Genomic DNA, 72,089 nt, shown 5'->3' on the forward strand with positions numbered 1-72,089 from the left:
GCAATCACAGCATGTCGGGTAGCTACGTTTTTCTATAATCAAAAGAAACGAGGAAGCTGAGAGAGTTGATCTGGACTGAAAGTAAGGAAAGAGAAACAAGCAGACACAGCTTTTCAGCAAATGTGTTCTCTTTTTGTGAGAATCCTTACAGTCCCTGTAACAAGCTGCCCCGATTTATTATATCATCAGATTGGTTCCTGTAACTTACAATCAAAGGAGCCCAACTGATACATGGACTAAAGAAGATGCTGATAATTTACATGGCTTGTGGATTGACTTCCAATCATTCAAGACATAAATCTAAAAAATCTCTTGTATCCAGCTTGGCATGATTTTAGAATGGGAAATTCAGGGATATGAGATGTGGCGCGAGGGTGTGCTTTGGTATAAATCCAGAACACACATGAATGCTAGCCTTTTGATATCTGTTGCTAGTGTAAATCCAGAACACACACGAATGCTAGCCTTTTGATATCTGTTGCTAATGTAAATCCAGAACACATAGGAACGCTAGCCTTTTGATATCTGTTGCTAGTGTAAATCCAGAACACACACAAATGCTAGCCTTTTGATAGCTGTTGCTAGTGTAAATCCAGAACACACAGGAATGCTAGCCTTTTGATATCTGTTGCTAGCTCCCAGAGAGCGGGACTGTTATTTAACCTCCATGAGGATTTGTTTCTTTAACTGCAAAATGGAAATCATACATAGTCTCAGGCTTGTTGCTAACCTCCCATTAGAGAAAGCAGCTAGGCATGCCTTAGCAGTCAAGGGAAAGTTCTGTTAAGGCAGAAGCTATAATTCTGCTTTTAATTTTTCTGATTCTGCTCAAGATTGCTTCAGGAGTGGGATAGGACTGAGTCCAGATATGGATGAGACTGAGTTTCCTGAAGAACTTGGAGGGACTCTAGGTGTTAGAGGTGTGGATGGCCTGAGGACCTTGAAGAGTAAAAGAGAGAGAAAATAGAGCCAGCTAAATACAGGGTAAGCTTACCTGAGGATTTTGGTGTTGACCTTCCCAATGCCCAAGAAACTGGTTGGCAAGCTAGAACAACCCCAGCTGCTGGAATGGTTTCCTCCTTGACCTGTCTGAGGCTCTAATCACTTTCAGGTTATGTCTCATCTGTACCCTGCCCGCTTGTTCCATTAAGCCTCTTAAGCAGAGGCTCTCAACTCTATCTCTATTGACATTTGAGCCCACAGCGCTTTGTTTTGAAGCCCTGGAGGAGGTTTGGCAGCATTTCTGTCCTTTATCCACCAGGGATGACAAGTGGAAGTGGCTCAGAACACTGCCAAGTGACCCGTGATTGGAGTGGTGGCATATGGAACCACTCACCCCTAGTGAGAATCATTGTTCTAAGACAGTCACTTTACAGAAGATTGGCAACTTGGTTTTAATCAGGGACTTGAATCTCGGAAAAAGCCAGTCAGAAGAAAGGGAACATTGCACTTCTTTATTCCCTGCCCCCATCTCCTACCTCCTCTTCTTAGGAACTTGAGAAGGTACCTCAACTGCCTCCTTTCCAGGCATGACTGAAACTTTCTGGGAGGTGATCATCACCCATCTAGATTCTAACTGTTAATACAGGCTCAGAGATCACCGACTGGGTATTGAGTACATTCTTGGACTAATATCAGAGCAATCATAAAATTGCTAGTATCCTGAAGCCAGATGTGTTAGTACATTTCACACTCTTAAACCTCTCTAAGACCCACAGAGAGCAGCAGGCCTCCATAGCCAGGTGCAGTTTCCACTTACTTGTGCTGCTACTCAGTCCAAGAAACCCCATGGGAGTTATGTGTCCACAGCTCGAAAGAACTAGAGAAGCCACAAGACGCAGGAGCAGTGGCCTGGTCACATTGCTTGGATCTTCAGATCAGTTAGTGACATTTCTCTTTAATTGAGGGATCTCTCCCCTGGGAGGCAGGACTAACAAGGAAGAGGATTTTCATTTCCTTGTAACTTTGTAGTTTGAGGGAGGGGCTGGTTACTTTGCCCATAGAAATAAAAAAGTCCGGGCAAGGAAAGAGGAAATGTCTATTGCAAGAGATGTTCTGTTCTCCCTCTTTATAATACAGGTGAGGAAGGGGAGGAGGAGGGGGAAGAAGTAAAGAGGAGGAGAGAGAGGAGGAGGTAGGGGAGGTGAAGTAAGGAGAGGAGGAAGGAGATGAGGAGGGGAGGAGGAAGGGAGGGAGAGGCAAGAGGAGGAAGGTGAGAGGGAGGAGTCATTATTAGTGCACACTATTGTTTTAAAGGGAGTCTTGGAACTTTGTTCTGTAAACAGTCAGGAGAGGTCAGGAAGGTTCCTCCTTTCATTTGCTATTCCCCCCTCGCATGCTGTTGTGATTTGGCATCAACAGAGTGGAACAAACGAGCTTTGGAAGCTACAAGTTCAAGGCCCAGAGTGAGCCCTACGGGTGGCTTCTGAAGAGCAGGAGATGATTCATTAAACCTACTCCTTTAAGCAGTATTTAACCCAAACTCTGTGTAATTCCCTATGTGATCCTGAGTAGGGCAGCAAGCGCCATCTGTTCCAGTCTGCTTTGCTTCTGGAGAGATGTAGGAGAATTCCTGCTGACCCTTGATGAAGGCACAGTGTGGCTCCCACGCCCGTGCAGGCTGCTCTCTTCTGCGGGTCCCAGTCTGCTTTCCCCCCTTGCCTGTGTGAATCATTAAGGTCAGCCACTCACTCACTGCTGTCAGGATTTGCTTACCAAACCCTCTATGTTTCCTGCTGAAAATCAAATAAAACGGAAACATCGGTGATTAAACTTAGTGCAGGGGACTCTAAAATGGAAACGAATAGAATCAGATTGAGGGCCTCAGGCACATTTCTCTGAGAAGTCATCAGTCATCTTAGTTCATGTACTTTATAATATCCATTTTGAGAATTTGTAACATCCACTCTTTATATTTCATTTCAAACAAACAAGCACTACTTTGTTCTAGTAGCTGAGGTTTTTAAGAGCTGACCTTTATTAAGCTTATATCACAGAATACATGAAGTTGTAAACCTGCTTCCAAACAATATTAGCTGAAAATGAATATTTGTAGGAAGGGAATCGATTCTACCATTAGATTAGTTAGCAACTAAAGAACAACTCAGCAGTAAAAAGAAGACTCAGGAGAGAACACATTAAACACTATATTCTGGAAAAACAGTTGTTCAAAATATGTGCATATGTCTTAGCCATTAAATTGGCTGAACAACTCACTGGAAAATCATGTTCCCAAGATAGCCCCCAACGGAGGGTTAAAGGTTAAAATGAGCATTTTCAAGGTCACTTTGTGTGTATCTGTGTGTGTGTGTGTGTGTGTGTGTGTGTGTGTGTATCTGTGTGTGTGTTCTCCTTCCACCATTTGGGTCTTGATAAGCTTGGGTTGTCAGTCTTGGTAGCAGTTGATTTCATCTACTGAGCCATCTCACGACCCTTCCACATTATCTTCTGAGACAGGGTCGCTCAGGGAACCTGGAACTTGCCGTTTTGGCCAGACTGGTTGGCCAGCAAGACGGCAAGAAAGATCTGCCTGTCTCTGTTCCCTCCGTGCTGCTGTTACAGGGGTGTGCTGCCTTAGTTGGCTTTTGTGCGAGCTCTGGGCACTGAAGTTCGGCCCCCTGGCCTGTGTATTAAGCACTCTAGCCACTGGACTACCTCTCCAGCCTTCGTATTTTTATTTTAGAAGTGAAAAGACAAGGGCATCACTGAACCTAGCCACTCTCAGCCTGTTGCCTCTCTCCCAGGTCAGTTCTTGAATAGGATGGTCAATGGATGAATTGCGAGGGTTTAAAGTTTCCTCATATTTTACATGGATAGTTGTTACAGGAATAAACACAACATAGACACACACACACACACACACACACACACACACACACACACACACAGAGTTTCTCAAGGTGTCTGAAGCCATGCTCGGACTGACATCAAGATCCCAGACCCAGTCTTTGGTGATTTATATGCCATTCTCCTCTTAGCTGTAGAAGCAGCAGGTGGAGAGGAGCCTGTTTAGAGGGGCCAGGTTTTGTTTTGGTTGTCAGCTGAAACAGAAGCCCCATCATTCTGGACTTGGCAGCTCATTAGTAGAAAAGCCACCAGGAAACTGCGAGTTGGTAATTTAGTGCACAAACTTATTCCCTGATACAGCTGCAGAGCAGCAGGTGGTTGCAACTGAAGCAAACAGTAGATAAAAAAAAAATGGGATAAGGAAGTGGAAGCGCTTTTTACTATCAGTTTTGCCACTGTGACTGAGGATGTGAGAATTTTATTCTTGTTCATTTAGATTTTCTTATTAATATGCATCAATGTATGTAAGAAAGTACCCCCTCCCAGTACAGTGCACTTGACATTGAATGTCTACTCTGTGACACAGGCTAGGTGTTGGGGAAACACATTTCCTGTTTTAGATTTTGCTGTGGAGTCAGGCTGTGCATATAGCTTCCTAACAAAGGGACAGAAACTCTCTCCCAGGGCACTTGACAAGAAGGACTCTGCTCATGGAATGAAGGAATCTTCGGGAAGAAAATAAATAGGAGCTAGAGGGGTTCGTGGAACAGAAATGTGTCTGAAGGCAAAGGTCACGGGCAGAAGGAGTTTTCAGAGAAGCATCTGAAATTTTCTGAGAGCTTTGAGTTCACGTGGAAGGGAGCATGGGGTTGCTCACTCTCCATCTCTGAGAGATGCTCATATTTGAAAAGGGCCCTCTATCAACCCATCTTTCCTGAACAGGACAGATCACAAGCTTCAACCCTCGAAGGTAGATGGCAACCATGTCTTAGGCCATGGAGTATGGGAACAGAGAAAGAAACAATCATTAACAGGGCATGGAGAATAAGAGAAGCTATGGGAAAAAAAAAAACTGGAGAAATCAGAGTGTAAAATAGGTCTAAAATAAATACAGGAGATTCAGTAATTTTTGTGTATATACCCATTATTGTTAGGAGATATAAGGGAAGATGAGTCGTACAAATGGAAAATTGCTGTAATTCGCCCTAATGAGAAATTTGATACAAAGCCTAGGTAAAGAACACCATAAAATGCTGCAGGGAGCTATTTTAAAAAGGTTAAGACCATTTCCGTAAATGAATAAAAATGCAATATGTTTAAATGGGAACCCTCAGTTTGTGAAAATATTACAGGTTCCTACAGTTTCAAAGCTTTAATGGGACTCCAGCTAAATTCCAAGGATTCTTTTCAAAATTGGTAGTGTGTGCTACCTTTACTAGGCAGCAAAGTGCATTTTAAAGCTAAATTCAAATTTTGTGCTATTCAAGTAAAAAATGCACACAATTTAATAGATAACACATGCACAATCCTGAAACAGATATTTGCATTGTAAAAATTTAAAATGTGATCAAGTGCTTTCTAATTAGTGATCAAAAGTTGGTTGGTTTGTGGTATGTTGGAACAGTAAATTAAGTATTTGGAAAAATTGTCTCCCTTTGGAGCACATAGTAAATTGAAATACACACCAGGTTAAAGAGTTACATGTAAAAAATACGCTGTGTGAAGAAAATGCCCCACTTTTAACATTAAATATAAAGATTGATAGGTTGGTTAGTAAAATAAATAGAAGTGGAAAATTTTTTGCCACATTCTGTTCAGTGGGTTAGATCCTTGGTCCTAAAAACAGCATCACGGACCAGTGAAAAGATAGTAAAAAATAGCAAGAAAATTAACAAAAGGCACTGCCAGGAAGTTGTAAAAGATAAAAAAAGAAAAATCCAGCATTAAAAAGAGATATGTCCTGTTGATTGTCAGATTTGGATAGTTTGCTAATATAATGTTTAGTGTTCACGAGACGAAGAGAAGGAAATACCCCCTGTTTCACGTTCGGGGAAATTCAGTGATGATGAGTGTTGGGAGAATAACTTAGTGTCACTCATTAGGAAACATAAAACTGGCCTATCTCACTGAGAAAGTCCTCTTACAGGACTTTAATCTTAGATGGACAATCAAAATAGTGTATTAAGGGGCAAGAAAGATGTCTCAGTAGTAAAGAACACTAGCTGCTCTTCCACAGGACCAGGGTTCAATTCCCAGCACCCACACGGCAGCTCATATCCATCTGTGACTGCAGTCCTAGTGGACCTGATGTGCTTTCCTGGCCTCTGTGGGCCTTGCACACATACAGTGCATAGGCACACTTACAGGCAAAATATTCATACATGTAAAATAAAAATAAAGGGGAAAAATAAAAGCTGTGTATTAACACTTATGAATTAAGGAGTTTATCCCAGGTGATTTTAGAAGCATAGTGAACAATGAGAACTCATTGGGATCTCTAAAAAAGGAGAGAGACTAGATACATATCTACAACAGAATAGTATGTACCTTATAAAATAATGTTGTATAGGACTTAATAACACGAGAAAATAGTCCCTATTAACTCTATGTTGAAAAGGAGGAAGAAGAAAGAGGAAGATGAGGAGGACAAAAAGGAGGAAGAAGAGGAGGAGGAGGCTGGAAAGCTAGAGGAGGAGGAGGAAGAAGAAGAGGATGAAGTGTTATGTCACCATCTTGATACTGAAAGATGGAATCAATGGTGTAAACAGTCGAGTATTAGTTACTTTTCTCATTGTTGCAGCAAAATACCCAACAAATGCAACACAGAGGTGGCAGTGTCCATCCCAGCCCATGGCTTACGATATAGTCCATCATAGTGAAGAAACCATGGCAACAGGGGCAGGAAGCAGCTCCTGACCTTGTCTTTACTCTTGGAAAGCAGAGGTGGGGCCAGGTTCATGATCAACCCCTTTTTATTTATTTTGGGACTCCAGCTCATAGATGGCACCGCTCACATTTAGTGTGCCTTTCCCACCTCAGTTAATCAAATTTAGAAGTCAAAAAAACTCACAGACATGCCTGGAGATTTGACTCCTTAGGCTATTATACATCCTGTCAAGTTGACAGTATTAACCAACACAACTGACAAATTTAGTGATGGAATCACAGGACATGTAGATCTCATTATCAAGCATGACTCTTAAGAAGCAATAGTATTAAACCTATTTTAATTTTGTTCTTTTTGGTTTTAAAATCCACTAAGGGAAGTTGAAATTGAAAAACAATATGTCTCTGTCTCTATCTCTGTCTCTCTCATTTTTAACAGCCCAATTTCAGTGACTGGCACAGAGCAGTCTTTCAGAAATCATGGCATCATCTAATCCTCAGAGTAGAAATTGTACAAACAGTGTCAGCGAGCTTGGCATTAAGGCCTCACTCCAGTGTCTTGGCAGACTGGAAGGGCTGGAGGCCTTACCCGACTGAGAGAACGGACAGCTGTGAAACATCTCGGAGGCCTCCCCTCCCTGTGCTTAACTCTCCCCACGGCTTCCTATCCAGAGCCAGAGGAAGTAGTTTTGTCTGCACTAAAATTAAAAGGCTGCTGACATGGTGGGACTGAACTCCAGTGCTGTGTGAGGATCCACACCCACACTCTGTCCATAGTCCTTAACTGCTGTGGCTTTGGGGTACAGCATTATGTAAAATAGGAGAAAAGTGCTTTATTCTTTGAGAGCCTGAGAGGTTGGAGAATCAGAGGGAATGGCAGTTAACATGGGCCAAGACCTCTTATCTCTGGATGTCAGGAGACTCTCTTTAAAAGGGGTCAGGGGATGAACGAGAATTTCCTATACCCCAGGAGAAAAAAACAGGCTTTGACTACACATGAACTGAGCTGAGGGTAGGACCTGGACAGAGGGTGTAAACCGACTTAGTGGATCATGTTACTAATGTTTTTTCTCTGCCTCTGTCATCTTTCCCTCCTACCCTCCTGTACCACATTAATTAAGCACCTACAGTGTACTGCCATACCCCAGGAGCATGGCATCAAGGTTTTAAACAGTTTAGATCCTAACAGAACTAACTGCGATGATTTATCCTGTCAACTTGAGAAGTGTCTAGAAGATTAGGAATCACACCTCTGGGTGTACCTAGGAGGGAATACATCCCTAATCATCAGGGAAATGCAAATCAAAACAACTCTGAGATACCACCTTATGCCTGTCAGAATGGCTAAGATCAAAAACACTGAAGACACCTTATGCTGGAGAGGATGTGGAGCTAGGGGAACTCTCCTCCACTGCTGGTGGGAATGCAAGCTTGTACAACCACTTTGGAAATCAATATGGTGCTTTCTTAGAAAATTGGGAATCCATCTCCCCCAAGATCCAGCTAAACCACTCTTGGGCATATACCCAAGGAATACTCAACCACACCACAAGAGCACTTGTTCAGCTATGTTCATATCAGCATTGTTTGTAATAGCCAGAACATGGAAACAACCTAGATGCCCTTCAACTGAAGAATGGATAAACAAAATGTGGTACATATACACAATGGAATACTACTCAGCGGAGAAAACCAATGACATCATGAGGTTTGCAGACAAATGGATGGATCTAGAAAAAATCATCCTGAGTGAGGTAACCCAGACTCAGAAAGACAAACATGGTATGTACTCACTCATAGCAGGATACTAGATGTGGAACAAGGATGACTGGACTGCTACTCACATCACCAGGGAGGCTACCTGGAAAACAGGACCCCAAGAAAGACACAGGGATTGCCCAATGACAGAGAAATGGAAGAGATCTACATGAACAGCCTGGACATGAGTGGGGGCAATGAATGGCTAGGGTCGAGGGAAAGAGAGCTTGGGGGAGCGGGAGATCCCAGCTGGATCAACAACAGAGAGGGAGAACAAGGAATAGGAGACCATGGTAAATGAATACCACATGAGACTAGGAAGAAACAAAGTGCTAGAGAGGCCCACAGAAATCTGCAAAGATACCCCCACAACAGGCTGCTGGCAATGGTCAAGAGACAGCCCGAACTGACCTTCTCTGGTGATGGGATGGCCAAACACCCTAATTGTCATGCTAGAAACCTCATCCAACTACTGAGGGATCTGGATATAGAGATCCATGGCTAGGCCCCGGGTAGATCTCTGGGAGTCCAATTAGCGAGAATGAGGAGGGTTTATATGAGCTAGAATTGTTGAGACCAAGGTTGGATAAAGCACAGGGACAAATAGCCAAATGAATGGAAACACATGAAGTATGAACCAATGGCTGAGGGATCACCAACTGGATCAGGCCCTCCGAATGGATGAGACAGTTGATTGGCTTGATCTGTTTGGGAGGCATCCAGGCAGTGGGACCGGGTCCTGTGCTCATTGCATGAGTTGGCTGTTTGAAACCTGGGGCTTATGCCGAGTTGCTTGGCTCGGCCTGGGAGGAGGGGACTGGACCTATGTGGACTGAGTCTACCAGGTTGATCTCAGTCCGTGGGGGAGGCTTTGCCCCGAGGAGGTGGGAATGGGGGTGCGCTCGGGGGAAGGGGAGGGTTGCGGGAGGGGGGAGAACAAGGGAATCCATGGCTGATATGTAGAACTGAATTGTATTGCAAAATAAAAATAAAAAAAATTAAAAAAAAAAAAGAGTACTAATTAGAGGGAGAAGATTCCTCTCAAATACAGGTGGTACCACCCTATAGCTTAGAGCCTGAACGGATAAAAACTGTGGAGGAAAAGAGGAAGCTAGCTAGCCTAGACATTCCCTGTACCCATTCTAGTAGGTTCAGCTGCTGCTGAAATCTCAGTGTCGGCTGGGTTGGTTTAGGGACTCGCTTTGTTACATCTTCAAGCCTGACCTTGACCCCAGAGAGTTTCTGATCCGTGTATCATCTTTTGGTGCAGTGCTGGTGTTCAGTCTGAAAGCTGGAAAGGATGATAAAATGTGACCTTCAGTGACCTTCAGTTCTGGCTTACCAAGAGAAGAGATTTCATTTCAGATCTAGCCTAAAGAGTGAATGTTAGGACATGCGGTGAGCATTGGTGAAGGAGCCTTGGTAGCTCTACAGACCCAGTCAAGGCTTTGCCGTGATAGACTGTTGAAGGGCCCTCCTCTGGATCTTTCATCACAAAATTCAATCTTTCTCTAACTTCCTGAGTTTCGGGTTTTATTGAAGGAAACGATAAAGGGCTTACATTTCCCTGGATTGGAGAAAAGTGGAAGATTTTACTCCCTGCATCTGAGAGTTGAAAATCAAGGTCAGAGAAACAGCGATGAAAGGCTTTCCATTTTGAATTCATGGTGAGGCTCACACAGAGAGACTGGAAGGGCAGCTGATCTGGGAGGTGGGCAAGCAAACCCATGCTGCTTCTGCTCCTGGCATGAGAAGGCAGACTCTGTGGAGGAAATAATGAAAGGCTGTACTTGCACAGTATCAGGCAGAAGGACGACTTTTCCTGATCTGGCCTACAGTTACCAGTGTCACATCTGAGTCACTTGTGCAGAACTCATTCCTTTTGGCAACTTCCCACACTATTTCACCTGAAGTTTTGCATTTCTACTTGCTCTAGGCTTTTAGAGTTTATTGTCTATGTTTTTCATTTTCCACCAGATATTTATCATGTTTTCCTATTTTTGAGCTCTGCAACTTGGTTCTACTTCTGATCTCTGACTATGTCTATTGTGGAGATGACATTTTTCTTCTTCTGTTTCCTGGAGGGCTGCCTTTTAATCTCCTTTATCATACTTGTTATCATGAGTAGAGTAGCTGCTACCCTGAATGTTTACAAGGCATAGTCAGTCACTGTGCTCTGAAGTCTAGGCTACGTGCAAGATATCTGGTGCAACTTATTCCTTCTATGTGTGTGTACCCTGATAATCTCCTCTCTTCCTTCTTGCTCTTTCCCCTCTTCCTTTTCCTCTTCTTTCTTCTTTTCTTCTCCCTGCTTTCCTCCACTTTCTCCTTCCTCTTCTATCCCTCCCCTTCCTCTTCTTCCTAAGTTAATGTTTTCTGGACCTTTCTCAATGAAATCTTGAGCATCTCCATTTGGTGTTGGGAGATTGGTGGTTGGCGTTGTAAGTGTGTGTGTGTGTGTGTGTGTGTGTGTGTGTGTGTGTGTGTGTGAGAGAGAGAGAGAGAGAGAGAGAGAGAGAGAGAGAGAGAGAGAGAGAGAGAGAGAGACTTAATATGGAATCCCAAGCCATATCCTCTGAGTAAACTTGTATGAAAAAGCTCCTCATGGGTCTTCAGCTTTATACCTTTGTATTATGCAGTCCAGACCCTACCAAACAAATCTTAACATGAAGCATTTCTCACAGCTCTTTCCCATCTTGAGAACTGAGTGAGTGAGCAAAATAATGAGCTACTGAAGTAACAAAACAAGGTGATCTTCAGACTTGCATCTTACAAAGTGATTTGAATGCTTGACAATGATGGAAGAAGACATATTCCCTGTGTGTGAGAGAACTGGCCTGAGGCACATTTGTCAAGCAGTTAGCCAGCTTGTCAGGGCCCTTATTTCCTGCATACTCATCAACTTTCCTGCTCCTGCCTCTAGGCTGTCCAGGTTCTTCATGTTCTATTAATTCTTAGGTCACAATTGATCCTCTCCTCTAGACACATTTGTTGTCCACCACTGACTTAAATAAGTTCAAGGTTCAAACAACTAGGATATTTTCAGGCATGTGTTTAACACCCAAGAGAAATGCATTTCAGAGTGTGAACTTGGGGAGCTGGAGTGTAGGGTCCTTTGGGATTGTGAGTCTATGAGGAAGAGGAGGAGAATTCTGTTAGAGTTTTAAATATGTTTTCTCTGAGTTTATTATAGAGGTAAGGATTCCAGAGTCTGATGGAGGGCCACTAAGTGGCTGTGTACCTAACGTGGAGGATGGCTCATGCACATGAGGTTATTGTCTTTCTGTGAAGGAAAGTAGTGAGGTCACAGGAATGCCATGACTATGTGCTCATGTGGAATAATTTAGTGTCTTGCAAAAGTCTTGTTGAAGCGTTTTTTTTCTCTGTTGATCTCCCATCCTGCTGGGAAGGCCCATATTTCTTTTCTCTAGGGATTTAAGATTATTTCTGCACAACCCTTGTCAAAAGAAATCATGTTAACTGAGAGGAACACATTAATAAAAACCCTGACTAGGGATTGGAATATATGCTAGATCATAGGCCTTAAAAATGCTGCTGCTGCTGGGCAGTGGCAGCACACGCCTTTAATCCCAGCACTTGGGAGGCAGAGCCAGGTGGATCTCTGTGAGTTCCAGGCCAGCCTGTTCTACAGAGTGAGATCCAGGACAGGCACCAAAACTACACAGAGGAACCCTGTCTCAAAAAAACAAAATAAACAAGCAAAAAAAAATGTGCTGCTGCCTTGAGAGGTCAAATGATGAAGACTTTAAGCGAAGCAACAGGCTAAGGTATACTGCAATAACAAACATACCCTAAAATGCTCGTGGCTAGGAAGAAGTCTATTTCTTATCCATGTACATCTGATGTGGGTCAGCTGGGGTTCTCTTCCAAAAAATGATTTTTTTAATAAGTGGTATAATCTCTGCCATTATCACTGATAAACACAAGTGGAATTAAAAAACACCATGAGTCTATGAGATCAGACTGTTGTGGGTTTGAATTCTCCACACAAGCTCATTCCCTGAAAATGTAAAATTTGAGGGGAATTAAATGATGCACCACCCATAAAAGCTTCTAATTCAGTGCCTGAGATACAGAAAAGACTCAATGTTACTTCCATTCACTTCCCCATCTGATTGTTAGATAAACATGTAGTGGATAATGAGAACAACATCACAATTCAGTGTGTCCTTTATATACCTTACATGTCTCTCGTGGATATCTGTGTGTGTGTGTGTGTGTGTGTGTGTGTGTGTGTGTGTGTGTGTGTGTATGTATCTATGTATATACACGTACACAGACACACATAGGAGAGTAAGAGATGCAAACTGCCAAACTTTCAGATTCATTCCTTCTGTCTGTCCTTTGGCTTATCTGTAGATTTCACATTGATTAATGTACACAGAAACATCTCTGACCATCAGAACTCTGAGCTGGAGAGGTAATCATGCTCCTCTTTCTAATTAACTGGCTATTCCTCAGAGTCACTTTAACAAGCAGAGAGATGAAACATTCCAATTATTTTTCTATAGCACTGTAATCCTTTTATAGGAGTGTTCCTGTGATGTCTGCGCTCCTAATCAGATACTGAAGAAAAAAAAAATACCAGTTTTGACTCAACAGGCTTCTCCTTTTTGCTCAAGAGGTGGGGAGAAGCAAGCCAGTCTGAGACTTGATTCTCCAGCAGCCGTGACTTCAGAAGGACGGTTTTGCTGTTGAGTTCTGAGGCCTCCTGCAACTGATCTGTTTCCTGTGGGGCCATTCCTGGCCATGGCATTTAGAATCAGTGACTGTTTTCCCTTCTGATGAACTTGACACATTGCAAAATGGGAGAGGATGGACGTGGGAGGGGAAAGCTAAGGGGCAAAGGAAGAAAGCAGGTGAGGTGGGGAACACAGATGCAGGGAAAGGAAAAAAGCGCGGAGCCCTGGCAGACGCTTGGCGAGCCCCAGTGCTTCAGCTCGCAAAAAGATAAAGCAGACCTGGAGAGATGGCTCAGCACTTCAGAGCATTTGCTGCTCTGGTGGAGGAGCAGAGTGTGGTTCCCAGCACCTACACTGTAACTTACAACAGCCTGTAACTCCAGCTCCAAGGAAACCAGCACCTTCTTGTCTCTGCACAGGCACACACACCCCACCCCTCCCCCACGCATCTTGAGCAGCTGGGGTGGAGGAAAAAAGCCTGGCTTAGCTTTGTGGACTTTAGGAGTTGATTTTTAAGACTTATGGTTACCATATGTAGTTATGTGCTTTTAGTTGCCAAAATAACTGTTCTGAGATTAAGAAATAAATGAAAGAACCAGGTGGAATCAGAAGCGTCATGTAAATATCAGTTATTTTTAGCCATTTTATAAAAATGAAGTCAGATACACATAGAGTCAGCTTGAGAAACAGCAGGAGAAACAAAGCTCGTATTCATTTAGGACACTTTCTGAATACATACTTTATATGGGACAAGTTTAGTGAAGGATCTGAGTCATTGGGTGTATAAACAGAAAGCAGGTCTGCCCTTCAGCTTCACATCACTCCATTTTTCTGTCTTGCAGAATGATTTCCTGCTGTCTGGGTTTCAGTTTCTGATCTCTCTGGCACACTTTGTTAATTAGTGAGCCTGTCTCTGTTCAGTGGGGTCCAGGCTTAATTACTTGGAATGTCATTCTCTTGCATCAGTCAGAGCACTTGCCTTTCTTACCACTCCCCCATCTCCTTGTGTCTAGAGTTGGGGCAGGAGTATGAGGAGACACAATGTCATGGCTCCCTTTTACACAGGGATGCTATCTCTCTCTTCTGGGCTGCTCTGTACCCCTGAACTACTGATTTCCTGTGGAGCACTGTGATCAGTTGATGATGGGCACTCAGTGTGTCCTTTTGGGGACATTTTATCTGACCTTCAGCTGGAGGCTTCCCAGTAGGGCCTTTAACTCGCAGCTCCTTAAATATTATGGCAGAAAGCAGCCAGACCAAGCAAGGGGAACTCTCCTCCACTGTTGGTGGGAATGCAAGCTTGTACAGCCACTTTGGAAATCAATATGGTGCTTTCTTAGAAAATTGGGAATCAACCTCCCTCAAGACCCAGCTATTCTACTCTTGGGCATATACCCAAGGAATGCTCAATCATACCACAAGGGCACATGCTCAACTATGTTCATAGTAGCTTTATTTGTAATAGCCAGAACCTGGAAACAACCTAGATGTCCTTCAATTGAAGAATGGATAAACAAAATGTGGTACATTTATACAATGGAGTACTACTCAGCAGAGAAAAATAATGACATCATGAGTTTTTCAGGAAAATGGATGGAACTAGAAAAAATCATCCTAAGTGAGGTAACACAGACTCAGAAAGACAAACATGGTATGTACTCACTCATAAGTGGATGCTAGATGTAAAGCAAAGGATAACCAGACTGCAACTCACAACCCCAGGGAGGCTACCTAGTAAAGAGGCTCCTAAGAAAGACACAGGGATTACCCAAAGACAGAAAAATAGATGATGAGATCTACATGAGCAAACTGGGGGTGGGGGGGTTAATGGAGGGCAAGGGTCAGGGGAAAGAAAGCTTAGGGGAAAGGGAGGTCCCTGCTGGATCAGGAGCAGTGTGGGAGAATGGAGAGGGAGATACCATGATGAATGAAGACCCCACCGGAATAGGAAGAAGCAGAGTGCTAGAGAGGTCTCCAGAAATCCCATAAAGATACCTCCACTGTAGACTGCTGGCAATGGTCGAGAGAGTGCCTGAGCTGACCTGCTCTGGTGATCGTATAGCCGAACACCCTAACTGTCATGATAGAACTCTCATCCAGTGTCTGATGGAAGCAGATGCAGAGATCCATGGCCAAGCTCCAGGTGGAGCTCTGGGAGTCCAATTGGCGAGAGAGAGGAGGGATTGTATGAGAGAGAGATATTGAGACCATGAGTGGAAAAAGCACAGGGACAAGTAGCCAAACTAGTGGAAGAGCATGAACTGTGAACCAATGGCGGAGGAGCCCCAATGGAACTGGACTGGGCCCTCTGGATAAATGAGGCAGTTGATTAGCTTGAACTGTTTGGGAGGCCCCCAGGCAGTGGAGCCAGGACCTGTCCTTGGTGCATGGGTTGACTTTTTGGAGCCTGGGGCCTATGCTGAGACACTTTGCTCAGCCTTGGTGTAGGGAGAAGGGGACTGGACCTGACTTGGCTGAATCTGCCAGGCTGGGCTGACTCCCCAGAGGAGACCTTGCCTTGGAGGCAGTGGGATTGGGGTGTGGATTGGGGGGGAGGGGTTAGGGGTTGGAGGAGGGAGGATGGGGGAATCCATGGCTGATATGTGAAATTAAGTTAATTATAAAATAAAATACTATAAAAAAAGAAAGCAGCCAGACCATTTGAGGACTGTTGCTCCCAATAAGGAATATATTTTATACTTGAAAGTGGGAAATTTTATCTTTTTTTTTCTTAGCTGTATCCTAAATTATTAAAATGAGGAAAGGAATGTATTTCTCTGGAGTTTAATATGGATATTAACAAGTAAATGTATAACATAATATTCACATATCTATCTGACCTACCTATTTATTAGTCTGTCATTCTACTCATCAATCACCTATTTACCTATTATGTGTTTGTCATCTATCTACCAAGTATCTATCTATAATCTATCATTTATCTGTCTATAAACCATATATTGTATTTATGATTTTTTGCTACAGAAAGTCTGAAAATTTTAAGCACAATTAATTTGAACTTTCTTTCTGTGAAATGTTTCCTGTCACTTTAAAGAATATAATGTGCATGATGCTCTATGTCTTTTTATAAACTTTTGGAAATTTTAAGCAACTACCAAGTGATGGTGATATTTCCCAAAGATGACTATGATTGGTAATACAGGAGATATCATGAAATGAAACATAAGACAGAATCTGGCCTAGAAGTTGGAGGTTTCTTGTGCTTGGCCTTAACCTTGATGAAATGAAGCTTTCAGTTGATGCTTTTGTTAAGTGATTAAAGGTAACGCCTTAGTCAAAATTATTATACTTTTGAGGTTCACTGTGAAGATATGGGAAGCTGACATGTAATGTTTGTTTGAGTGTATCTCTGGATTTGTAACCTTAGAATTGTCTTTTCCTTTAATGCTAGTGTTATGCCAGGACTTAATGCCAAGCTCATTTAGGACTTATTTCACAAGTAGGAGAAGAACATTGAATATATTAGGAAAGATCTATCCATCCCTTTCCTTTGTCTCCTTAGGCCTGTACTCATTGCTTTGTGATGGTTAGACCCAAAGCAATTAGACAAATGCCACTGAGGAATGCCCGTGGATGCAGGATCTTAGGTAGTAGTAGCATAGCATCCAATTCTAGGAAAAGGCCTAGAGTCACTACTCTTTAAAATTCTTTTTAAAGTGTAACCAACTTCTTTCCCATCTGTTAATAAAATTCTGTTTGAAACGTTCTTCAAAGACACCCACTCAGTAAACTACTTTCATCCAAATTAGAAAATTAGAGAATCTTAAAGTTGGAAGAAACCTCAAAAACTCTGTAGACTAGTGAACTGCCCTATCTTGAGCTTTCCCCAGCATCCTGCAAGTATCTTCCAATATCTTTCTGATCTTCCATCCTGATCATTCGTGGAACTCAGGCTGTCAAAAGCTGGGGCCTCATGAAGTTGGGGATTTTGTCTGCCCTATGGTGCTCTTGCCTTTGCAGCTTGAACCTGTTAGAAAGCCTCACATCAGGTTGGGTGTTCTACATGGAGGCACTTCCTATTCCTATCACCAATAGTTAGGCATGCTTGGAAATTGCAATGCCTGCTGCTGCTAAGAGCTAAGGAATCTGTTTCTAGACTTTTACAAGAGCTGTAACACTGGTAGAGTTAAGAGTTCTGATGCAGAGAGCCTGCATAAGAGCTGTAACCTTTGGAGGGTGTCACTTGTTGCTATTCCCACTCTGCTTGCTGCTGTTCAGTGCCTTGGGATATAAAAAATGTTGAAAACCAGCACCTAAAGAACTTTTCTTTGTGTACCTATGATTTCTATCTGGGTAGACCAGTTGGCTGGTAACATAGATATGATCTAATCAAACTTGAGTAGAGTAGGATCGTATCTCTTGTTAATTAAGACTTCTAAGTTTTCATTTAATCACTTCTTTACTTTTTTTTGTCAGATACTAAGTCATATTCTCTTTCTACCTACACATTTAAATTTTGAATATCAGGACAAAATTTTGCCTTGGTAAACACTAAATTACAGATTTTATTTTTTTTATAATCCTTTCTTATAACATAAACTATGCAGTCTGCCTATTATACACACATACACACACACATATAATTGTTAAGCTTTGTGTTTTAATTTTCTTTAATTAAAACTATGGTTTTATGTATTGATTTCTCCTATGGATTTACAATCATTTCTAGAATTTTCTTCTGTATGAAAAGTAGATTATATTTCTGCCTTCTTACCTCCTGCCCAAGAGAGACCTTTGGCAGATTTATAAATTTTTATATTTAGAAAAATTTGTTCATGATGCTGTACATCTTTATTTTTATATTTTAAGCATATACTATTCATTCTTATTTTTTCCATTCTTTTAATTCAAGAATTTAAATGCTTCTTTGTTTGATAACATCCACATTTCATATATGATATGTCTTTTAAAGTGATTTTTCTTCCTTCTAATTTAATTTTAGAGGATAGTTGTGGTAGCATTTTCAATTGTTTCTTTCATGTCCTCTCTTCCAAATTCTTTTAGAATGTTTGTGAGTGAGTTTTTGTCTTTTCTTGATAAATTCTAGGGATTGTATAAATGATTTCTAACCCTTACTACTGACTCAGTAAAGGAGTTATTTCCTCTTTTCTCTGTCTTTTGTACCTCTAGTCAGTGTGTGTGTGTGTGTGTGTGTGTGTGTGTGTGTGTGTGTGTGTGTGTGTGTGTGTGATGTGTGTGCATGTGTTTCCCTTCTTCCTCCCTCCCTGCTTCTTTCTCTTTCCCCCTCTATCTTTCTTTGTAAGATGTTTGTATGTTTGTTTGTTTTTTTTTTAATTTTTGCTTAGGGTCCTTTAAAATAAGACCCCTTTTCAGCTGACTGATGGCTAAGCCTACACATTTAACTGGCTTATCAGCTCTATTGGATCCAATTACTGCTTGCTGATCCAGATGTGGTCTTTTCATATTTTCTGAATGCTTATGCAATTAGGAGGATAGCGATGTGAGTAGTTCTGGCCACACAGGTGGCACAGCACTCACTGTGCCTTCCCAATCCTTTCTTCTTAACCATCTGTGGTGGCAGGTCTTCCACATGATCAAGCCACAGGTTGCTAGAACCACAAGATGGAAGCTGCATTGGTCTCTGCATCATAGTTACGACAGAGTGTGGGTTGAGTGAGAACTGAACTTCTGTTCTGCTAAGTCACTGAGCTGGGGTTTATTTGTTACCCAAGCTTAGAGTGACCCACCCAGACTAAAATAGTGGTCACTAGGCATTGTGACACAGAAGATTTGTGACAGGTAAGCTAAAAGAGCACTTGGTTCTCTTGGCACTTGTTGTTATTAATATGTAAGCATTAAGAGTACAGGCAATGTTGGCAAACCACTGGTTTTACACTAGTGGTGGCATTTTTTCTAGGTATCTTGATTTGAAATGTTATATATATATATATATATATATATATATGTATGTATTTTAAAAAACCTATTTCTTATCATGCTATTGAAGCGTGGTTCTCCAGAATGCAAACATGGATGCAATTTTTAATCCTTAGAGTGTCTTTGATTTTAGATTCAGCTGAGAGTTTTCAAAATAAAACAAACAAAACCCCTCAAACTCTAGAAAATCCGTTTTGCTTTTCCAAGGTCTGACCAAAGCCCCACTGGTTAGTCTTTCCCATTCACTCAGTGATTCTCTTTTCCTTTCTTCTCCCTCCCTTCCTCTCTCCCTCCCTCCCTTCCTCCCTCCCTCCCTCCCTCCCTCCCTCCCTCCCTCCCTCCCCTCCCTCTCTCCTTCCCTTCCCCACTCATTCTTTCTTTCAAACTCTGAATGCTGGAGACTTCTATTTAGCTCTGTGGCCAAATGTGGCTGATAGCTGCTTTCCCCAAACTGGGCTTCAGCAGTGGAAAATCTGTCCAGAGAAGAACTGGGCAGATTTTTAGCTTCAAGGTAATCCCGGGGCAGCTCATAGCTTTATCTCCTCAGATGCCTGCAATATGAATTGTTTGGAATAGTGATCAAGTGTGGCTTCCTAAATGATTTTGTGCCATCTATGAGTGAGACAGACTTTCATGATGCTTCAAAATTGTTCTTGATTTCTTGTAATCAGAGATAAGGGGCCAACTCCAGAGCATTTAAAAGCAAGGCCTATGGTTTGGTCTCAATTATAACTGCTGAGAGATGTGACTGATGAGCTCTATAACCTTTGGAAACTCGAGCTGGTACCAGCAGGCAACTGTACCTTTGGCTTGACTAGCAGTTGCCTGATTTGTCTCTAAAACCACCCAAAGTTAATGAAGTCACAGTGTTAAAACTTTTAGGAACAATGGACTGTTAAGGACATAAAATGCTGTTTTATTCTTACTGAAGAAGGTAGATGGCTGTTTCTGAAAGTAGCGTATTTTTGTTATTGGCCTCAAGATTGGGCTTTTTTCTCAACAATTCTCGCTCATATAAACCCCTCCTCTTTCTTGCTAATTGGACTCCCAGAGCTCCACCCGGGGCCTAGCCATGGATCTCTGCATCCAGATCCCTCAGTCATTGGATGGGGTTTCTAGCACAACAATTAGAGTGTTTGGCCATCCCATCACCAGAGTAGGTCAGTTCGGGCTGTCTCTCGACCATTGCCAGCAGTCTATTGTGGGGGTATTTTTGTGGATTTCTGTGGGCCTCTCTAGCACTTTGCTTCTTCCTATTCTCATGTGGTCTTCATTTACCATGGTCTCCTATTCCTTGTTCTCCCTCTAAAACACAGGGACAAATAGCCAAATGAATGGAAACACATGAACTATGAACTAATGGCTGAGGGGTCCTCAACTGGATCAGGCCCTCTGAATGGGTGAGACAGTTGATTGGCTTGATCTGTTTGGGAGACATCCAGGCAGTGGGACCGGATCCTGTGCTCATTGCATGAGTTGGCTGTTTGAAACCTGGGGCCTATGCAGGGTCGCTTGGCTCAGCCTGGGAGGAGGGGACTGGACCTGCCTGGACTGAGTCTACCAGGTTGATCTCAGTCGGCGGGGGAGGCTTTGCCCTGGAGGAGGTGGGCTGGGGGGAAGGTGAGGGGGCGGGAGGGGGGGAGAACAAGGGAATCCGTGGCTGATATGTAGAACTGAATTGTATTGCAAAATAAGAAAAAAAAAAAGATTGGGCTTTTTTTTTTTCTTCCCAAACTGTAATGATCTTTTCTTAGGCTAGAACTTGGCACTGGAGAGGGCTTTCAACTGCCCCTTCTCTTTGATCATCATAACAGAATAATTGCCATATACACTTGAATATTCTATTTATGTTAATGCAGTGGCTATGGAGAATGATACAGCAGCGTGCAGATTATACTCTTGCATTAAACTTGGGAAAAAGGAAGCTGCGTTGAAGTAATTTCATCTCATTATTTTTGTAATTATTTCCTTTTTGTTAATGCTTCTTGAGAAGTCATATTCAAAGCTGGTGTTTGTTGAACAAAATTGCTCTCTCTTGGGCTGGATCATCATCATAAAGCCCTCAAGGCCAAGAAACATTTAGTGTCAACTCTTCCGTGTTTGTAAGTGAGGCTATGTTTCTTCTCTTGGTAAAAAATAATTTAAACTAAACTAAGTTGGAAGCTTATTTTTCTGTGACTTTTAGGTGTGGTGATGAGCTGCTGTCCAAGGTAGGGGACATGCCTCTATTTTATGAATTATAGTTAATACAGGGCCGTTCTTGCTGGTTGATCCAGATTGTATGTCTTCTAATCCTAATGTTTTATTGATGGGGAAATGTCTTTTTGAATGCTGTGAAAATATGTTGCTATGATTGGTTGATAAATAAAGCTGTTTGGCCAATAGTGAGGCAGAATAGGGTTAGGCAGGACATTCTAACTAGAGAGGAGGAAGGAGAAAGGCAGAACAGAGGGGACGCTCCCAGTCACCACCATGAGAAGCAAGATGTAAAGATACTGGTAAGCCATGAGCCACGTGGCAAAGTGTACATTTATAGAAATGGGTTAATTTAAGATGTAAGATCTAGCTAGCAAGAAGTCTGAGCCAGTAGGCCATACAGCTCATAATTAATATAAGCCTCTGTGTGTTTATTTGGGTCTGAGCAGCTGCAGGACTGTGAGGACGCAGGAGCCGGGTGGGCACAGGAAAACTTCAACTACATTTTGTTGGCTTGCTTGTTTTGTTTTGTTTGTGTTGCTCTAAGGTCCCACTGTGTTGTGCAGCAATTCTGTCAGAATTGAAACATTCTCTCCTGAAAGGAGTTGGGCTAGGGGCTCCTAATGACTCAGGAAAAAAAATAAAGCTTACAGGATCAATAGGGCTTCCACCAAGACTATGCAATCAATAAGGAGGGCTGTGGAGAAGAGACTGATCAGCTGAGCTGCCTACAAGTCACACCGGGAGCTCCAGGGATGCAGCTTTTGAGAGTCAAGAGTCGTCATCTATCCTGGGTGGGCTTTTGCTCTTGTATCATTCCCTTTCTTGTGAGTACCTCCTCACTCAAGCAACCCCAGTAAACTTACTGGTTCACGAAGCTAGATATGATGGAATAATTTTTTGGTCTTTGCTGCTCTATCTGGGATAAATATATATTTGATTATATATCACCAAGAAAAATAACAGAACACATATTAGTCTGGCCTTGAAATCATAATCCCCCCTGCCTCTACCTTTCAAATGTTGGAATTAAATGTATGAACCACTACACTCACCTTCTATGCCTCAACCATTGACTGTGTTACCATACCCAGTTGCCAGCTGACTTTTAACATGGTCTCTGAAAGTAAACCAACCAACTAACCAATGAACCAACTAATCTATCAACAATTGTAGAGGGAAAAAAAAGAAAAGTGAAATTTGATTGGTGTATTTGCATGTTAATAAAAAACTAAAAAAATAGATTATCTCTGCATTAACGTCAACACCTCTCACTCCAATACTCAGGAAACATCAAGGAAGAGAGGGTGGAAAGAATGTAAGAGGGGAGGAGGGGGTGGAGTGAGGTGAAATAGTGGCCCTGAACCTGACAGGACTGTCACACTGTTGCACATGAACTCACAGAAGTTCTTCCTATCTGCATGAGACCTGCTCAAGATTAAGTCAGATAATAGTTCCAGCATACTAAGAGGTACAAGAGGCTTGCAGAACACCAAATATATTGAACCAGAAAAGAAAGTTCCCTGGGCCACATAATAATCAAAACACTAAACACACAGAACAAAGAAAGAATAGTAAAAGCTGCAAGAGAAAAAGGCCAAGTAACATATAAAGGCAGACCTATTAAAATTACATCTGACTTCTTAATGGAAACTCTAAAAGCAAAAAGGGCCTGGGAAGATGTCTTACAGATTCTAAGAGACCATGGATGGCAGTTGAGACTACTATACCCAGGAAAATTTTCAATCACCATAGATGGAGAAAATAAGATATTTCATGACAAAGCCAAATTTAAACAGTGTCTATCCACAAACCCAGTCCTACAGAAGGTACTGGAAAGAAAACTCCAACCGAAGGAGGTTAACTACATCTATGAAAACACAGACAATAAATAATATTATACCAGCAAAACCCTAAAAAGGGAAACACAAACACACACACACACACACACACACACACACACACACACACACACACACACAATATCACTATCACAACCACCAACAACATAATAACAGTAATTAACAATTATTGGTCATTAATATCTCTCAATATCAATGTATTCAATTTCCCAATAAAAAGACAGCTAACAGAATGGATATGAAAACAGGATCCATCCTTCTGCCGCATGCACAAAACACACTTCAATATCAAAGATAGACATTACTTCAGAGTAAAGGGTTGGAAAGAGATTTTTTTCAAGTAAATGGATCTAAGAAACAAACTGGTGTAGCCATTCTAATATCTAACAAAAAGACTTCAAACAAAGTTAATCAAAAGAGAAGAAGAAGGACACTTCATACTCATCAAATGAAAAATCAACCAAGATTTCCTTTTAAAAGGGCAGGCCTCCTCTCAGGGATATCAACCAGACATGGTGTATCAAGTTGCAATAAGACTAGGCACCTCTCTTCATACTAAGGCTGGATGAGGCAACCTAGTAGGAAGAAAAGGGTCCCAAAAGCAGACAAAAAAATCATCAGAAACAGCCCCTACTCCCTCTGTTAGGAGTCGCACAAAAGCACCAAGCTATACAACCATAACATATATACAGAGGGCATAGGTTAGACGCATGCAGGTTCCCTGATTGTTGGTTCAGTCTCAGTGAACCACTGTGGGTCCAGGTTTGTTGATTCTGTGGGTTTTCTTGTGGTGCCCTTGACCCTTCTGGCTGCTAAAGTCCTTCATCCCCTTCTACAGGACTCACCGAGTTCTGCTTAATGTTTAGCTGTGGACCTCTACATCTTTTTCCATCAGTTGCTGGGTGGATCCTCTCTGATGGTGATTACACCAGGTTCTTGTCTATGAGTATAGCAGAATATCATTAGGAATCATTTTATTTACTTTTATTCCCCCAGAAGTGTTTGGTTCTATTCCAGGTCTCTGGGTCATCTGGACCTCTGGTTCCTGGTCCTCCAGGTGGTGTCAGGGGTGAGCTCTCTCTTGTGGCATGGGTCTCATGCTGCACCAGTCATTGGTTGGCCACTCCCACAATTTCAGTGCCACCTTTACCCCAGCATATGTTGTAGATAGAACAAATTGTAGGTTAAAGGATTTGAGGCTGGGTTGATGTCTCAGTCCTTCCCTTGGAAGCCTTGCCTGGTTACAGGAGACGGCCAGTTCAGGTTCCATATCCCCCATAACTAGGAGTCTTAGCTAAGGTCATCCTAATAGATACCTAGGAGTTTCCACTGCACTAAATTTATACCTTAAACCGAAATTGCCCCCAATTCCAGTAGTCTCTCCCAGTACTCTCTCCCTCCATCCTCCCCACAACTGATTCCTCCTGTGCCTGTGTTTCTTATGTGTTCCATTCATAGTCTTCCAGGCAAAGCCTTAAAGACAACAAATGCTCTCCAGGAATGCTAACAGTTGAGCTAGCACTACATAGTACAAAAACTCACATCTTAGAATTAGAAGCATATTTTGGCTCTGCTGCTCATTACATGAGCAAACAAACAAACAAACAAAAACAAACAAACAAACAAAAAACCCAGGTGACCCTGGCCTGTTTTCCCACCTGTCAATGTTGTAATAAATCCTTACATGTTTGTGTGTGTGCATTAAACTGTCTGATGCTTTTAAATGCTCAAACTAGTGACTAAAAACAATCCTTTCTCTTGCTTTCCTCACAGGTCATGCACATATTAGCTTTGGTTATGTTCTTATCAGCAGTTGGACTCTACAGCACTCGGGCCCCCTGGTGAAGTGACTGATGATGGGTGTGTTTGGAGAGAGGAAGGTGGAAAGAATTCTAGGTTCTAGAGGGGGTTTTCTGAAAGGACTGGGTGTGTTGTCGTAGATTAAGCCTTGTCTAGTGTGAGGTAGGATAAGAATTGCTGATGGACTGCAGTGAGGTTTGCACTTATTTCATGTGTTGCTGTAGTGGTTTTAAGTGGATCATTTTATTATGACATCTTTGACTGTGTTCTAGAATACAAACCACAAAATTTGCTTTTGTAAAGGGTCCATTATTGGGCAAAACTGGCATTGTCTTTGTAGTGGGCTTCAGGGTGCATTTGGATAGTGTGAATGCCAAGAATCAGGGTGTGCCAGTCAGGGTTCTCTTGAGACACAGAATGGACAGAACAAATATATATATTACAACAGAGTTGCATTGGATTAGCTTTTATGATGGGAACTGTGGCCATTGGCACACAGGAGATGCTGAGAGCCCCACAGATGCTCAGTCCATGAAGCTGGACGCCTTAGCCACTGAAAGCCTATGTGGAAGGCCTAGATGATTCTTGGAGAGCCAGCCACTGGTCTTACTCCATGCTGGAAGACAGAAGAAACTGTCCTGATGATATCAGAAGATGCCAGTCGCTCCAGCACCCAGATGACTCGTCAGCAAGAAGGAAATGCAGGTAAGCAAGTAGCACTGTCCTGGCCCCTCTTTACATCTGGGCAGCTCTCAGAAGGTGCTGCCCACTCTCAGGGATGGACTTCTTCCCGCAGTTAGTCTTTCCTGGGGATTCCGTTACAGCCTCACCCAGAGGTGTTTCTTTTAGTTGATTCAAGAGCCCACCAAGTTGACAAAAACGACAATCACAGCATGACTCAAAGTACTGAGAGTAACAGGTATATGCGCTTTAATAACAAAACATTTTAATTTTTATCTTAGGTATTTTTGATCACAAGACAGTCTTATCATATCAAAATATCAACAGGTTATATTTAGAAATATATATGTATATACAAATACATATATGTATGCAATAATAACTGATGAAAAATAGGCTATGGATTTGAAGGAGATCAGGGATGGGTATATAGGAGGGTTTGGATGGAGGAAAGGGAAGGGCAAACATAGTAATTAAATGTCAATCTCAAAAACAAACACCTGCTCTTAGTGCTGAGTAAGTATCCTACACATTCAGCTGTGGAAAAGGACTCAACCATTGAGAAGGATTCGGTCCTTTAACCACTCAGGACATCGTAAGTGAACCTACAGACAGCCCTGCATCTACAGTTCCCTTTCCTGAAATGTGTAACAGTGGGTCTGCTCTCCCTGGGTGTGTGGCAGCGTCCTCTGGATTGGTAGTGTTCTAAGAGTTTGGGCTTGCGCAACTGTGTGACTGAGATTTAGCACAGAGTTGGCCTTGAGCTGCTGCTGAAGGATTGCTCCCTTCTCCCTGCTTTACTGATGCATATCACCGCTGCGTGTGAGTGCAGCCGAGCACCCAGCGCTCACTAACTGCGAGTTTCAGAGTCCTGTAAATCCTTTGCTTGATAAACTAGAACATGTGGAGAAGATAGATGCCCTGGAAGGAGGATGATATCCAGGATCCTGGAGGGAAAACATTCTGGCATATGTCGACATGCAGAGAAATTCTGCTTAGGAGAGGATTTTCTAGACCTTGAATCACATTGTTTCATTGTTTAAAAGGTTGTATGGGAATGCCTAAAATTTATTTAAGAGATAAAACAAGAAAAGAAAGAAATATAGATGTATATCTTTTTAAAAATTTCATTTATTTACTCATTTATTTGTGTGTGTGTGTGTGTGTGTGTGTGTGTGTGTGTGTGTCACAGTACGCATATGGAGGTCTGAGGTCAAGTTGGAGAAGTCAGTTCTCTCTTTCCACCACGTGAGGCTTGACCATCAAACTCAGGTCGTAGGACTTGGTGGCAAGCACTTTTATTCATCGGACAGTGGCTATGTATTTTATCTTTGCTATTCTGCAATGGTGATATTCTCGGTGGCAGCTTTGCTGTCTCTAAATATGGATTTAAGGAGCAGAGTAAGATGGCCATCACCAGGAGACATATAGTATATTTTTAAAAATTACTGACACAGGACACTGGATTTATAGGAGTACAACCGAGAAAGCAAGAGAGTGAGGGGTTTTGAAAGGAATAAGTTTAACTGTCAACCCCTACTTACATGTGTTACAAGCACTCCCTGGTACAATATCAATCCCAGGGTTGTGTATCATAATCGTGTTGGGTAAATAAAACATTATGGCCATGAAAGGTCATGTGACTTTTATGTGGAGAAATAAAAATGACCTACTGTCTACTATAAATTGGGATGCAGCCATCATGGGAAACAAATATTGGGCAAAGAAATAAAACACAACATAATATATGGGCACAATTTTTCACACTTAAATCTTTTGGGGAAGTTGACTTTGAATAAAAAACGGGGATCAAATCCAGGACGTGGAGCTAACTCCAGTAATTTGTGGAATTAAAAAAAAAATACACATTTCAAACTCCATAGAAATAAAGAGATTTTCTTTCTTTCTTTTTTTCTCTGTTAAGTAGGGAATCAGTCTGTTTTGGACCTGCATCTAAATGTATCAAAAATTCAAAAGCATAAAACATCAAACACTTATACTGGATCAAATGGAAATTTTATTTTGTCTGTCTGTTGAGAAAGGGAAATCATCAAAATAGTTCTTGTGAACTGACTGAGGCACCCAATAGAGGACAGGGACAAATTGTGTACCCCCAGCTCTGATCTTTTCCAAGCTAAAAAGAAAAAAAAATTCTGAAGGACTTTTCTTCACAGTTTTTTCCTCTGAAGCACCTCCCAGCATTTATACATTCATTTATTATTACACTCACATTTTGCATGATAAATCTTAGCTTAGTTCCTGACAAGTTTTACTTCTTCTTTTTATTTCATCTAGGGCTTCCTTGTTGGTTTGTAATTGAGAGCTTCATGGAGCAAATACGGCGGACTCTGGAGTCTATAGCCATCTGCTCATGGAGGGCATAGCATGCCTGTGTCCTGGGATGCTGTGTTTACTGTGTGTATTGCCGTGCTGAAGATTTTGACAGTCATGCTCAGAGTGGGCATGGAGGAAAACATTTATAAAGCTGCCCTCCTCCTGGGGCATAGTGGCCCAGTGATGTGGGCATAGGAGAGCTGCCCATCCCCCATGGGCTACCTCAATAGGAGAGCTGGTCCCACCCATCACCATGCCTGCAGGAGAGCTGATCCTGACCCTCACCTGAGGGGGGCGGTCCTGGTAGAGGCCCAGACTGACCAACTCAGCTACCACCCAGGCCCACCTCCAGGGCTTTGAGTTAGCCCACTCCAACATCTACTCCATCTATGACCTCCTGGAGTGTGTGAAGGCATTGTTCCTGCTGACCCATAGCTGCAGGATCTCCATGACTGGGGCAACAGCAGGATATCTGAGACACATTGCAGTGAGGGCCCAGGATTGATGGTGTACCAGAAACCGGAGACCAACAATCCACTGCAGTGAACGTTTGCATGGAAATCTGGGCAAAAGGGTGTTCTGTGTGACATACCACGACTCCCAAGGCCACTCTGACACTATGATGACACTGTGATGACACTATGATGACACTGTGATGACACTTTGACACTGTGATGACACTGTGATGACGCTCTGACACTATGATGACATATGACACTATGATGACATATGATGTTATGTTGACACTCTGACACTATGATGACACTCTGACACTGTGATGACACTATGATGACACTGACACTCTGACACTATGATGACACTGTGATGACACTGTGATGACACTATGATGACACTGTGATGACACTGTGATGACACTGTGATGACACTATAATGACACTGTGATGACACTGTGATGACACTGTGATGACACTGTGATGACACTATAATGACACTGTGATGACACTGTGATGACACTCTGACACTATGATGACACTGTGATGACACTCTGACACTGTGATGACACTGTGATGACACTCTGACACTGTGATGACACTGTGATGACACTCTGACACTGTGATGACACTGTGATGACACTATGATGACACTGTGATGACACTCTGACACTGTGATGACACTGTGATGACACTCTGACACTGTGATGACACTGTGATGACACTATGATGACACTGTGATGACGCTCTGACACTATGATGACACTGTGATGACATATGATGTTATGTTGACACTCTGACACTGTGATGACACTCTGACACTATGATGACATTCTGACACTATGATGACACTCTGACACTGTGATGACACTATGATGACACTGACACTCTGACACTATGATGACACTGTGATGACACTGTGATGACACTATGATGACACTGTGATGACACTGTGATGACACTGTGATGACACTATGATGACACTGTGATGACACTGTGGTGACACTGTGATGACACTCTGACACTGTGATGATACTATGATGACATATGACACTATGATGACACTCTGACACTGTGATGATACTGTGATGACACTCTGACACTGTGATGACACTATGATGACACTGTGATGACACTCTGACACTGTGATGACACTCTGACACTGTGATGACACTATGATGACACTGTGATGACACTCTGACACTGTGATGACACTCTGACACTGTGATGACACTATGATGACACTCTGACACTGTGATGACACTCTGACACTGTGATGACACTATAATGACACAATGATGACACTGACACCCTGACACTATGATGACACTCTGACACTGTGATGACACTATGATGACATATGACACTATGATGACATATGACACTATGATGACACTCTGACACTGTGATGACACTGTGATGACACTATGATGACACTCTGATACTGTGATGACACTGTGATGACACTGTGATGACACTGTGATGACACTCTGACACTGTGATGACACTATGATGACATATGACACTATGATGACACTGTGATGACACTCTGATGATACTGTGATGACACTCTGACACTGTGATGACACTGTGATGACGCTCTGACACTATGATGACACTCTGACACTATGATGACACTCTGACACTGTGATGACACTATAATGACACAATGATGACACTGACACCCTGACACTATGATGACACTCTGACACTGTGATGACACTCTGACACTATGATGACACTCTGACACTGTGATGGAGAGGTGGAAAAGACACAGGAGTGAAATGGGTTTTGTTTGCTTGTTTTCTTTTGGGGAGGCTGCAAGGGTGGAGGGCAGATATGGAAGGACTGGGCAATAAGTGGAACTGGGGTGCAGGATGTGAAATTTCCAAAGAATCAATAAAAATTATGTTAAAAAATAAAAGCAGAAGCTTCAGGGAGGAAGGGTGTATTTCAGCTTGGAGTTCAAGGGGATACTGTCCATCATGACATGGCATGAGCATGAGGCGGCTGGTCACCTTGTGTCCACAGACATGAAGCAGAGTCATGAATACTGGTTGGTGTTCAGCTCAGTTCCTCCTTTTCATTAACTCCAGGACCCCATTCCAAAGCAATGGTGCCAGCCACATAGAGGGTAAGTCTTCCCACTTTCATTTTCCTGCTCTAGAAGCACATTCACAACATGCCTAGTGGAACATTTCCATGGTGACATTAAATTCCACCAAGTGGACAATCACTATTAAGTGTTGGAGGATGTAAATTCCTATCCCATCTTGCACACGATCAAGTGTCGTGGGGCTCCCACCAGAGATGACCACTCAGACACAGTCTATGAGCCAACAGAAAGTCTTACTTTCAGCTGTCTGGTGACTACACATGGGTATTTGGGACCCAAGTACAGTCTTGAGCCTTTCCAGAGTCTCTATTTAAGCACAAAAACCTCATCCTGGCTGGAAAGTCCCCAAGATTCCCTTCCTGCAGGCTAAGCAGATAGTTATAAAAGCCAAGATATCCGATTAGCAAATTGACTATTACAAAGAACTCACATCCTTGAGGATTTTTGTTTTTTTCCCCCCGGAATTGTTTTTCTTCAGTTCCCCCTTATAGTTACTGTCATTTTAGTCAGCAAGACAAAGTTCATCTGAGGTGCCAAAAATGGAGCCACCATAGCAACTTGAAGCCCTTGTCACACAAGGACAAAACTGTTCGCTGATGACCTTTTACCTCTGGCAGCACCCATGGGATTCACATGTGCCCATGGGACTCAGTCTTTGATAAAGAGGGATCCATTTATCATTATCGCCATGTTTCACCGGAAGGAGACAGCCACTTTCTTATCTGTAGGATTAGGGTGATACTGGAGTGACACTTCTGTGTCTTGCTATAACCTCTCCAGTTAGTCCTTCCCTCAGGAGGAAGAATGACTCCTATTAGTAGTGAGATTGATGAATATCTAACTTCTGTTGGACCTCATTACCCGGGCAATGAAGCCAATGTGTTGAAAAGGCAGTGCCTCCCATGGCCTGCGCTCTGACAAACTCTCCACTCTGCTGAGCAGTTTGGGGAACAGGCTTCCTTCTGTACTTTGATCCCAACCTTTTTGTTTTTTAAATCAGCTCTTCTGTTTGCACCCTTACCTTCCTATCAGGGATGGGAGGAGTGGAAACTGGTTCCTCTGAGTATCCACGGCCCAGGAGTTACCCATCAGATGCATAGGATTCACCCCTACCAGGACCCTTCTGGACTCACCTGCAGTGGTTCCTGAACCATGAGGTCATTAAAAACCACTTGGAGTAAGTAGAAACAGACTCCTCATGCCTGCTCCAGAACTGAGGCTTAGGAGCTCGTGGGGGACAGAGCCTAAGGCTGCCCCACTTTTGTTTCTGTTGATGTAAGAAACTACTCTCACGAAAGGAGCTTAGCAAGAAAGGGATTATCTGGCCCACAATTCTGGGTTACGGTCAATCATTTTGAAGAAGTCAGAGGCAGCAAAAACTCGGATCACATCACATTCACAGTCAAGAGCAGAGAGCCATGAATGCATGCATGCAAGCTTTCTCATGCTCAGCTCTGTCTCTATACCTTTACGGCCCAGGATTCTTTACCTGGGGACAGTGCCACCCACTTTCAGGCTGGGTTTCCCCACATCAGCTAATACAATCAAGACAAACCCTCCAGACATGCTCACAGGCCAACCTGATCTAGACAATCCCTCACTGAGACTGTCTTTCTGGGGGATTTCAGGTTGCGTCAAGTTGACGAACTATCAAATGGATCTTATAAATTGGGAAAGTCCTTCAGATTGTGATGTCAGACACGTCTGAGACCCTCTGCTGAGGCTTTTTTAGTGCCTTCTCCCACAGCCCGACCTTACCTTTCCTTAGCTATTCTTTTCAAGTTGCTGTTTAAGAATCCATCTGCACAGTTCCCTTTTATGGGATGGTTTGTTTCATATACTAATGCCCCCCAATGAGAGTGTTCGTGTGTGTTAACAAAGGCCTTCTCAATGTAATGTTAGGATAGGACAGCAGGTGTGATCCATAGTGCACTTATGTGTCAGAGGGTGAGTGGCTGGGTTTGTTTTCAGTTAAACTTTATTAATTTCTTCATTACAGAGACAATAATCTGAACATGTCTCCAAACAGAAGGCTTGGTATGTAAATGATGCTCTGTTTTTGTATTGTTAAAACAGGGTATTGGTGAAAAGAAATGTCAGACAACTACCAAACCCTGGTAATTTATTTCTGTATTTGCGTCACACAAGTATGTAATGCCTTAAAGGTGAGAAGCAAGTGGAGATGGAACAAGAGTAAATTATTGAGCCAGTGCAGAGGCTTTCAGGTCCTAACTGCTAAGGTTTTTCATAAGAAGATTGGGATACTCCCATTAGTAGAAACAGAGTCACCACTATGTACTAAAGAATAACTCAAGCTTCCTAGTAGGATTCTAGTATAGTAGATAAGTGTACATATATTTTGTGTTTTCCAAGCCTAACCACAGCTGTTAGTCAAAAAACAAACAAAAACAAACCCATCACCACCAACAAAAGGAAAACAAGCATGAAGATACACTGTTCCCTCAGGGCTGGAGAGATGGCTCAGCATTGTTAAGAGTGTTTGCTGCTCTTCCAGATGGGGAGAGTTCAGTTCTCAGAACCTACTTGAAACTCTAGCTCAAGGGATCTGGCGCCCCCTTCTGGCCTCCACAGGCACCTGCACATATGCAACATGCACTTATGCAGATACACACATACACATAAATAAAAATAACATATCAATTAAATATATTTACTTTTCCCATCCATAAAAGAATGATACTAATACGTTTTTAAATTTTCTTTACTTTTTAGAGTTAAAAACACTTGAGTTTTTTCTTATTATTATTTTATATTCAATACCATTTGGCTCCTTCTGAGATTATCCGTGATGGTTTGGTAAATTTGGTAGTGAAGAAGTAAAACAGGAGCGGGAAAGGTACCAAAATTAAAAAGGACAGATTTTGTTCAAGTTGGTCCTCTCTGGAGAGGGCAATTAAGCCATAGCCATGAAGAAACCAGTGGCTGAACAGGACAAGAAGTCTGTCCTTCCTTATCAGATCACTGTAGATCTCTATTTTGGCAAAAACCAAGTACACAGCCAGATTAGCCAAAGATGCCACCAATATGATGTACGGGAAGGCATAGTACAAGAGGCCTCCTGTAACGGCTTGCACCATAGTCAAAACCGGGAAGAAGTAGAGGGCAGCGTAAATGCTTTCGAACGGGTTTAGCATGTAGCGGCTGCACTGGATCTTCTTCACCAGGAACGGTCGGAGCAGCATCATGAACATCAAGCAGAAAGCATAGTAAACCAACACGATGGTGTACAGTGGGTATACGGCTTCCTGGGTGCAGTGTAGGGTGGTGATGTAATCTGGACTTGGATTGTAGAGCATCGTGTACCAGTCCGAAAGCATCAGTACTCCGCAGGAATAGATGGAAAGGGTGCCGGGAGGGTTACTTACAAGTAATGTGACCACGGCTGCCACACCACATTCAAACAATGCAGAAACTTGCTGAAAAAGCACACCGCTGGCACATCTTTTCCTTGAGTACCATTCGATGCAGAACCAATGGGAAACGAGAGGCAGCATCGCCATGAATCCAAGGTAAAGCCAGTCATAAAGTTCCGGGGACTCAGTGCAAGGCTGGCAGTATTTCTCTTCGTTTGTCCTCTGCCCTCTTGGGCACGCCCCACACTCTCCATATATTTCAGTTGAGCTATTTTTAAATAATAGGGTCTTGCCACAGTAGAGTCCAAAGCATGCCATCTGGCCACTCTAGGCTTCTAAGGTCAGTGGATGCTAATATCTAGGCTACAACGGTCCAGGTGGCTCCGCCTCCCGGTAACCTGGACAACCATTCTGAAGCCCCGCCCCTGCTCCACCAGGCTTCTAGGCTTCACTCCCAGGTCCTCCTCAGGGCTCAAGCCCCGTCTTGGCTTCTTGACTTAGGCTCTCAGAGGCGATCATTTCCTGGTCTGGATAGGGCTCTTGAAGCATTTCTCCTGAAGAACTGACACAGGTCCTTGAAGTGTATTTCAGGGTGTCAGATTTTTCTGCCTTTGCTGCTGGTCTTAGCCTGAGAGAGTGGATGAACTGTAAATTCAGATATGCTTGAGAAACCCCAGTTCCTACTTTTGAATAGACTGGCGTAGGGCAGAAGATACAGGTGACAGGCCAGTGTCTGGTGACATTCATAAATTTATCAGATCCTAAAAATTCACATTCTAACAGGATTATTTTAAGGAAGCTTAACTCTCTTTGGGTGCATAATGTCTTAATCTTTCATTGTGAGCATTCGTGTTTGGTGAAAAACGATTCCTCATGTAAATTCATGTATTGTAATGCAGTCCTCCTGAACTCCCTGGATAGAGAGCGAGCTACAGAATGTTACTCTCCACTTTGCTCTTGAGAAAGGACCCGCAAATGCAACATTGCCTTATGGTGTATGAATTCATCCCAAACCAGAACAAGTTCTCCCGTATTTTAGAAGCCTTGACATTTTGTCACTTGTCCTTCACTTGCCTAACAAATTACAATTCACTTTTGAAACGCACAAATACTAGAGAGAGAGAGAGAGAGAGAGAGAGAGAGAGAGAGAGAGAGAGAGAGAGAGAGAGAATCTCCCAAGCAGTCTGTCCTTCACCTCCTGTGTGGTCTGTGTGGTTTATGACCCATCCTGTTCCTCACAAGTACTCTTTAGAAGTACCTATTCTACCCTGGTTGCCTCAGGATTCTGCCAGCCCAGAGTTATGGCACTGCTAGGGGTGCTCAGGATGACAGGCGTGAAGGCCGGCTATTGAACTTCCTAATATTGACTTCAAAATTCCAAGGGGCATATAGTTTGTCTTTTGCTGGTAATTGCAAGCTAAAATTAACAGTGGTGTGGTAGCTACAGTGTATTAGCCTTGTAAATATTTAGCTTACAGATTGACCTGTGATAGATGTCCTCTAGGCATTTGGAGAGAATATGATGAGAGAGGAGTTCTGGATGGCTTGCTCTGCTGCAGATGGACCAAATCTTAAGTGGCTCTAGCTGACACATGCTCAGTGCTCTTCAGTGCTTTGCTTAGTAGCTGGTCCCTTCCTGGCAAATGGAACTGCTCAGCCTGGGAGCTGGGAACCAGTATATGGAAACATGTCTGTTGGAGATCAGTCTATGATGATGTGTCTGCTGGGGACCAGTATATGGAAATACGTTTGTTGGGGACCAGTCTATGGCAACATATCTGTGGGTACCAGTTTATGAAGACATGTCTGCTGGGGAGCAGCCGATGGTGTCAGTAGTTGTTGATTTCCTGTGAGTGAGAAATTTAGCTGCAGGAGGCAATCAGAGCAGGTTCTAGTTTGGCAGTTACTTCTAATCTGATATAGTAACTCAAGAGCCAACCCTTAGAAATTTCATTTCTTTGATTCATTAGGAATCTTGGATTAAGATGTAAAAGTTGAGTGGAGAATCCAGCTCATGGTAGAGCACTAGCCGAGCATGCACCCAGAGGGCCTTGGGTCTGATGTCCAACACCATCTCCGCTGCTGGCCACACACACACACACACACAAGTAAAGTGTTTACGTTTCTTATTATGTCAGTTATTATTGTCTCCCACAAATGAATGAATGCTGGTTGCTTATCAGATGTTATCAATATGCTGAGGGCCACAGGAGCAACTTGTGGCTAAGCATGAGGTGGCCAGTGTTACTCCATTCTAGGAAGTCAACACCCACGCTTAGCCCATTTGAAAGTAGGCAGAGGGACTGCAGTTGCCTTATGTCTAACCTACAGAGCCAGTGCTTGGAATGAGGGCCCCAGTGGTCCAGGGCCTGGGCTGGACAGTGCTTCTTTATCAGCAGTTGTCTTAGCTCTCCAGAACTCTGTGCTGGGTTCTAAGGCATTGGAGGAGGTGAGTTATCTCCAGCTTGGCCTTGCACTTCCTCTCATTCAACTTTATGTAGAGATTTCTTTCTTTTAAAATCAAAGGTTTGGATGTTGCAGCAAATTGTCATATGACAACCTTTAAGAATATGGTCTAAATGTTAAAGTGTTTACACTACTATCCTTGTTTTTCTCCACTAAGTATAGGTATCTCTGAAAGAGCCTTTTAAGTCCTAAGTTTTAAGCAGAGGAGGTTAGACTAAGAGGTTGACTTGCAAGATGAGGTTGCTTCTGAGAAAAACTTCATTAATTCAACCACCCGGATGAGGCCTCAAAGCATCACTTCAGTAGCTGATTCCCACCTTTGTTTCCCTGTTTGTCTCGGGGATCTTTGACATGTGAGATGATTACAAGCCTAAGTTTTCCACCCATCCTTAATTTCAGACCTCACATCCTCATCCACAGTTCTGGGTGTAGCCATTGTGTGGATTGATTATAGTTTAATCTCTATAATCTGTAGGAAAGGCAATGGCAGATTTTACTTTTTTGTATGAAGTTCCCTTTCCACAGAAAGCAACCTGGGACATGAATTTTTTTGGTCGGTTTTACTGTATGGTATAAAATAGGCTTAAGGGAGGAGGAAGTAACACAGCTTATGTACAGTGCCCTTTTTAAAATTTATTCAATTAGTTGAATTTTATAGTATCATACTTGAATACAATGCACCGTGGTTAATTACATTCATTCCCATTACTCCATCTCAGCCCTTCTCTGATGACCCCCTTTTCCTGAGCTAGCTGTCCCACTCATGTCCCTTCCCTTCTCCTCCCTTCCTCTTCCTCCCCCCACCCACGCCCCATGCAGGCAGCTCTAGTTGCTGTGTATTCATCATTGTGTCCGCCATGTTGAATCCAGAAGGCCGCCATACACTACTCCTCCCTCAGTCCCTAAGCTCCTTTCACTCTTCCTTCTGTGATGTGTGCAGGACCTTGGAGGGAGTGACAGGGAAGTCTTGTTATGGCCAAGTCGCTTAGTCTCAGCACTTTGACCCGTTGTGGGTCCCTGCTTTTACTGTCACCCACTTTTAGAAGGGTCTTCTCGGACCAAAGCTAAGAGAAGAGTCAATTTTGATCAATACCCGAAGAGGGCAAAGACTTGGAACTGTAAGTGGTTTTCAGGGAAACCATTACACTCTCACAAACTGCCCTCTCTCAGGAAAAATGAGTTTTACTGAAATTAACCCCTTATACCCTGCACATAGACTTGAGAAAACACAGCTCATGGAAGTATACAAACAGTCACAATGAATCCTGCAGAGCCAGAATTACGAGCTGGTAATCGTTTAACTTACACAGACATTTCAAAGAAAACACTTTCAATTAAATCAAGCAAACAAACAGGATAAGATCTTCTGAAGGGCCCATAATTTAAATAGAAGTTAAGGGTACTTATGGATATTTTAATCTGAAAGGATGATAGAATTCTATGTATTAAAACTCATAGACTTGAGCCAAAGTATTATTTGGAAAAATATTTACAGTTTTCACTATTTGTGAGGAAAGAAAAAAGAGTGAAATCAATGAGCCACTCGCAGGGGACCCAAAGGCTTTGGTATTGCAACAGTCATCAGCAGAGTTCGTGCTGGAGAGCTGTACGGTCACCACCACCACCACCACCACCACCACCACCACCACCACCACCACCATCACCACCACCACCACCACCACCACAACAACAACAACATTGCCGCTCTAAGTAAATCTACAACTTTGTGTTGAATCACGGCCATAGACATCTGTGCTTGGCCTCATGTAGCTCAAGGGCAGCAGACTGACCAATGCACGACTGCTAAAGATGTCAAATTAAGAAGTTAAAACAGGACAACAAAAGACATCAAACGACTATGGAGAGAAAATATTGATATAGAGTCAAACCACAATGAAGTTAGTAGAGATTAAGGCAGAAATTAAAAACATAGGAAATAAAAGGTCAAAATGCTTAGTTGAAATAAAGACACTGTCTTAGAAATAACCAATCAAATGAACAAAGCTTTTTCAATATTATCAAGCCAAGGGCGAAAAAAATGACAGATAAACAAGACTAAGAACCAACAGGAGTGGTTCTTACAGTACAACAGACATTAATGATGGAGGGCGGGAGGGAGGCTCAGCCTTTGGTCTGTCGGTGTGAGGGTCTCCACAGACTCTTCCCCAGTGAGAAAACAAAGCTGCTGAGAACGATGTAAAATTAGTTAAAGTCTCTTTTGTTTACAACAACCTACTGATACTCAATAACAACAGTAAATGTCTTCAGTGTTCAGTTCATGGCCCTCCTCTCATTACTGCCAGCTGCATCCCCACGTCATCTTGAATGAATGGATGTGGTCAAGTATATGGATCCCTGAACAGGGCAGCCTGCCACATCTCTCACCCCTTCCAGCTTCACATAGAAGAGGTCAAAGGTTTGCTGAGTAGGACTTAGAGGTCCGGGGATTCTGGGACCTAACTTTATAACACAAAGGTTCCACTTCAGGAATGGCAGGCAGAGATGGTGGACTGCCCTCCTCACTTCAAGGGTTCCCACATTCAATGGGGTGGGGGGCACACTAAGAAGGTTAGAGGCCACTGCCCCACTCAGCACCCAGAGGAGTGGTTCAGCATTTTCTCAGGATAAGATGCAGCTCACAGGAATTGAGAGCTTCAAAAACCTTCATGAAGGAGCCTGCTCTACTTGAAAGAGTGGGGAGCCGTTTGATCCTCGGGGCACCCTCAGGAACAACAGCTCCTCTCCTCAGATAACAAGGTCTGCTACTCAACTTGACAAAAGTGAGAAATGGAGAGGTAGTGTGAGCCTACTTGTAGTCAGAACACACCTAGAAGACTGAACTAAAATATTTTCCCTTGTCAAATTTAATTGACCAGGCAGGATGTGACAGGTGGTTTGCTTGATTTTTTTAATACAGGGTATCTCTATATAACCCTGGCTGTCCTGAAACTTGCTATGTAGACCAGGCTGGCTCCGAACTCACAGAGATCTACTTGTCTCTGCCTCCCAAGTCCTGGGATCAAAGACATGTACCACTATGCCCAACATGATGGTTCTGTCAACTTCGGCAAGGCTGTGTGAGTCTGTCTTGATTGTGTTAATTGATATGGGAAGGCTCAGTCCCAAGTGGGCAACACCATTCCTTTGGTTTTGCAGTTGTATGAGAATAAGGAAAGCAGACAGAAGAGTAAGTATGCATGCATTTATCCCCCTTCTGTGCTTGGATGTGATGTGGCTAAGCTGTTTGGAATTCCTGTCCTGACTTCTCTATAATAAGGAAATCTAACCTGCAATTGCAAGTCAAATAAAAACTTAAAACCTTTTCCTCAGGTGGCTTTCTGTCAGGGTATGCTATCACAGCAATTGGAATGACACTAGGTACAGCAGTACCCAGGGAACTGTCAAAAACAATGCAGCAATCAGCTGGTGGGTTGTGGAGTCTCAAATAGGACACGGCACCAAATTAAAGTACTGCTAACAGAGATAGGGAATAAGACAGAGAGCTGGGGTAAAATTACCCTCACCCCAGAGTGAGCAACACGAAAGGCTTCACCCTGGAGCACATAGGGAAACTTTCCTAAAATAGCTTAGCTAAATTAAAAAAAAATCTGTAACCAAAAGCAAACACTGGAGGAGAGGGAATCAATATCTGGAGTTATTAAAATGTATTAATTAAAATGTGCTGTGTTCAACAAAAGCACAACACAAGCAATGAGAAGAGCATGTGACTCAAACACAGGAAAAAAAAAACAATAGCAAGAAAAAAACCATGTTCTGGAAATTGCTGTGAGAGGAAACAGAATCTAACAGAGGAAGTGTTGTAAGACTATTATATCAGAAACATAAGTAAACGTGTTTGTGTCTTTCCACGATGTTGGGATTTAGTGAATAAAAACTCACAAGGTACAGTGGATTCATGGCAGCAATTTGCCAAATAGTCCCACTTTTTTGATAGCTCTGGCTGAGGCCAACACTGTTCTTTTATTCCTGTTTTAATTACAAATATTCATCGTTGGCATACACATTATACAGTAACCACCCCACCTCTTATTAGTTGTTTTTGCTCTTTTGGAGGGCCTGCCACCCAACTCCCAAATAAATCACACACTGAAGCTTATTCTTAATTATAAATGTCCTGCCTTAGCTTGGCCTGTTTCTTGCCAGCTTTCCTTAACTTTAAATTATCCCATCTACATTTTGCCTCTGGGCTTTTCCCATTCTCTTACTTCTGTAAATCTTACTCTTACTCTGTGGCTTGCTGTGTAGCTGGTTGGCTGGCCCCTGCAGTCCTCTTCCTTCTCTGGCTCTTCTTTTTTTCCTCCCAGATTTCTCCTTCTATATATTCTCTTTGCCCACAACTCCACCTATCCTTTCTCCTGCCTTGCTATTGGCTGTTCAGCCTTTATTAGACCATCAGGTGTTTTAGGCAGGCACAGTAACACAGCTTCACAGAGTTAAACAAATGCAGCATAAACAAAAGTAGCACACCTTAAAATAATATTTTCCAACTCTCTCTCTCTCTCTCTCTCTCTCTCCATATATATATGTATATATATATATACATACATGCATATGTTATAGAATGATTATGAAGTTGTTAAGGAGGCTGTATCAGCCTTCATGGAGTTTTAAAGAAGTTCCACATGATAAAGCTAGGAAACTAGTAGGAACATAAGAAGAGAGATGTATGGAGGCTGGGGCCTTTAAGAGATGTTTGGGTCATAAAGACTCCTCCTATAAATGGGATATGGTTTTATGACAGAAGCTTCATGCAGCAGCCATCTCTCTTACCCTTCTGCCATCCACCAAATTATTCTCCCCCTTTGGAGTAAGTAACATTTGACTTGCTATCTTGGAAGGAAAGTTTCACCAAATAATGAACTTGCTAATGTAATATTGGGCTTCTTAGCCTTCAAAAGTATGGGAAACACACTTTTGGTCCTCATAAGTTGCCCAACATCATGTACTTTATTATAGTATCATGTTAGTTTTTATGTTTGTCCCCCAAAAGGTTAATGTTTTGGAGGAGTAAGTTCTCATTGACTTTAAAACTGGTTAAACTTTTACTAGTTAGGACCTGATTTGAGTCGACTAGGTATTCGGAGGTACCACTTTTAGAAGAAATTAATTCCTATATCATGGGAGATCAGGTCCTTGGTTACCATGGAAGCAGATTATAGTTGGGCTTTCTCAGCTCACTTTCTGGCTTTTTCTCTCACTCCATGACATCCTTTACCACCATATGTTGCTATCCTCTGCAAGACGCTTCCCAGAACCTATTGGTGGCACCATGATCTTAGGCCCCTGGAATGTCAGCTAAATGAACTCCTTCTCTTTGTAAGATTCTCATTCTCACATTCTTATTACAGCCATAAAATGGGCAAAGAAGCCTTGTCAGACATTGCGAAGCAACTATTCTTAATAGACATCTGCCGAGCATTTTACCCACCAGCAGCAGAAGCATTCATTAGAGGAGTGACTTCTTGAGACTTTTGCTTGCAGAACCAACACACTTCTCTATCTGTGAGCACTTTTGATTTCTTGTTCTTTTTAACTTCTGTATGGTATGGGACAACTGGTAAATTATACCAGTATGAACTTGGATGCTGAGTAATTCTGTTTATTCTGTGTTCTACTTAACTTTAACTGTCAACTTTATACAACCTACAGCCACTTGAGAACGAAGCTTCCACTGGGGAATTGCTTAAATCAGATTGGCCTGTAGGGTGGTCGATGGGGGAGTGTATCCATTGTTAACTGATGGAGGAGGGTTTGGTCTGCTGTGGATACCACCATGTCTTGGTGGTCTTTAGTTGGAGAAGAGCTAGTTAAGCATGATGTGCAAATGAGCCACCAAGCAACATTTTCTCCTTCAACTTCCTGCCCTGACTTCTCTCAATATAAACTACGGCCTGGAAATGTAATCTAGATAAAACTTCTCTCTCTGTAAAGTTGCTTTGGGTTAGAATGCTTTTATCATAGCAGTGTAAAGAAAACTAGAACACCCTGTGAGCTGTGTGAAGGACAATCTTTCTTACCTTCCATTCCCTCATGAAAAAAGTAGGGTCAATCACATACATGGGATGATACATGTGTCAAACTCCTAGCAAAATGCTGCATATAGTAGGTATCCATTAGGATCCATTAGATCCAAGGAGAATTACTGTATTGGGTGTTACTAGTCTTACTGTTTTACTCCCCATGGGATCATAGCATCAGTTAGAGAGGGTTATTTTTTTTTTTTCCCAAAGACTTTACTTTTTCTGTCCTTCTTAAGACAAAGCAACTTTTCCAGCTTTGGGGCATGTGATATTTAATTTATTTCTAAGTAGTACAGGGAAACCCTCTGAGGACCAAGGCAATGCCAGCAGGGTCCTCCTTCATCTTCTGCATGAGTAAAGCATTCCATAAGTCCTTGTCTAGCTTGAGAACACCAGGAAGCCGTGGCTAGCATTTGCCTGCTAACTGCTAACTTCAGGCCTCTGTCAAGGGCTGCTGGCACCGCAGCTGGGTCTGCTCTTGGTCTGTTTACACCTGGGCTTCACCCTTCGCCCACCTTACACCCTTGAGTGCAACCCCAGATGCAGAGAGCCATTTTGTTGATCTCAAGTCCAATGACAGGGAATGTAGTTTGCAACTCTGGGTTTTTTTTTTTTTCCTTCATGATTATAAAGAAGAAAAATAGACATATTTAGAAGTATTGTTTCTTTTAAAAGTGTGTGTGTGTGTGTGTGTGTGTGTGTGTGTGTGTGTGTGTGTGTAAGTCAGAGGACAATTTGCAGGAGTCAGTTTTCTCTTTCCACTACAGGGATCTCGGGGATTGAACTCAGATCATCATACTTGGTGGGAGGTGCCTTCATCTGCTGAATGGTCTCACTGGCCTGGTATGACTGGTTTTTCTTCTATTGATAGATGTCCTGCTGGTTCTCCCTGTAGATTTTCATGAAGATTTTATGTATGGTGCATTCACATATGGCCAGCAAGTAATTAACATTCATTCATGTTATAGCTGAGAGAATCCGGTGATTTGAAGGTAGTTAAGAAAGTGTAAGAAAAAAAATCCTTTTTGTCAAGAAATTAAGAATCAGAGCAAAAGAGTGTGGAGGGGATTCTGTTAGCATCCATGGGTGCAGAACTGCTTCCGGACTTGCTAGGAATCATGTTTGCATAGGTCCTGGAGGCAAATTTGGAAATGGATTTCCTATTCTTTTCTGTATCAAATTGTCTTTTTTTAACTTACCCAAGTTGCAGAAAAGAATGGAACCTTTGAAAAATGTGACCAAGTGCCTGGTTCATATTTTTACACTGCTTTCTACACAGTAGCCTATGAGCCATTCAGGGTCAACGACTGTCCTTCTCTGTGTACTCACGTGGTCAAGCACACACATGGAAGGCTTCTCTTTTGGCTTTGCATGGAAGGGGTGTCACTGAAAGCAGTGTAGGCTCTGTTAAAAGCCCAAAGCCCTATCTCAGGGGCTGAGATGCCACTCCCCAGCCTGAGCCATTGTTCTGCTAAACTTTGCTTTTCCACGCTCAGGCTGGGTGGAGGAGCCTCGCAGGTGGAAGCAGGATCACCAGAGAAAGCTGTAGTGAGGACTCTGCCATCCAGTGCCCAAGGCTACCATCAATATTTCATCCTGACACTCTCCCACGGAGTGCAGACAAAGCCTTGGTATTCTTCCTGAAGGGATGCTCTAGGCAGCCTCTACCTGCTGATGGAAACAGCAACCAAGGTGACATCCTTTGTCTCCCAGATGCCCTGAGCCACAGATGCCCTCTACATCTCTTCTCTTCAGGAATGCTTAATGTTTGCTTCTGTTTTTGAGTTGAGTCCCCTTTGTCTATTATAGTGGGGACCCTTTCCAAATTTGAACCCAGTTAGTGGGTATTCTGCTTAGTGCGCATTTATGTACCCCAAGGTAAAACTTGAGTTCACTGAGCAATTGCTCACTTATTTTCTTTTGCGTTGGCTGAGCTCAACAACCTTGGATCTGGATGTAGATGAAGTTTACTTTTGTCTGTCCAGATAGAAGGTGCGCTTGCCCACCTCCAGGGAGTATCATCTCTGTGAAGGATCTCTTCTGTCTCCCCAACTCTTTCCAGGCTCCCGTAGCTTACCTGATGAGGAAGCTCAGCTTCCTCTCTCCTCCCTCTATTCCTCCTGCTACTCCATCTGTCGTGGTCCTCAGACAACCTGTAGGAATCTGCTCGGTTGATTTTTTTTTTCTACTTTTCTGAGATGGGGTCTCAGGTAGCCTAGACTAGCTTTGCACTCATGCATCCCCCTGGCCCCTCCTCCAGAGTGGTGGGATGATAGGCCTGCACCACCACACATGGTTTTTGAATGAAAAAAAAAAATGAAAAAGGAAAGGGCATGACCGCGCCTAGGTGTGATGGAGGAGGAGGAGGCTTATTGTGGATAAAAGAGAGCATAGCCAGAGGCAGGGACATCTGGGAGAGTCCAGAGTGAACATGACCAGACTGAGCAGGACCATGTGAGGAGGGAGGGGAGGGGAGAGCCAGACCAAGAGGCCAGGAAGGGAAAGGGTAGAAAAAGAAGTCAAAAGGACCGGTGTAGTAAAATGACTCGATTATATAGGGAAGGGAGACTGTACAGCTGGGAGAGGGGCAGCCTAGCCCCCAGGCTGGAGAAGTTTAGGGTAGGTGGCAGGGTATGCCAGCCAGGAGGGCCCTGTAACTGGTGGGGACTGAGGAATGCTGGGAGAACCTGGTGGCCAGGTCTGCATTGATATCTTAAATAGGCACCGCAGCCAGGTTTGAGACCTAACAGTTAATTTTTTTAATTAAGAAAATTTTTATTCATTTTACATATCAACCACAGATCCCTCTCTCTTCCCTCCTCCCTCCTCCAGCCTCCCCCCCCATCCCCCATTCCCCAGACATGGTAAGGCCTCTCATGGGGAGTCAGCAGAACCTGGTACATTTGGTTGAGGCAGGTCCAAGCCCCTCCCCCTGCATCAAGGCTGTGTGTGTGCGAGGTGTTCCACCATCGGTAGTGGGCTCCAAAAAGTCAGCTCATGCACCAGGAATGGATCCTGATCATACTGCCAGGGGTTCCCTTAAGCAGATGAAGCTACACAACTGTCTCACTTATGCAGAGGGCCTAGTCCAGTCCCATGGAGGCTCCACAGCTGTTGGAGACCTAACAGTGTTTACGTGGTGCTGGGGATTGAACCAGGTTTTGTGCACACTAGGATGGTACTCACCAACTGAATTCAATCTGAGCCCTCACAAGAGTTCTAGGAGAAAAGAGAACAGACTTTTATCCTTTTTGTCTCCAGAGATGCTGGGGATGGTACTAAACATACAGCAGCCCTCCACCCTCCAAAAGATGCCTGTGGGTAAATAAACATATACGGAGATTTAAAGCTTAATAGGTTGGTTTTCACATACACCATTTCCCTATAAATCCTTAAAACATCCTTGCAAGGTAAGCATTTTCTGGAAGAGGACTTGGGAGCACAGAAAGATTAGGTGTCTATTCTGAAGATGTGTGACATGGAAGAGGTACCTCTGGGACTCAAAATCCATTCTGTGCCCTCTAACTATCCCTTCTCCTCCCCCAACATCTTGGTGTTCTGCAGTTCTGTGTTGTTAATGTGTCATTCACTCATTATGGTATTCTGGCTTCAGATTGTGTGTCTAACCAGATCATAAACTCCCCAAGAGCAAAGGTAGATAAGCCACCTTTCTCTTCCCCGAATCTCTTCTCTCATTATTGCGATAGGTTGGCAATTCTAAAACTGTGCGTTCTATAGTATTTGATTACTGAATGTCACGAATCAAAATTTAGTGTGAGATTAAAATTTATTTTTTAGCTCTGCTTTGCCAAAAAATCTGATTTGTTTAATGAGATCATTAAAAAGAAACATGGAATACACTCGAAAGAGTGTGGAATCCTATGCTGGCATGGCAGTATTTGAGCTTCCTGAGCATGCATAAAAAAAAAAATTGCCGAAGTTGGTCTGCTTATTAAACCTCACAAAAAATTCCGTTAGTCATTGTAATTGAAAAGGCTTCTCTGTAACACTTGCCTGACAAGCATCGCAGATGATGGAGTGGGACAGAATCTACTAACACAGCCTCACACTTGGAGACAGCGCTTGGTCTGGGGGAGGTCTCTTCCCTTTCTGAATAAAATTTTTCCTGACTTCAGAATAATGGTTGGGTTAAGCTGTTCTGCCCCTTGACCTCATCCCCACTCACTGTATTTAAATGAAGTCAGTGCAGTCTTCTGGGTTATATAACAATTCCGTGCTGGATCATGTGACTGATTGGCTATTGTCTGGCTGCGAGGCTGCCTGATTTTGTTCTAGAAACATGTTCCTGGAAGTCATGTTATCATTCACCAGGAGCCTGGAGGCAAAAGTCTACAGTGCTCAGTCTTACTAAAACTCATGCTCAGTCAAAATATTTTTCCCTGTAACTTGAAATATATTTTTCTTATCAAAGACTTAGGCTTTAATTGACACATACAATTACACATACTTATGTGATTTTTAAAAAATGTTTAAAAAAGGATTTATTTTTATTTTATGTGTATTTGTCTGCAGGCATGTCTGTGCACCAAGTGTATACAGTGCCTGTGGAGGCTGGAAGGTGACATCGGATTCCCTGGAACTGGAGTTACAGAGAGGTGTGAGGCTCCGTGTTATGCTGGAGTTACAGAGAGGTGTGAGCCTCCATGTCATGCTGGGAATCAAACCTGGGTCCTCTGGAAAACACATCCAGTCAGTGCTTTTAACCGCTGAGCCATCTCTCTAGCCCCATTTTTAAAAGACATTTACCGTACTTTAATTTTGTGTGTGGTTATGTGCACAAGTGTGCAGGTGCCCACAGAAGCCAGAAGAGGGGTCAGATGCCCTGGTGCTGGAGTCAAACTCAGATCCTCTCTGAGAGCTGCAAGGGCTCCTAACAGCTGAGTCCCCTCTCCAGCCCCTATGTGATGTTTTATACTTGTGCATATTATGTAATGTTCGACTCTAGACAAACATATCTATGTCCCTGAACTTTTATACTTTCTTTGTGCTGAAAGCATTCCAAGTCATCTCATCCAGCTGTTTTGAAATACACAGCATGTTATCTTTATCCACAGTCAGCTCACTGTGCTGTGGAATGCCAGAACTCTTCTCCTAACTACAGCATAGCACTCATCTGTCAACCTTTCTCCCTCACCCTCTCTCTACCTTTCCTTGCCTCTGGTAAGCGTTATTCTGCTCAATAGTCCAGTTTTTTTCTGCTTGAAGAAAGCTAAAGAAGCTTCATCAAACCTGAATTCAGTTAATTTGCATGCAACTCAGGGAGGTTTCCATGGTTATTGATGATGCAGAAGGCATTGGACTAAGAGCTGGGCTATAAGGATAAGGGAAGTGACACTCCACACTTTCGAGTAGCTTAGAGCTTAATTTGGAGTTCAAGTCAATGCATTTTAAAAGGCAAATTCTTCAAGAGACATTAAACCATGGGGCTGTGTGAGGCAGAGAGAGACTGCAACCAGCATAAACAGCACTGATTCCACGCAGAATTTAGAATTCCATTGAGTCCTAAATGGGAAACCGGCATTTGAGAGGGAAGGGCAGTCCAGGCAAAGTTACACCTGAGGGGAGAGAGAAGGTCCAGTTCCACCAAACTCGTTAAGCATGGGCAGAGCATACTGACAACCCTGGCTGTGGTAATGATTAATGAGGAGTAGAATTATTCTGTCAGGCATGGAATCTTCTAGAGGAGGATATTTGCTTATCTATGTTATTATTATTGTTATAAACTATTTTTGGCAGCCAGGGAAGCTGAACCCAAGCTCTTGAACATGCTAAGCAGGTGCTTTGCTATTGAGCTACATGCTCGATCCACCCAGAAGGCTTTTTTCCTTTTTTAAATATTTTTTTTGAAATGATAATATAATTACATTTCCTCTTTCCATTTTCTTCCTCTGGTCCCTACTATGTGTCCCCCAACCCCTCACACTCTCTTTCAAATTCATGGTTTCTTTTTCTTCAATATAAATATATAAATGCAACCTGCTCAGTCTGTGTAGCATTATTTGTGTGTATATGTTTTTGGAGTTGTTCACTGGTATTGGAGACCAATTGGTGTGCTCTTTCCTGGGTAAACCTATTTCTCCCGTGCTCCCAGCCTCCAAGTCCAGCCAATTGACAACCTGGATTTTGGTTTGAATTTTTTCAGTTGGGGCCTTAAATTCAGACTCTACCCACTCAGTCTATACCCTCTCAGGTTGAGGGATGCAGCCACTTCAGAATGTCATTTCTCCTTTAACACTGTCATCGATAAGTTTAGTTACCCATTGTGAGTTTTCTAGCTGTTTCCCGAGGGAAAACAGTTCACAATAAATCATTGTGTGTGTGTGTATGTGTTGCTGGGGACCAGAGCCTTGCACACATAGGCAAAAACGTCCCCATAACCCCATGACTTACCTTAGTATTTTTGGTGACCAAACTATGATGCTTTTCAGGTGTCAAGAAAATGAGAGTCCAGAGTTACAGCTCAGTCTTCAAAGGCCAATGCAGAGGAAAGTGGGGTCTTGCATCTAGAAGCCTTTAAGCTAGGCTTCTATTAACACATAAGTAATTCTTTTCTTAGAGGCTTACTGCTTTCAATTAGATTAAAAAGCCTACAGTTAGCAAGCACTGGCCTGTAAAAACAGCTTTTCTGGCAAAAATATCTCCTTTGTAAAACAGTTGATTATAATCAGTTTTCACTAATTTACCACAAAGTCAGGCCTGCTTATAAGAAATCGAGTGAGATGTGGCCTGCATGTGAAACACAGCCATTCCCATTGAGAAGGCGGGGCTGCCCAGCCAGGGGACAGTGACGCTGGGGGTATGACAATGTGGCTTTGCCCTCTTTGTCGTCTCTAACTTTCCAGACCCGCTGCAAAATTTTTCTTTTCTGTATCACTCAACTGACGTCTTCCTGTCTACATGCCAGAGTGGGTGTTCCCACCGGAGAGTTAAACTTGGTCTTTGCTTCCTTTTCTCACTTGGTCTTGATTTTTATGCTTCTCTTTATTTTTGAGAATTTCATACATGTATATAACAAAATATGAACGTACCTACCCGATATTTCTTCCCCCAACTTGCTGCATGTCCTCCCCAAATGTGTCCCCTTCCAACTTCCTGTCTTTTTCTCCTGATAATCCACTGGTAGCAGACAGTGCATGAGTGTGGGGGCTATCCACAGGAGCATACATACACAAACCTATTAGTGGCCACATCTTCCAGAAAGAATGATTCTCCTTCCCTAGCAATGATTCCCTACCAGTAGCTCCTCAGTGAGGGGTGAAACCTGGAGACCATCTTCCCTGTCTGTCCTGGCTGGTTTTGTTTTGTTTTGTTTTTTTGTTTTCAATCTGATTGGCCATACCTAAGTCTGTAGGGGCATTTTCTTAATTAATGATTGTTGTAGGAGGATCCAGCTCCCTATGGGCAGTGCCCTATGGGTATGTGGCCCTGGCTGATATAAGAAATCAGGCTGGGCAAGCCATGAGGAGCAAGCCAGGAGGCAGTATGCCTCCATAACTGATGTTTGAGTTGCAGCCTCCAGGTTCCTTCCTTGAGTTCCTGCCCTGGCTTCTCTGGATGATGGAGTGTGAGCTGTATGATGAAACACACTTTTTCCTCCTCAAGTTGCCTTTCTCCTGGTTTTTATCTTAGCAACAAAAAACAAACTAAAACAGCCATCTATGCTGGGAGCTTGGCTGTCTTGATCACAGGTAATATGGAGGCATCGATCTTCAGCCTACAGGCCTAGGATAGCTAACAGACTTTTCTGTGAGGCAGGAATTCTTGAAGGACTGTCCTTCTTTGTCTTGGCAAAGTATGGCAGTCACTTTCTTTTGTGTCCTACTAGACCAGTTTGGACAGCATACTGTCAGCAGTTGAGACAAGGGAAGTTTCTTGCCAAAATGGCTACCTTTTGTCACAAAGAAAGCAAACCCGTATGGAGGTTCATAGATGCCCATCACCTTCTCTGAAGTAGATTGGTGCTGCCAGGAGTAGACATGTCTCACTGTCAAGAAAATCCTTATGTTATTATTCTATAGGTCTTTGAAGTGTTTGAAGATCACCTATCTATCTAAAATACATCTCTGTATGACCTTAAAAACATACTTAACATGACTATAAGTTTGATTGTTATGGATGATTAACTATTAACCTACATTTCTTAATTCTCTTAAATAGTTTGTAATAATAGTCTTTAAGTACTAGAACTTTACCTTACATTTTAAAATGAGCTGCATAGGTATAATACCTTAAACAATAGTAGAAACATGTATATATATATAAAACAGCAAAAATAACCTTAAATTTGTATCAATATACAAAATCCATACCAAAGTAAAATATTTGAGACTTGTGGTTGTTTAAAAGTACACTCAACAATCCATCTTTTTATCTCATCATTTTTATACTATATCTCCCTTTTTCCCCTTCAAAACGAGATCCTTGAATCTAATTCCTTTGTTTAGCTTTTTTCCTGGCCATGACGAATAACAATGTATAACCAACCCCCCTAAATGATGACAAACATCTATAACCCATTAAAATACCAAAAGCCATCCATCCCACCTCTTGAGAATGTGGGCATCATTTACTCTAGACTGTTTCCTGTTGTTTTTTTGGGGGGCGGGCAATGGCATCTTTAGGGAACCTGAGAAAATTGAGATAATGGTCAAGTCCTGGGAAAACAAGGTATAACATTTGTTGTTCAGTCTCTGTGCAATGGGAAAGTGCATGGCTTACTTTCAGTCCTAGCTTGAATAGTCTGTGAGGTTGGACCATCTCAGCCAGAAGCCTTGAAGATGTTCTGGATGTAGAACTCTGGAAAAACTGCAACAGAGGCACTCTGAGAGGCTGGACCACCTGGGCCATCCATTTTCAGTGATGTCTGGTCCCCTGCTCTGAAAACACACAAACTTTCAAAGGTAACATAAATATCTGCATGGAAGTATGGAATGTGCAGTGTGCACAAGTCTGTTAAAGATGGTTATTTGCTTTTTTTTGAGAAGGTAAAATATACATCACCTGTCTTGTAGTTTTTATAGGTTTGTTTCTTTATGTCTGTAGCCAGGATTTTCATGGGATCTTCCCTGGTCAAGTCTGATCTCTATCAACCTTGAAGGAATCCACAGCCTTTTGTTTAATGTGGAAGCAAAAGCATAACCTCTTCCTCAAAGCAATATATTTTCTGACTTCCATTTTAAAGTTAAGGCATTTCTAATGTATCTAGGCTGGTCTAATTCAGCAGTCCATCTTACAATCCCATGTCTCTCAGCAGCTGTCATTCACTCATTAGCAATAAAAAAAAAATCCAAAGTTAATAACACACCATATAGGATCAGACTCTCTGTGTATTTTCCATCTTTATGTGGCTTATCCTTCTTATGTTATTTTATTTTCTCTTTAAAGACTTTATCTTATTATTTATAAATGATTTATTTTTTCCAGATTGTCTATACCCATTTTCTTTTATTTTTTAAGTCTACATACATCTTTTTAAACACACACTGTTTAGTTTTTCTTTCCCCGTGTGAATCTGTCTTTACTGAGCACCTGCAGTGTTCTCTGACCCCATGAGACAAATCTTAAACTGCTGTGTCATCTGCCATGCAGCTCAGCCTAGCACATGGTGCTTGAGCATGGTTCTGGTGCTGGCCCCAGCTCACAGGCAGCAGCCAGTAGCCGCGTCTCTGTATATCGAGGACTAGAAAGGCACATCTGGCTCCTTGTTCAGAGCTTTTCTTAGCTTTCTTAGGACCCTATGTTTTCAAGCCCCCATGTTGGTTGGATACCATATGTAGTCAGGTTTTTCCTTTGGGCTGCCGGCTCATAAAAAACAACACAAAATAAAATGACATGGAAACTTATTATTAATTATGAAAGCTCAGCCTATAACTTCAGCTTGTCCCACTATCACTTATAACTTAAATTAACTTATTTATATTAATCTATGTGCCGCCATGTGGCTTGTGGATTTTACCTTTCCTCGTGCATGTTCTGCTTTCTCTGTGTCCAGCTGGAGACTCTGCCTTTCTTCTTCCCTGAGACCTCTCTGTCACCAGAAGTCCCGCCTCACCTCTTCCTGCCTAGCTATGGGCCATTCAGCTCTTCATTAAACCAATCACAATGACACATCTTCACATACTGTAAAGGATATTCTGAATCAGTATACAAGGTTCACTCTTTATTAAACCAATCACAATGACACATCTTCACATGCTGTAAAGGATATTCTGAATCAGTATACAAGGTTTGCTCTTCATTAAACCAATCACAATGACACATCTTCACATACTGTAAAGGATATTCTGAAACAGTGTACAAGGTTCGCTCTTTATTAAACCAATCACAATGACACATCTTCACATACTGTAAAGGATATTCTGAATCAGTATACAAGGTTCGCTCTTTATTAAACCAATCACAATGACACATCTTCACATGCTGTAAAGGATATTCTGAAACAGTGTACAAGGTGCACAGAGAGAGTAACTTGTTCAGTTAAGAACTGGCACGTTGGGATTTGAAAGTCAAGCAGATACCATGTTAGACCATGATCTCAACCACTGCATCACTGTTCCATGGGAATGAGTATAAACATGTGTTACAATGTCTCAGGCATAGTTTTTCCTTTTATTTTTCTACTGTTAAAATCTTGTTAAGGTTCTGGGTATTTTCAGAAGGTTGAATGAAATAAGGCTTCCTTAATGGAGAGTCTGGGATAGTGTATTGGCTCACGTTTGTTGCTATAATAAGACTTGAGACAGGCTAACACCATGAGTAAAAGAGATCATTTAGCTTAGTTTTGGAGGTTCAGAGTCCAAGCTCCAGTGGCTCCATTGGAGAAAGCCTAACTGACAGATGGCATCATAATGGTGTGTGTGTGTGTGTGTGTGTGTGTGTGTGTGTGTGTGTGTGTGTGTGTGTAAGAGGGGTTCATCTCTGTGTGAAATCTCAAGGACCCCACTAGAGCTCTGGTAATCTTTCAGTGACCCAAAAGACTTAAGGATTTCCTGGTGTCTCTGCATCTTAAAGACCCCACTACCTCTACACTGTCAAGCTGTGGATCAAGCTTTGAACTGATGGGCCTGTGGTGGCCAGTCCACACCCAAGCCACAGCAGACAAGATGATCCCATCCCAGAGGACAAAAACCATAGCATGTTATGTCAATAATCTCTGCTTTTCCAGCATCACTCTGAGTGTCATTAAATGTGACCATGCAGCACACCTCTCAGGGAGAGCCAGTTTCCCTGGGTTCTTAGGACAGCATCAAAGGCGGTGCAAACACCCGACAGTTTACTTCCAGAGTGATGATCACACTTGGGCTAATCCATCAGTCAGCAAACGATCCCCAAAGATTCATGGAGATTGAACACAGGGCAAGATCAATATCATATTTCACTGTGCTGGCAATAGGTGTCTGAGACAGCTGTAGGGTGAGGGTGAAGTGAGTTATTGGATCACTGAGTGAGTTCCCGGTGGACTTATCTGGGATTCATCAGAAATGAACCAGGAGCTTAATATTTTGTTGACCATAGACCCAGAATGAGATAAAATGTCTTTCATTTCATATCTGCTAAAGTATAACTTGAGGAGTGTGATGTAATATTCTGGGTTATAATGCAAACACTTGTATAATATAGTGGTAATTGATTGCATGATTATAACCCCTTTAGATTTTGACACTTTTTCAGATGTATGATATTCCACAAATACTCCCTTCCAGGATGGTGTGTTTTCCCCATGTTTACTCCAGCATTTCTGGAGCAAACAGTTTTCATAGATGCATTTTTTTCCTTTTTTGTTAATGGCACTGGAACATGAAGGTCAATTATTTAGCAAATACTCATATTTACTAGTTTCTGTGGTGGGCAGATTCAAGGAGGCACCTTCCCTGTCATCCTGAATCTTGCAGAGTTGCAACAAAAGGGAAGAACTGAATGTCTTGGAGCTCATTCTGCCCTGTAAGATGGATTATGTGAAGAAGAGGCATTAGCTGGAAAGAACCGGGGGGCCTGTGCTATTGCTGCTGCTGCTGCTGTGTGTGTGTGTGCATGTGTGTGTGTGCATGTTTGCATGTGTGCATGTGTGTGTGTGCATGTTTGCATGTGTGCATGTATGTGTGAGTGCATGTGTGTGTGAGTGCATGTGTGTGTGAGTGCATGTGTGTGTGTGCATGTTTGCATGTGTGTGTGTATGTGTGTCCATATTTGTGTGTGTGCATGTATGTGTGAGTGCATGTGTGTGTGTGTGTGCATGTTTGCATGTATGTGTGAGTGCATGTGTGTGTGCATGTGTGTGTGTGCATGTTTGCGTGTGTGCGCATATATGTGTGAGTGCATGTGTGTGTGCACGTGTGTGTGAGTGTGTATGAGAGAGAGAGAGAGAGAGAGAGAGAGAGAGAGAGAGAGAGAGAGAGAGAGAAAAGATATATCTGAGGAATTCTCTCACTATAGCCAATGTGTGAGAATTGACTCAGGGGCACGTGCTAGGAATGCTGGGAGGACTCTATTAGTCAGGATAGGGACCTCAGTTTCTGGTGACTAATTACACCCAGATCCTACAGGCTTATTACAGTGAAGGCTTTTTCTTGCCACACAATGTTTTCCCTACTTCACATGAGCGTTAGATTTGTGCCAGAGCTTTTTGATGGTGGAATGCCTGCTGCTGAGTTCAGGCATTAGCCCTCAAATGCTCGCAGTTTATTAGCCAGAGGTGGTCATGCAGCCTTGAAGAACCAGAGATAGGCTGGAACTATGGTACCACCACGCACTCTGAATGCAGAGTGCCGGGCATATCTGATGAACAGTGTGAGGAGACTGGAGGAAGGAAGTCAGGGAGCAGGGAGGAGGAGTTGGTTCTCTGTCCAGCAGCAAGAAACAGTATTGAGAGCAAACAAAGGAACATAAGAAGGAACCGAAGTATAGACCCTCAGATTCAAATCTCAGATTGGCAGCCTAACCAACATGTCTGAGTCAGTTTCATTATCAGGACCACGTTTATAGGACTGATTCTTGAAGCCTCGTGATTGCTTCCTTTATGCACATATGTGTACTAGTATGTGCACATGTGTTTGGACACACTGTATGTGTTATGTGTGAGTGGACAAGTGAACAAACTCAGGTGTTGTCTTTGGGTGGGGTCTATCTTGCTTTTTGAGGCAGGATCTCTCACTAGCCTGGAGCTCCCTAGGTAGACCAGGCTAGCTGGCCAGTAAGCCTCAGGGATCTGCCTTTCCCTCCGTCCCCAGAGAGGACAGTGCTGACACCGTCCTTGGCAGTTTTGTATGCATTCTGGGATGGAACTCAGGTCTTCACATTTACAGGCAAGTAATTTATCAAATGAGCTATCTCCCCAGCTCTCATAACTACTTCTGAGCAAAAAATTGTAAGTTTTTAATGTCCAGTTTCATGAGAGTGTTCTGAAAACACTCACGTGTTATGTACAATCAGAACTAGGCAAAATGAAGTGGGCATGCTGGCACACACCTAGAATCCCAGCACTCGGGAGGGAGAGGCATGGAGAACTCTGTGAGTTCAAGGCCAGCCTGGTCTACAAAGTGGTCCAGGCCAGTCAAAGCTACATACTAAGTCCCCTGTCTCAGAGAGAGAGAGAGAGAGAGAGAGAGAGAGAGAGAGAGAGAGAGAGAGAGAGAGAGAGAGAGGGAATTTGGTGAAGATATAGCAATCTTTCTTGTTTTTTTTTCCCCTTCCCTCCTTGAATATTTTCTACCTAAGCAGATGTGTTTTCTCCCTGGCAAATGACTGAAAAAGCTTGAGAATTTCCCTGAAATAGTGCACAAGCCGAGACTACAAGGGAGAGCACCAGGCAAGATGGCGGTGGCTCTAATCCAGAGGTGTTTCTGTCTAGGCCAGAAGTGTTTGGGTCTGTTGGAGGCACTTTGCCTGTGTGCAGTGACTGCGGGTACCCTTTTGGCATTTGGTAAAAGTAAGGCAGGGATGCTAATCCTCCTGCAACACCCAGGACAGTCCTACACAATAATGAATTGTACAGCCCCAAACAGCTGTCATCGAAAAACACCAGCAGGGCCAGGAACAGCTAGCAACTAGTGTATAAAACCTCTGCAACGGCTGTTCCTGCCAAAGATGCTCTCAATAAATGGTCAGATTTGTGAAACTGTGCTCTTCAGCTTCTTTCTATCCCAGTCAAGTGGCTTTGCAAAACAGATTGGCCAGTTAAACATGGGGTGAGGTTGCTATGTCCTTACTCATGCCCCACATAGTCTTTTCGATGTCCAGAGGCTTGCATGGAAGGGGTAGGTGGATTCAGAGGTGATAAAACACACACTCCTTATCAGCTAAAACAACTTATAACTTCTAAGATACATTGTCACTCCTGCTTCTCGGTGCCTTGGCTCCTATCAGAACTTTCTGGAGACAGAGAGCCTGGACTTAGGTTATTTTCTAGTGCACATCATCTCACTGTTTGCTTATCTCTAGTCTTCTCTTCCAACTCTACTGATCCTTAATGTCAGGCTCAATGATGACTCGGTAAGGAAAAGTTTGATAGAGCCCTGAGCAAACTGCGGTCTCTCTGTCCTTTATAATCCTGCCTCGTTTATCAACGGAGGCTTTCTCCTGCTTCCTGAGAGATTTTAACAAAAGGCTAGAGGACATTTATCATGCAAATGGGATAGAGGGTGAAGGTGAGCAGAGATAAGAACCTACAAATTCTGCACATAGTCAGTTTGGTTATAAGGCTTGTTCAGAAAATACCAATTTGTTCCAATAAGATTGAAATCTTAGGGGACAATTTGAGGAGGATGTGGTGTCTTTTGAATTGGCTTGTGCGTGATTGGGGAGGAAGTGAATGCTGGGTCCAGACTCTGCTTTACTGAGTTGCTGAGACAACCTCAAGAGGTTCCCTCAGCTCACCAGCCCTGTCAAAAGCCATGTCCACCCACGTCTGGTCTTTCAGCCTTCAGTCTGATTTTAGACAGCCCCCAGGCTAAGCAATCTTTCCAACGTTCAAGGGCACAGGCAAACTCAGGTCTTTCTCAAGGTAAAGAGTTTAGTTTACTGCAGCAGACAAACATTTTGTTACAATTTAACACGTGTAAACCCATTGCCCATTTTTTTTTAAAATCTGGTCCTTCTCTCTTGTTTGTACGTCACTCACATCATTTCAAATGTCATGTCCCTCGCCTCATTTTCTCCTCAAGCCCTATAAATTTTGTTGTATATTTTTTCTTATTTCTTTATTTATTTTTCTATTATCAGCTTGATACAGTATAAATTCTTATCCTAATAGTGAAATTTTTCATTGAGGCTTGCCTAGTAATTGAGTAAAACCAAAACTTATTATAAGCCACAGTCATCCTAGGGTCCCCCCTGCTATATAACCTCCCTGGTTCTGTGGGTTGCACTCTGATTGTTCTTTGCTTTATATCTATAATCCATTTATGAGAGAGTACATACCATTTTTGTCCTTCTGGGTTTGGGTTACCTCACTCAGGATGATTTTTTTTCTAGTTCCATCCATTTGCCTGAAAATTTCATGCTGTCATTGTTTTTCTCTGCTGAGTAGTACTCCATTGTGTATATGTACCACATTTTCTTAATCCATTTTTCAGTTGACGGGCATCTACATTGTTTCCAGGTTCTGGCTATTACAAATAGTGCTGCTATGAACATAGTTGAGCATGTATCTTTGTGGTATGATTGAGCATTCCTTGGGTATATGCCCAAGAGTGGTATGGCTGGGTCTTGAGGTAGATCGATTCCCAATTTTCTGAGAAAGCGCCATACTGATTTCCACAGTGGTTGCACAAGTTTGCATTCCCACCAGCAGTGGAGGAGAGTTCTCTTTGCTCTGCATCCTCTCCAGCATTGACTGTCATTAGTGTTTTTGATCATAGCCATTCTGACAGGTGTAAGGTGGTATCTCAGAGTCGTTTTGATTTGCATTTCTCTGATGATTAAGGATGTTTTATATTTTTTCATAATGTGATGATTGTTTTAGGAAGGCATATGTCACGTTGTAACAGAACTGGTGGCAGCTTTTTTTTTTCTTTTTGCTAAGTTAAATGGTCAGTTAAAATTGCTTACAAGGAGGAGAATGTGGGGTTCAGATTTGATCTTACTCATTGTAACAAGACTCTTATCCAGTAATAAGTTATAAAGGTCTTCATTAAGACAGGACTAAAGGGTCTGGAGAGATGGCTCAGCAGTTCAGAGCACTGGCTGCTCGGGTCGAGGACCTGGGTTTGGATTTCGGCATCCACATGGTTGCTCACAACCATCTGTAACTCCAGTTCCAGGGATCCAACTCCTCTTTTGACCTCCACTGGCTCCTGCACACATGTGGTGCACACACATATACTCACGCACCTATACATGCACATACAACAAATAAATACTAAAAAGGAGACAGAACCAAAGTGAGAAGTCTTAGGGGGAAAAGCAAAGCTATGTATCTGTACATCAGATGATCAAGAATTTACTCTGGAATGCTATTTCTTAGATCTTATTTTATAGATCTCTTTGTTTTTAGTAAGGCAGGGGAGATTATAAATCTTCCTCAATGCCATGTGCCTCCCACAGCTTCATCTATGGGACATTCTTACCTTTCTTGATCATTTTTTATTTATGTCTTCAAGACACAGAAATTTCTTTGTATGTATCCATAGACAACAAATTATGAGAAATGGAGCTCAGAAATGTACTCTATGCATCAACCAATAAATCAGCACACAATAGCATTGATGACATAGATCATTTTAGTTTTGAAATAACACTTAAAATCCATCTTTTGCCTGAATGTGACAAAACAAGTTTGGGATAGTCTTTGTGAAATCAGGCCCATTCAGAGAGAAGAGAAATGTCAAAGAGTTGGAAGTCTGGGCTTACAAAAGGGCTGTGGGTTCTTTCTTCCAGCTTGGTCACCATGTCTGGTCTCTCTAGTCTGAGCTGTTACTTCTATCCTGATTACCTGTCATTTGAACAGTCTGAGAAATGCCCTCATAGTTTAGCCCTAAACCCTTAGAGGAAAATAGAAATGGAGACTAGAGAGATGGCTTATTTGGTGAAGTACTTATCACACAGGAATGAAGACCTGAGCTCAGGTCCCCAGCACCCTGCTGAAAGTTTCATGGCTTTGGTGCTGTCTGAGGCTTTGGAAGGGAACATTGCTCTGTGATAAATGGTCATCCTAAAGAGACAGGGCCCCATCTGCCACAGCCAGCAAGAAATCACCAATCCATTTGCAAAGATCAAGGTCTTCCTCTCTTTTTTTTTTTTTTTTTTTTTTTTTAAATTTATTTTAATTTATTTTGCAATACAATTCAGTTCTACATATCGGTCACGGATTCCCTTGTTCTCCCCCCTCCCGTCCCCCTCACCTTCCCCCCAACGCCCCCCCCCCCCATTCCCATCTCCTCCAGGGCAAAGCCTTCCCCACAGACTGAGGTCAACCTGGTAGACTCAGTCCAGGTAGGTCTAGTCCCCTCCTCCCAGGCCAAGCCAAACAATCCTGCATAGGCCCCAGGTTTCAAACAGCCAACTCATGCAATGAGCACAAGATCTGGTCCCACTGCCTGGATGCCTCCCAAACAGATCAAGCCAATCAACTGTCTCACCCATTCGGAGGGCCTGATCCAGTGTGGACCCCTCAGCCATTGGTTCATAGTTCATGTGTTTCCATTCATTTGGCTATTTGTCCCTGTGCTTTATCCAACCTTGGTCTCAACAATTCTCGCTCATGTAAACCCTCCTCATTCTCGTTGATTGGACTCCCAGAGATCCACCCAGGGCCTAGTCATGGATCTCTGCATCCAGATCCCTCAGTAGTTGGATGAGGTTTCTAGCACAACAATTAGGGTGTTTGGCCATCCCATCACCAGAGTAGGTCAGTTCGGACTGTCTCTCGACCATTGCCAGCCGTCTGTTGTGTGGGTATCTTTGTGGATGGATCTAGAAAAAATCATCCTGAGTGAGGTAACCCAGACTCAGAAAGACAAACATGGTATGTACTCACTCATAGCAGGATACTAGACATGAAACAAGGATGAATTGTCTGCTACTCACAAAACCAGGGAGGCTACCCGGAAAACAGGACCCCAAGAAAGACACAGGGATTGCCCAATGACAGAGAAATGGAATGAGATCTACATGAACAGCCTGGACATGAGTGGGGGTAATGAAAGGCGAGGGTCGAGGGAAAGAGAGCTTGGGGGAGCGGGAGATCCCAGCTGGATCAACAACAGAGAGGGAGAACAAGGAATAGGAGACCATGGTAAATGAAGACCACATGAGAACAGGAAGAAGCAAAGTGCTAGAGAGGCCCACAGAAATCCACAAAGGTCTTCCTCTCTTAATGGAAGTCAACAGGGTTGAGTGCTTTGTGCACATGATGTTAGAGAATGCACCACTGACTATGATGAGGGTAGTCATTGAACAGGCATTGTGACATGCATATTCTTAACAGCAGTGTTGTGAAGATATCTACCCTGAATTGAAACATTCCCTCTTAGAGGGAGGCTCCTTAGGACTCAACAAGTAATTTACAAGACTCAGGAAGTTAAAAACAACAACAAAAAAGAAAAAATAAAACAACCTCCTCCCCACTTTTCAAGTCTTAGCAAGTTCTTAAAATGTATAAGATTCACAAGGCCCCTCCACCAGGTTACATACACAGCAACACTTGCTTGGGAGAAAAGACTCTGACCAGCTAATCCGTCTGCAAGTTATGCAGGAAGCTAAAGAGATAGAGCTTTGTGAGCCTTGAGTTGTCACTCATGCTGGGGCAGGCTTCTCAGTGACAATGCTGACTCATTCATTCTCCTAGAAGCAACCTCTCATAGCCCATAGGTAAGTGCAGTAAGGCCACTGGTTCACCAAGCTGCACTTTGGTGGCATTGTTTCTCTGGTTTGTTATTGGTCCTCTATCTGTGATGAATACACATTTGTTTGCATCTTTCCAGAAAAGTCACATAATAACAGGTACTGTGACAAGTGCATTCTTCATGGTTGCTGTTGCAGGCTAGCTGAGCAAACTGTGTAAAGATGTGTTGCTGTTTTACCTTGCTGGCCTAAGGCGCCTGATTGGTGTAATAAAGAGTTGAATGGCCAATAGCTAGGCAGAAGAGAAAAGGCAGGACTTCCGGGGACAGAGAGAGGATCTCAGGGGTTTGAATCTGGCACGGCAAGAGATGCCAGAGAGACAAAAAGGATGTTGGACATACAGAATGGAGGAGAGGTAAAAAGCCACTCGACAGAATGTAGATGAACAGAAACAGGTGAATTTAAGGTATAAGAGCTAGTTGGGAAAAAGCCTAAGCTAAAGGCCAAGCTTTCATAATTAATAACGAATTTCCATGTCATTATTTGGGGCTGGCAGTCCTAAAAGAAAAAAGAAAGTCCAACTACAGGTTACAGTCGTATACACTGTGTCCAGAAGTTCACAGGTGAGTACAGGATACAGAATATGGCCCTGCAGCACATACTCTGCCACTGACTTCTGATGCTGTCTGTTACTAGCTGGGTGATTTTCAGCAAGTCCCTAAGATATTCTGCTTTTTCATTCTTTAGTTCATTCATTCATTCATTCACTAAGTATTTGTGGAATGTTTGCATTGTGCATGATATTGGACTTAGAAACTATGTATAACAAACAAATATTACCACCTTAATAAAGAGAGTTTTAATTAAGGTATTGTACAAACATATACCATGTTTTAAAAGTCATGAAGACGATGATGGTAGTGATGGTGTTGTTATACTAATAAACACAAATTCTTACTGTTTCAGACAGATGTGACACCCACCCTCTGACTATCCCTGTAAGCATGGCAAATACACAGCATCAGCAATTTCCTTCCCTTGGAGCAGAAATCTCAGTTTCTCTGTCATTCTAGACAAGCCCAGTGCAGTTTTAGTATTCATAATTGTCTCTACACAGTTTCCTAGTCCCCAGGGCCAAGCATACCAAGGTCATTAAGATGCACCTCCCCCCCCCACTCTCTGTCATGGGCAAATATGTCAGTGATGTATAATTAATGGCGAGGGAGTCAGGGGCCCGGCATTAACACACACCAATCAAGGCCTCGGCAGCTTGGAAGGTGTCAATAGATTTCTGTGTTTTTAACAATATTTGTTGTTATAAAATGCTGTGTAAGTAGTAGGGAAGGGAAGTGCTTCTGTGGCACTGGCTATGTGCCTGTTTACAGTCGGCCACAGGGGCAGCCACTGCTCGATCCCCTGACTAATTCAGAACTCTGCCGGCTGAAGTAGACCAGGGAGCTGGAGGGAAGCTGCTTTGTTGACGTGTGTGTGGCAGGCAGATGCCTTCCGGTTGTGAGTTAGCCCCAGTCCCTGCCAATCCAGAAAATTTAGATGCTTTTGTTCACTTCAGTAGTACGATTTCATTGAGCGTTTCCTGGGCATCTAGCACCAAGCTGAACCCGTAGGCAATCAAACTTGATGTGACTTTTGAGTTCAGCAATTTCACCTTCAGTGGATGGAAAACATGAGATCTCACTGCAAGAATCTTTTCCATGGCATGCCTTCTAAGTGCTCATCTTTATTTTCCCGTCCGTGGTTAGATCGATACAACAGAGGGTCGCAGCATGTAATTCCAGCTCCTGACATTTGGAAGAAGACAGTGAAGAATGCGTAGAAGGCTCACCGTCACTGCCTATCAACTTATCTTTGTCTAGGGAGACAGAACGCTCTTACATCCAAGTTAGCTGAAGTGGACTTGTTACTTACAGATATGCAGTAAAGGGCCACCGAAGCCTGGAATGTACTGAGTCCATCTCCCAAGGCCCTGGAAGACTAGCTTAGGGTGGTGGACTCGCCTCCAAGGCACTTGCATTGCAGCCAAAGGGGTGCAAAAAGCAGCCTGCCCCAGGTGTTTCTCCTGGAGAACGACAGGACTCCCTGGTTTCAAATCCTGTCAAACTGGGCCAGTACCCAGCCTTGTCAGGCATCAAAAGTCTGTTCAATGGTGACCTCCAGGCAGCGGGACACTGTCAGACAGGATGTATCGAGGTGGTATTTTTGACCTGTTTTCCCAGGGGTTATTTTAATCACTATCATCTTTGTTGTTCTCTTCCACATCGTTATCTTCATCCTTCCAACAGCAAACAGAGAGATGAGCTCAGGAAGGGAGAAATGTAAGACGAAGCTGTAGTTGGTAAGTACATCATACGTACAAACAACACAGAAGGAAGGAAGAAGGGTTGAAAGGCATGACTTTTTTTTTTTTTTTTTTTTTTGGTTTTTCGAGACAGGGTTTCTCTGTGTAGCTTTGCGCCTTTCCTGGAACTCACTTGGTAGTCCAGGCTGGCCTCGAACTCACAGAGATCCGCCTGGCTCTGCCTCCCGAGTGCTGGGATTAAAGGCGTGCGCCACCACCGCCCGGCCGAAAGGCATGACTTTTAAGTGCAAGCGCCAGGTTCCTGATGGGGAATTATAGTATCAATCAGAAACTTTTGACCTACACCCAAATAATTATAACCTAACAGAACAAACCTAGTATCCCTGGATAAATATTGTAGTGTGGAGAGAGGAAGCAAGATAGGTCAGGGCCGGTTAGATCTCCACCCAGAGTTTCAGAGAGTTAGCTAGCTGGTGCAAAGGCCGACCCTCCTGAGAAACAGGTGGCAGTAGGCTGGGTGCAGCAGAGAAGTAATGACCTTCCCTGACCCGCCCCCGACATAGCCTTGACCCACGCGTGAGCTCGGCCGCGGGGCCACAGAGAATTAAGCTACTATTACTCTCTGAGGAAGCCTGTTTGACACCACAGCCATCATTATTTTCCTGCCCTATCGACTTCTTATGAATAGTCCAGGGAATGGCCTCCCCCGACTCTTGAGTAATCTACACACAGTATAATCCTTTCTTCTTCTGAAACGCTGCGGAAATGCCTTTTAAAAAGATACCTTGTGACCCTGGTCAATCCCTAACAGTTGGGAGAGAAAGGATGGGTAAAGTGTGTGCCTAAGAGGCTCGTTTGCTCTGTGATAATCAGTATAACTGAGGCCCTCTCTGAGGAAGAAATGTGAAGAGTGGGTAGAGTCAGAGCCGTGTAAGAACAGATGAGAAGACAAACTGGAACCTCATAAGAGGACCGCAGAGCAGCACGGAGAACGAAGCTGAAGTTGGAAACCGCACCTGCGCAGTCGTACATGTGTCTCCTCCCCTCAGCACACAGCCATCTGGGAGCAGGAGCCGAGAAGCAGATGGCCCAATGGATCCCCAAAAGGGAGTGTGTAGAAAACTCAGCAGAAGGCCTAAGGGATGGAAACCCGGGCGTGATCATGACAAAAGAACGGCCAAGGGGGCTGGAGAGATGGCTCAGCCGTTAAAGGCTAGGCTCACAACCAAAAATATAAGAATGGCCAGGTGATACTCCGTAGCTCAGGAGACACAGAAAATCTATGACTGCAGAAATAGGGAAGGGAACAGGAGGTATGCTTTGTGATAGAAAACAGACAAACAAACAAACAAAAAACAAATAAAAACAAGAAGCCTGTCAGGACAGCAGTTTTTGTTGGGCAATGGGTGAGGTTATGCATACCATTTAAGATATGGGTCAGTCCTAGCCTGGAGATGTGACTCGGTTGGAACATTGCTTACTAACATTCACAGAGCCCCATTTGATCCTCCACAACTCCTAAACTGGACAAAGTGGCACACACCTATAATCCCAGCATTCAGGAGGATCAACTCAAAGTCATTATCAGCTATGTAGCAAGTTTGAGAACAGCCTGGGATACATAAAAGCCAGTATAAAACTTAAAGACAAATTTAAAGGCGGCAGATCAACTCCTATGGAGTTTACAGGGACCAAGACATAGTTATGACAGAGGAACGTTATCAATGCTCAGAAACTAATAACCTAACATATATGGTCTGATGACCATAATTAAACTACACTGAAGTCAATTATAGATGGAGCATAGAGTTGCTTTGGTTTCTTGTTTACTATCACACTTCAGATGTTTGTGGAGACTTCAGAGAAGTGGAGCGGGGGGGGGGGGGGTAGCATTTATTCTTTTCCATCTTTGTGTCTGTCCCTGCAGAACCATTCTCTGGGTGGCCTCGATCCAATCCAATTCTTTCTTGTTCATCACTTGTAGGTCTCAAAACTAACTGTGGAACGTGTGGGAACTAGAACATCCTGGGATGTGGAGGGATTGGCCATCACAGCTTGGGTTTTGTTGTAGCCTCTTTAGAAATGATGCTTAGAATTGAGGTCACTAAATTTTTATTTGTATTCATGTGTATGGGTGTTTATCTGCATATATGTATATGCACATGTGTATACCTAGTACTGTAGGAGGCCAGAAGAGGGTGTCAGATCCCCTGGAAATGGAGTTACTGATAGTTGTGGGTGCTGGGAGCAGAACCCGGTTCCTCTGTGAGAGCAGCAAGTGCTCTTGGTCAGTGAGCCATCTCTCCCTCCCCCAGAACCGAGGACATTATGTGCAACTATGTACTTTACTGTGGAGCCCAAAGCTTCTCTCAGCCTTAGTTCTCTGACTCCCATATGACTGTCTTAAAGAACAGTGTTTTACTTTTCAGGGACAATTTTAAAAATAAGCATAGGACAGCAGTACTCAATCTGTGGGTTGTGACTCCTTTGAGGGGTTGAACGACCTTTTCACAGGGGTCTTCTAACACCATTGGAAAACACAGATATTTACATTACAATTCATAATGGTAGCAAAATTTCAGTCATGAAGTAGCAATGAAACAGTTTTATGGTTGGGGGTCACCTGTGTTAAAGGGTCACAGTGTTGGGAAGGTTGAGAACCACTGGCATAGAAAGTACCATGCTTCTCTATGGCCTTTTCATATCTCATTTTGCCAGACCCGCCTCTGATGCTTCCTGAAAGAAGAAATCACAAATAGCCAATAAATACTTTGAAAAAGTATTCAGTGTCTTTAGTCATTAGAGAAATACAAATTAAGACTGCTTTTAATTTCAGCTCACATTGGTCAGAAAGATTACCATGAAGCATACAAATCGCAATGAATGCTGGGCAAGGACATAGGGAGTGGAACCATTTTTTGGCTTCTGGTGTATGTGTAAAGGGTTGCAGTCATTATGGAAATCATTGTGGACTTCCCAAAAGACTAAGATTAGAACTGCCACATGAATCAGCTGTCCCACTCTTGGGCATATATACTGCAGAGTTATGTGTACATCCATCTCCTTCTTGCTCTGGTCACAATAGCTTGGAACTTCCATCAGCAGCTGATTGGATGTGGAAAATGTGGTACAGATAAACGGTAGAATTTATTCATGTGTGAACAAAACTGAAATGTTAAAATTTGAAAGAAAATGGATGGATCTCTAGATTATTGTTTTTTTTTTTTTTTTTTTTTTTTTTTTTTTTATTGAATTAACAAAAAATTTTTTATTGCCTCCAAAATGGACCAACCAAAATTCTTGAAGTTAAAGACCTTCCTTAGGACATAGTTCATGAAAGAATTTTTTTTTTTTTTTTGTTGTTTTTTGTTTTTTGTTTTTTGTTTTTTTTTTTTTCCCCTTTTCTATTTTAATAAAAAGGAAAAAAAAGAAAAAGGTTATAACTAACAAAAGAAAAACTATATACAAAAGTACAATGACTATATACAATATATACAAGTAATAAATGTCTAAACAATGTCTAGTCCATTTGTATTTGACAAATTCAGAGAAAATAATTTCATTATCTATCCTATTTTGTTAAGTCCAAAATGTATCTAATTCACTTTCTATCCTAATTAATCTTCAACTATAACTAACTAACCTTCAACTATAACTAACTAATCTTCAACTCCCTCAGAGACCCAAGAAGGAAATAATATTAGCTAACAAAAATAAAAACAGAAAGTGCATGCAAGCAACTTCCAAAAAATTTGTGAGTTGACAGAAACAGCCAGCTGCCTGGACAGTCACCTGAGGTTTCTCCACAGTGTTGGGGCATCATCTTCAGCCTATAGGCTTAGCATATCTGACAGACTCATTTGTGAAGTAGGATGTACACAAGGTCGACAGTTCAACCTCACATTGGGTGAGAGCAGTCCATGTACCAGAAACACCTGAATTCCACTAGTGTCATGTCATGATTCAGGATTTTAAATTCTGGAAATTGTTGTTGATTTTTTAATTCAGCTGTCCATTCTTGGCTGTGTATATATGGCTTCATCTTAACATCCCGTTCTTCTCCACATCCCTCTGTCAAATGCCAGTTTACTATTGCGAGGCGTGAGCTTAGTTACTCTTCAAGAATAACTGTTTCAGCTGCTGTTCCATTGCACATCAGAAGCCATCGGCCCACTGCCTATTCAGCTGCCTTCGAAGAAAAGGGCACTGTACCTTTTCCAAATTGCGAAGGCCACTTCAGGGATGGTGCCATATTGTCCTGGCCTCAGAAGATGCCTTTTGATAAAGCCATAACCACACTCGTTTTGGCAAGAATCAGTAGTCCTTTGTTTCATGTCCTGTCTGTCCATTTTGTCAGCAGTTGATTCAAGGATACTTTGTTGTCCAGTGGCTAACTTTTGCCACAATGAAAGTTAACTCCATATGCAGTTTCTTCAATGCCCATATTTTCTCTGAAGTAGATTGGTACTGCCAGGAGCCGACATGTCTCATAATCATAACAAAAAAGAAAAATTTTCTAAGTTATTAAAACATTTTAAATGCCATATTCTGTAGATCTCCGAAGGGTTTGAAGATGACCTGTCTAAAATATATCTGCTCAATTTTTAAAACATATCTAATATGACTACAACTTCTATTGTAATGTCTAACTACTAACTTTCATTTCTTTTTTTTTTTTTTTTATTAATTTATTTTGCAATACAATTCAGTTCTACATATCAGCCACGGATTCCCTTGTTCTCCCCCCTCCCGTCCCCCTCACCTTCCCCTCAACACCCCCCCCCCATTCCCATCTCCTCCAGGGCAAAGCCTTCCCCACAGACTGAGGTCAACCTGGTAGACTCAGTCCAGGTAGGTCCAGTCCCCTCCTCCCAGGCCGAGCCAAACAATCCTGCATAGGCCCCAGGTTTCAAACAGCCAACTCATGCAATGAGCACAAGATCTGGTCCCACTGCCTGGGTGCCTCCCAAACAGATCAAGCCAATCAACTGTCTCATCCATTCAGAGGGCCTGATCCAGTGGGGACCCCTCAGCCATTGGTTCATAGTTCATGTGTTTCCATTCATTTGGCTATTTGTCCCTGTGCTTTATCCAACCTTGGTCTCAACAATTCTCGCTCATATAAACCCTCCTCATTCTCGCTAATTGGACTCCCAGAGATCCACCCGGGGCCTAGTCATGGATCTCTGCATCCAGATCCCTCAGTAGTTGGATGGGGTTTCTAGCACAACAATTAAGGGCTATAACCCAGACTTAGAATGACAAATACTACAAGTTCTTTCTCACATGCAGATCCCAGCTTCTAATACTTGTATATGTTCATCAGTGCAGGTATGAGTGAGGGTGTTTGTAGGTCATAAAGATGCTTTACTTCTGTTCCTGCTTCCTGTTTTCAGATTTTCCTCTCCTAAGAATTGAGCATAAGTCCTTGTGCTCCACACGGGATCCAACTTAAGTGATACATGATGCATGGTGTGCTTCACACAAATGCCTTTCTTCCCGCTGGCCTCTTCTCACTGTCCAGGAACTGTTCTGGGGGATGGATGGGTCTGCATCCAAGGGATGCCAGCATTTCCAGGCTTTCCCACTGCACCCTCAGTGTGGGTCCTTACATGTCCGACTCCTTACAGCCATGGCTCTCCTAAACACATGAAGCACTTCTCACTTCTCTAGGCTCTCAGTCTTCTCTCTCTCTCTCTCTCTCCTCTACCCCTTGAGACATAATCTCTGTCAAGTTTCTCCTCTCCTAGCTCTATTTTCAATTCTCTGCTTCCACACTGGGCATTTTCTTAGGGTCGATAATCAGTCTCAGACGTCCATCTTAAAAAGCAATCCCCTTCTATCGTACTGTCACTTTTGATTTCCCCTCTTCCTTCATAGCCCATTCCTTGAAGGCATAATCTACACATGCTGTCTCTACTTCCATAGCGTTTATTCACTCTTCATCCCTCGGCAGTCTGGCTTCTGTCTTTTCACTCAGCTGAAGCTACTCTAACAGGATCATCAGTAACCTCCTCAAGTCAAACCTAATAGACTCTCCCCAGCCTTTAGCACGACTGACCTCCTCTGTCACTCACGACTGTCAGCCACATTATTGTTTGTGAAGCTCTCTTCCGTCTTGATTTCCAGTATTTCCTTTGTCTTTTGTTGCTTGTCATCTTTCTGACCACCCCTTCAGGTCCCCTTTGGTGATCTCTGCTCATACTCTACAAAGTATTCATGGCTTTGCCCTTCAGGGTTTAGCCCTCAAAGGATTTGCTTGTCTCTTCTCATTCTGTGCGATTTTCCTGGACAGGTTTCATTTTCAACCAGGTTATCTTCTTGCGGTCTCTCTCTCTCTCTCTCTCTCTCTCTCTCTCTCTCTCTCTCTCTCTCTCTCTCTCTCTCATCTTTAGCCTCATCATGTCCACTTAGCTCAGTACTGATCATCCAGTCTCCACTTGTGTAACCTACTGTGAAGATTATCTGCAGCCATAGATGGTGTTGGCATGCACATTTCCTGGTTCCTATAGCATAGGAACAGTGCCTTACTCAACCTGTGTCACCAGAACTCAATCTTATATTGAATAGATGAAAAAAAAATGAAGCCAACTGCTGCTACAAGCCAGCATTTACCTAGAGTGTTTTTTAGATCAAAATCATGCCACTATTTCGCTTAATGTTTAAACTTACTTTATACAGAACTAGACTTTTTTAGAGTCAGGAAGCCGGTGTAATGGTAATTATATGGCATTAGACATCTGTCAAAAACCACAGAACTGTACAATACTAAGAGTGACCGAGGAAAGTGAGTTCCACTGTGAGCTGTGGGCTTCAGGTAACAGGATTGTGACCATGCTGGTTCATCAGTTGTAACTTATGAACCACACTAATGCAAGTTGGAAATCAGAGGAGAAGATGAGAGAGTGGACAGAGGGAGAGGGCAAATTGGAATTATTTGTTAATTCCATTTTTTTCCTGTAAATTCAAACTTCTTGTAGAAAATAAGCTCAATTAAGAAAGACATGGCATGAAGGTGTTAGGGAGTGTGTGTGCTGTTGTCTGTCAAGGGGAGATACAGTGGAGTTGGGAGGATGGCTGAACAGGTAAGAGCACATCCTGCTCTTGGAGAGGAACTGAGTTCATTACCCAGTACCCACATCAGGTGGCTCACAACCTGCTGGACCAGGAGATCTAACACCCTTTCCTGGACTCACTAGCACTGGGACTCACATGTGCACATGCCTGCACATGGATACATACAAATGCACATAATTAAAAATAAGTCTTTAAATAGATGCTGTTTGGTTTGGCCCAAGGCTATACAATGAACACAAAGAATGATTATTTAAAAATTAAAATAAATATGTATCATTAAAAATGTGTTTTTATGTATATGGGTATTTGGCCTGCATGTACATCTGTGTACCACAATGCAGTGCTGGCAGAGGCCAGAAGGAGGCATCAGATGTCCTGGAGCTGGAGCTGCGGGTTGTAAATGACCCGCTGTGGGTACTGGGAACTGAACTCAACGTGGTTGATGGTCAGCCACTGAAGGCAGAATCCTGGTCTCTACTCTGTGTGTGTCCTGCATTTCAGAGCCTCCAACTTTGTAAGGGACGACTTCTTAATCTTCATTCAACTTTTTTGTGAGAGAGTCAACAATCTCATCATTGACATTCTCCTTTCGGCACTTTCGGAGAGGAAGTCTGAGGCAGAGTGGAGTTTATTAGGGACTGTATGCGGATACCCTTCACAAGACTAATTTAGAGTCTTTATGACTCAGTGGAGGCTGTCAATCCTAAGTTATTTGACGTTTAATTCCTACTGATGTAAATTTTATATGACAAATAGTTTCATTTAATTGTGTCACCTCTGGCTTATGTACACTATAAAAGGTTTCAGTTTTAACAGCCAGCAACAAAAGAGCCCTGGCTGAGAAGGATAATGTCAAGGCTCCTCGCAAGGGCACAGCTGGGGAAGGGTGGGTGGCTCTGAGAGCAAAGAGCCCTGGAAGGAGGCTGGACGGTCACCCACACCCCATGCCTCTGCTGAGAGTAGCTGTGCTCCCAAAGGCATTAGTTCTCCGGACCTTCATTGATGGTCTCATTCCTGGTGATGAGCACACCCCCACTCCCCACCTCCACCCCACTCCACCCACCCTCCCACCCTGCCCCAAGGCTCCTGTGTTCTTTCTCGAAGGATTTCCACAAAGAATAACATCATTTTGCGAAAATTCCCTGACTCTATATCCAGGTTTCTTCACATGAAACATCCAGTCAAGATGGATCCCTTTAAATACTGGGAAAACCCTCTCCTATCTGGGTCTTCTCCTTGTTCCTTCAAGCCCTAGTGACACCAACAGCTCTTTATAAAAAGACATGGAGCTAACTATGGGAAAGACTTGTCTGTAAGGAACCTCTTTCTTAAATTCTTATGGAATTATTGTAATCCACAGGGACCCCCTTTGTAACTGGGCTTCTGTAAGTCTAGGTGCTATGACGTCCCTCTGCACCACCCATCCTCTGCTCAACCCTTGCTACTAAAGGATGTTTCAAAGTGAAAATAAACAGAGTGACCTAAGTAAGACAATGGAGACTGAGAAAAAAGTACTGGATATG

At 42.8% G+C, this 72,089-nt stretch overlaps 1 protein-coding gene across 1 annotated transcript; it reads right to left on the minus strand.

Annotated features, from left to right (window-relative positions):
• Positions 1-33,267: 33,267 nt before the first annotated feature.
• LOC128098188 (JNK1/MAPK8-associated membrane protein-like) lies at positions 33,268-34,185 on the minus strand. Its single transcript, XM_052718984.1, has one exon. The coding sequence runs from the start codon at positions 34,183-34,185 to the stop codon at positions 33,268-33,270; it is 918 nt and encodes a 305-aa protein (XP_052574944.1).
• Between the last annotated feature and the right edge of the window lie 37,904 nt (positions 34,186-72,089).

Source organism: Peromyscus californicus, unplaced genomic scaffold (assembly GCF_007827085.1).
Source record: "Peromyscus californicus insignis strain IS unplaced genomic scaffold, ASM782708v3 Scaffold_6__1_contigs__length_162567912, whole genome shotgun sequence".
Lineage (NCBI taxonomy): Eukaryota > Metazoa > Chordata > Mammalia > Rodentia > Cricetidae > Peromyscus > Peromyscus californicus.

Coding starts and splice junctions, on each gene's coding strand:
- LOC128098188 (XM_052718984.1), bottom strand. CDS start 34,185: ATGGCATGCTTTGGACTCTACTGTGGCAAGACCCTATTATTTAAAAAT.